The sequence below is a fragment of the Haemaphysalis longicornis genome, unplaced genomic scaffold, assembly GCF_048455015.1.
Source record: "Haemaphysalis longicornis isolate Haplotype H1 unplaced genomic scaffold, Haemaphysalis longicornis Haplotype H1 scaffold_6, whole genome shotgun sequence".
NCBI lineage: Eukaryota > Metazoa > Arthropoda > Arachnida > Ixodida > Ixodidae > Haemaphysalis > Haemaphysalis longicornis.
In genome coordinates this window covers 75,068,783-75,140,554 of record NW_027526407.1, presented here as the reverse complement: position 1 = coordinate 75,140,554, position 71,772 = coordinate 75,068,783, and the positions used below count along the sequence as shown (strand labels likewise).

At 47.0% G+C, this 71,772-nt stretch overlaps 2 protein-coding genes and 1 long non-coding RNA gene across 3 annotated transcripts in view; all 3 read right to left on the bottom strand.

Moving 5' to 3' along the window:
• LOC144143510 (isobutyryl-CoA dehydrogenase, mitochondrial-like) overlaps positions 1–4,876 on the bottom strand; it is a 24,896-nt gene extending 20,020 nt beyond the window's left edge. Inside the window, exon 1 of the mRNA XM_077675289.1 lies at positions 4,634–4,876. Within this exon, the coding sequence (XP_077531415.1) occupies positions 4,634–4,742 (109 nt within the window). The 5' untranslated portion in view covers positions 4,743–4,876. The remainder of the gene's footprint in view (positions 1–4,633) is intronic.
• Positions 4,877–22,620: 17,744 nt separating this feature from the next.
• Positions 22,621–23,811, bottom strand: LOC144143509 (uncharacterized). Its single transcript, XM_077675288.1, has 2 exons — positions 22,883–23,811; positions 22,621–22,799 (listed from the first exon to the last, which is right to left on the bottom strand). Exons 1-2 carry the CDS (start codon positions 23,389–23,391, stop codon positions 22,706–22,708), a joined length of 603 nt encoding a protein of 200 aa, XP_077531414.1. The 5' UTR covers positions 23,392–23,811; the 3' UTR covers positions 22,621–22,705.
• A 25,010-nt stretch (positions 23,812–48,821) lies between these two features.
• LOC144141683 (uncharacterized) lies at positions 48,822–56,064 on the bottom strand. The gene is made up of 3 exons (XR_013316673.1): positions 55,695–56,064; positions 49,140–49,241; positions 48,822–48,997 (listed from the first exon to the last, which is right to left on the bottom strand). It is a non-coding gene; the product is annotated as an uncharacterized LOC144141683 (long non-coding RNA).
• Positions 56,065–71,772: the final 15,708 nt, after the last annotated feature.

Sequence of the window (71,772 nt, the reverse complement as noted above, 5' to 3'; positions counted from 1 at the left end):
TGGGTACTCTGGAATGTTGCATATATCGTTTGTATATATATTTCAAACAGCAACGGCCCTAAGACGGAAGCTTGTGGCACGCCACTTGTAGCGGCCAGCCTTACAGAACAGACACTGCCGATTCGCACATAGTTTTCTGCTACCGATAATTAGCTTCACTCTAAATATAAGGATACCACGTATGCCAAAACTAGTCATTTTTATATATATGTGTGTGCTACATATTTATCTAAAATGTTATGTATCTTAGCTTTTTAAGAGATATTGGGTCCTTATCATACTATCTCTTTAATTTTATCAACAGTATTTGCAGAAGAAGGTACATATTTGTCTTCAAGTTTATATATCTTAGCTTTTTATGTGATATTGTGTCCTCGCATTATTATCTCTTTATCAGCAGTATTTGCAGAAGAAGGTATGATGAGTCCTTTGAACTAACCCTCGTCAGGTGATATCTACTCCCCTTCTTGATGGGCTTTTCTCTCTCCCGATCATCCCACCCTGAACACTTCTTTCAGAGGTCACTCATGGGTCCGCCCATGCTGCAACTCGATTATAGTATGTAGATACTACTCACGACCGAGTCTTTTCAGTATCCTTTTCTAAAACAAAGCGATAAATCCCGCATGCGGGCGCATGGACAATGCGCCCCCCCCCCCCCCCCCATTGTGGATGCGTTGCGCTGTTGTGTGGAAACGTCACACTAGGAACTACTGCCTCGAACTGTGATAAGAAAGTCGCCGCCCGCCGCCTCACGTGAACAGTGTAGATAAGGAAACGCTTGCCGAAGGCCACGATGTACGGGAGAGGCAAACCTTATCAGTTGCGCGGAGAACACAAATGCGGAAAAATCACGTGTCTCTGTGACTCTGTCATCACGACAGCCTTTTTTTTTTTTTTCCATTCTAGACTGGTTTCGCCACCCCCTTGTCCAAAGAGTGCACGCATCGGTTGCCGTCAAAAGAAAGCGTACGCAGATAATGTCGCGACGTATTCGGTGCAACTTGTTTTTTGCTTGTGTGCGCATGCGTGCGTGTGTGTAAGAGGGGGAAGGGGTCACGTGGACGTATTGCAGCTCATCAGTGCAGTATTGTGCCTGCACATGTCTTTTGTGTGATTCTACCCCCCCCCCCCTTCCCCCCAATCATAAAAGGACAGTCTAGCTTCCTAATACCGGTGAAACTAGCCCTGGATTTGGCGCTGGCTCGCAACCTCCTGGCCATTACCATGAAGCTATCAACTCCCCCGTCTCTTTTTGCTCAAATAAAGGTTTACTCCTTCTCATACTACTACTTATAGCGTTCGACTCAATGGTGTTTTACTGTTCGCAGAAGAAACAACAACATACAATGTTTATGTGCAGAAGGAGGTCCCGAAGTCAAAGACTGCCGGGGACGACCTCCATTGCACTGCTTAATTAAGTCATGCGCGATTACGGGAAAAACGCAGGGCAGGGAAAACGTTTACTAAGCCTAAATTCAATACCAATGAAAACAAATAAAACGTGGGCGTCCTCCTCAGTTCAGAAGACCGCGTGCCACAGCTGCTGGCGTGGCCCGCGGGATCAGACTGAGCCGATAAAGGGGCTTTAGATAAGCTAGGCTGAGTTGCTGGAGGTCCCAGCTGGTTCACGCGCATTCGCACTGCTTGGGGGTGGTGGAAGCTTGAAGAGGAACGGACGGGGTGTTGAGGACATAGAACGATGAAGTGGGAAGTGAGAACGGGGGATTGATTGTCCTGGAAGTTACACGTGAAGCGTGGCGGGGACATGTGAAACAAGTGGAGTTTCGGCGCCAGCTTCCTGGGGGAGGTTTGCCTGTGGCGGAGCGGCGGGGCTGCGTTTGGCGAGTGTGACGGTAGTGGGGGATGTCAGCGATGTCAGAGAGAGAGAGAGAGAGAGAGAGAGAGAGAGAGAGAGAGAGAGAGAGAGAGAGAGAGCCACCCGACCTTGTAGGGAACGCCCGGAAGTGAAGTTCGCGGGCTGCGGCATTCGCCGATTCGTAAAATACAAAAAGCAAGCGGCCTTTCCAGCCGTCCTGGAGCCAGGAGCAAGCTGGACGCGTGCTGCCCCCAAACGGCGAACGCAAAAGACTGAGCAGCAGACGGCGCGAATCGCAGCGGCGTCGATCAGCGGATGTGCTTCGCTCGACTGCTTTGTTTGAAAAACATCGCAGCGTATTTCAACTTCCATTGTACGCCTTAAATGGGGGGAACTTAAAAAAAAAAAACGTTTACGGCACCTCCTGAATAAGTGCAAATGAGTGCAGTGGAGCGATAGAGATTTGCCGCGAAACAGACGACGAAAGCAGACGACGCGGGCGGCGGGAAACGAGCGCAGTGTCACTGTTGCTTGACTGCCCCGCGCTCTCCGGCCGCCAGATTGTTCAAGGGCAGGAGAAGCAGTCTGGCAGGAAAGGCCAAAAAACAAATAGTGAAACAAAAAGCTGGGAGAATGAGAATGCAAACGGCTTCGCAAACCCTCGCCTGCCTCGCGTATCCTTGCCGCCGTTGGAACACGAAGAACGGACGCTGTACTAACCATTTTGATCCTTATGTTCCATATCTTTTCACTCGTGGCGACATATGTTGCCCGGGAACTTATAATAACAAAATTGCTTGGGAAAAGGTGTGTCAGCGTTCGTCATTGCATGCAAGGCTAACGGAAATGTCTACGCACGTGTAATTTGAGCATTGGAAGGAAGGAGACCCGCCGTTGCGTCTTTTTTTTTTTTTTTTTTCTGCGCAAAGCCGTACTTGCTGCAGTTTCAGTTGCGCAATTCGGATACAAGTGACGCTGGTTTTACTGACAATACTATTGCTAACCGCGATGTTTTAGGCTCTCACAAATAATTTAGCGCGAGACCGGCTCACAGTAGAGGAATTTCCGAGCTGCACACATATGCATGCTGATTGAAGTCAGTAAACCAGCACATAAAAATAATAAAAAGTTGAATCTCTAAATTAATTCCGTGCCTCAATACAGCGAATTTCCACTCAAAACGAAAAGTAAACTCCGCTGCAAGTGATGTCATCGCGGCCTTTAATACAGATGTGAAGACTATATGACAAACCCAGACAAATTAAAAACTTCCATATTTCGGCGACTTGCTAAAACTTTCATGAAATCAAGGTTGCATCGGTGGCTTTAGACGCGTCGAGCGTGCACTTGGGCAAATTAGCTGACTACGCTAAACCGTGTTGTAACTCCACAGCTATTTAGTTACAAACACCGTAAATGCATATATATAAGCGCATCCATATCAAATCATACAATTTAATAATAATAATAATAATAATAATAATAATAATAATAATAATAATAATAATAATAATAATAATATTAGTCTACTCTAGTGCTCACAAACTGTCAAAAACGCGAGCGAGAAATGACGCGAAAGAATACTAACAAAAAAGTAGCACATATCTTTTTTACGACTAAAGACGTAATGTACAATGAGTGTGGCGAGGTCTGATAAAGATGAAGCAACCACGGTGCTCGCGAGAGCGTCTTTCTGGATATGGAGAACAATTTTCTTCATGCATTTTTTTACTCGACATGTACACTTGCACTGAAATTACGGCACTGGAAAAAATAAATGTGTGCCAAAATGTTTTGCTACCATTACTCCATATGCTATACTTTCGCGCAATAAGGCTTGAAAAAATATATACATTTTTTTCCCCCTGGCTAATCATTTCTGCGCAAGGTTCGAAAGCCAGAAATGTGGTCACGTGATCAGCTTCGTGTGGTTTGAGCGGGCTAGGAATTGGTATTTAAATTTCGTTGGTTAGGTATCAATTGATATTAATTGTTGCGAAAAGAGCAGAGATGGCTTCAAGAAGGCTTTTGCACTGCAACTAGAAGCTTCAGTTGTATTTAGTGCTTTATTGCGCAAAGCACTGGGCACATTGTGCCGCGTACGTAGATTTGCTCGAGAAAGCCTTTGGCGTCATAGAAAGTCGGTCGTTCAAGAATAAAAGAAAAGTACCTATTGTAACCACGAAAGAGTTTTCTGTCTTTTTGGTGATAGGAAACGGCATATGGTGATTCCGCTGATGTAGTTCCCTTCATTTCGAAACAAAACTTTTATTGTTATTTTTTTTTAGCCCAGTGCTTTGTGCACTCGATCTATTGTGGGGTTTAGCGCGCCGAAGCTTCTTCCGACCCCTGGGCACGCCGCAGTACTGGATGGCTCAGAATTCCTTTTGACCACCTGTGGATCTTTAACGTGGGCCGAAATCTCGAAACGCGGGCGTGCGGGCTTGTAGCCTTCATCAGAGGCTCTGTGCATTCTGGCGCGACTTAATAGCTCCGCAAATTTAAATAAATTACTATTTACTAATATTACATTAATGAGCGTATTAAACACCTATGGAGTACAGAGCTCGTAGTGATACGGATATATTTTTTATAGTGGACAAGGTTGAAGACTTCTGAGTAAGAATTTTAAATTTCCGAAAAGTACCGGTTGTTATCTGATAGGGACCTTACGTCTCTGACGAACATATTGGCCTCTAATACCTAAAATCACGGGTGGACAGTGCTCTGGAAATTAGGAAGCAGTGATGAGGACTTTCGTTGGTCCGAGTCACACCGCACGACAGACAGAAATGGTCAGTGGATCGTACGTACCATCCAAGGCAGCAGACGCTTGGCGGGCCGGGCACTTATGGAGCGCAAATTGCGATCGGAGCAAACCGGCAAACTGACGGCCCCGAACAACCTTGCTTAGGATTCCCATGATTAATTACAGCGTCTAAACGAATTAATAAAGTGATAGTGACACGAAATTGCGATAATGTATTTGTACGAATTTGTAATAAGCCCGGGTCGCGAGTGCGCGCTGTATTTATACGGACTGAAAACGATGGTCTCGCCACCTATCGGCGCGCACACAAAACTGATGCCCAGCCGCCTCAAAAAAGTCGGTTTTCCAAAAATAAGCATTCATGTAGACCTAAACTATTTTTTCAGGCTGTTTTATCAAAATTGCAAAGGATTAGAAAACAGTTGCCCTTGAAATAGAAATGTTTTAGCATTGGTCAGGCCACGTCTAGACGAACCTCATGACTCGAACTTCATAGGTTCGCCAGAATTTCGAATTTCCTCTTGCGCTTTTGTATGGGCATTGCGGTCGCATTGTTATATCGACCGCTCCAAGAAAACGGCCTCTTGCAGTTTCGTAGACACACAAGGGGAAGTGTGTTTATTCAAGCACACTCTGGATCAAATAGATTCCCTTAAACGCGCGTTATTTTGAAGCGGTCAAGTTTTTTCCAAGAGCGCCCAGAGCCGCCGCTCTAGCAGAGCGGCGGCTCTGCTAGAACGAATGAAAGATTAAATACGATTAAATCGTTTTTTAAACCCCAAACTTATCCTGCTGGTTCTCCGATGATGTGTCTCTATCTGAGTCAATATCTAAATTTATTAAGCCAGAAGAAAGATTTCTTCGCAATAGGAAAAGTCGGGTTTCTATGAATCCCTGCGTCGACAGACAGCTGACAGGGGGCTCGGAAAAAAAACAATCTTTTTACTTTTTTCGAGCGCCTAAAAAATAGCTGAGCCAGTCCAGCACGGTCACAAGGGATAATAGGAGGGACTAAATGGACTTATGTTACCGTAGAACCTATTTTTTAATCCGAAAGTCACCAAATAGAGTCTCTAGCAGAATACCAACAGAGGTTTCCGAACCGATCCTTGGCGAAACGCTCTTTCGAAACTCAGCTGTGGTTTCGCGCAGGTGATTTCGCCACCGCATGAGCGAATTTTTACTCGCGAAACGAAGAGTTCGCCGCAGTTCGCGGGCTTGGTTCTTTTGTTCAAGTACGGCCAAGAGCGATATTTGCTTCCTGGTTCGTGCGAAGCAGACGGGAATGTTCTACAGGACGTGATTTTCCCGTCCGAGTTGACGAAAACAGCTGACAGTGCCATCGCCGAAGTTAAATACGCGTACAGCCGGGGTCGTATGCGCTTTCATATGCATGCATGTGCGAGCGTCCTCCAACTATTGTATGTATTCGGCATGTATAGCCTGGCGACCTATTTGCAGATGTCATGAATGCCTTTTTATTCGATTTTATTTTCTTTGTCGTTTTGTCAGTCAACCTAGCTCGGATGTTTTACCGCGGCGTGTATACTCATTTATCAGACGATGCGCCTAATTGTTATCGCATCTTTGCTCCGAAGTTTAACCACAAAGACAAACAGGAGAATCAACCTAAGGCCACTTCACCACCCCTTGAATTGAATTTAAAGGTTTAAACGTTAGGAAATAGATAAGTTCGTTCGACGAGGGGTTGCATGCGGTTTGGTGCGGTGCTGGCCAACGTTGGTGCTGGCGGTGTTGGTGATGAATGAATGAATCAGGGAATGAACCACCTTTAATTGTCCCGCTAGCTTCTTCTTTCTTTCTCATTTGAGAAGCGCACCACTTTCTTTTTCCTGCAGAAATTTATTTGTTTATTTATTCATTCATTCATCTGTTCGGAGATTCAGAGACATCTTGTGACGAAAACGGACAGTCAGCTGATGGCGCCAAGACCACCCACTGAACCGTTGGCAGGCGCGTTTGCCACGTCGTAGACGGGTGAACCAGATGAACTACGTGAACAATGTAGCGGTTGTAGTGTCTGAACTGGAACGAACTGTACCAACCGTACCATCGGTTCGCGGCGAAGTTTTCAGCGTGTGCTTTCGGTTGTGCGGATTGCATTCGATCCAGTGCACTTTCGAGGGATGATTGTGTTGAAGCACGTTGAAGCACTTGTTGACGGAGTTCACGGAGTAGTGTTGTTCCGATGGCGGAGCGGCAAAGTGGCTGCAGTGTGTGATTTCGTGAAGTGCTCATTTATCGGTCTGGTGAATTACAGGAAAAAATATAAGCCTCGTAACAAATAGGTTTTAACTGTGAAGTAAGTAGCTTCGACGAGCAAGGCTCGTGAGAAAGAATACAGCGGGGCTCTTCGATTTACAGTCTTGGACTCACCGCGGACTCCCCGAGAAGCAGTCCGGCATTCGATTTTCGCATGTATCCCTATGGCTTCGGGGAAACCTCGGACTACCCGCGGACTATCCGCGGTGAGTCCGAGACTGTAAATCGAAGAGCCCCAGTGAATGTCAAAGTCGGTTCGCGCTGAGCGAACAACCGCGCTCAAAACGTTGCGAAAAAAAGACAAGACCGAAAACCCACAACGCTGACCAGTATTCGTACGTTCTCGCTGCTTTGCGCGCTGTTTCTGCACATGTTGGTTACTGGAATCGGATCAGTCTTCAAGCGCTCCACAGGTTTCAGCCTATCTTTCCAACCACAGCCGCATGGTCTTTCAAAATAGCGAGAATTCAGTTGCAGGCGCATGTGAGATGAAATCTGTTTAGCTAGCCCGTGGGGCGACGCAGCATACGCAAGAAGCTTTCCAACAAAAGTAAAAAAATTCCATTTGTGCCGTTAAATCTGTGATTTCATGGAACGCCAGGTGGAATTGTGTAGAATAAATACAATGGAAAATACAAAGCACAAGTTGGCATGCCTTTTTTCTCGAACATGTGGTCGTAGCTTGTGGGTATTCATTGTATTGTGCCGTGTTGTGTGAGCCTGTCAAGCAAAAGATGCTAAAGGGAGGCTTCTACTCTTGTGGCTTGTATGACCTAGTGGCATTTTGCTGTCCGTGCTTGTAATCAAAAAGTCCGCCACATACTACCACCCTTGTCAGCTAATGTCGAGGTTTGTCGTACGTCGCGAATGAAATTTTGTTTTATTATTTTTCCTTCTTGGTGTCGAGAAGTTTATACAAACATTGTCGCACGTAGGTTGTCCGCCACATAGAAGTAAGGTTGGTGTGTAACCAACAGAAGCTGCCCGAAATACATTTCTGCAGAGTTTGCTAGTTTTATCGCAAGAAGCTCGACCATGCTTCGACAAGTGAAAAAAAGAAAGAAAGATTGTGTGCTGTGATTTTTAGTGCTAGTTAAGAAAAGCCTTAGTGCAGTACAAAATTGTTAAGTAGTTTGTCCCTTCCCTCAGAACCGCATATGAGGGAAAGCAGGGAATGCCATCAGTGCACGAAACCCCGCAAAATTGGTATGTTTTGCACCACTACAAACAATCGCACGTCTTGACGTGGACAGTTGTTTCTAGTCTTCCAAACCGGTACGAATTCATTTTAGTAAGATTTTTTTGCACAGGGAGGTGTCTTCTCAGAGTTGTACTCTATGCATGAAACTGAGTTTCAAAATCAAGCTGCGCTGGCTATTTTTCTGATGAAGGAAAAAAAAATGGAGGGCCCATTTATGATATTGCATTTAAAATAGTAATCTCGGGCAGTCTAGATTATCCACGACTCATCACTACATTGACGCCATAGTTCAGATGTAGCCCCGGCACACCGAACAGAAAAAGAGTTACTGTCAAATAGATTTATGTGCAGACTAAGGAAAGCACTGGTCACGTGATGCGCTTATATGCCTCCGAAGCAACCAGCAGCTCTGCAGCCAAAACTGTGCGCCTAGTTAACCTTCACGCACAGGATTACAGAATATGAATTCGTTAAAATAAGAGAAGCCATTAAAAATTTTTGCTAAAGTACTTGGACGATGCTTTTCTTACGAGTGGCGGTTTTGCAACAACAGCAGTGTTAATTGGTGAAGGTGCATTGCTAACAGGGCGCACGCGAGTTATCCTACTAACTGTTGGTGTGAGGAATTTACTCTGAAGTGCCATAACGAGCTGCTGCTTTGCTTGCAATTAAGGCTTAAAATGGGCGTTGTGCTGCTGAGCACGAGGGCGTGGGTTTGATTCCCAGCCGTGGCAGCCGCATTTCTGATGGAGGTAAAAAGCAAAAATGCCCATGTGTACGATATTTCGGCGCTTGTTAAAGATCCCCAGGTGGTCAAAATTAATCCAGAGCCCTCCACTACGGTGTGCCTCATCACCTGCGCTGCATCAGCGTGTTAAACCCTACAATCAATCAATCAATCAATCAATCAATCAATCAATCAATCAATCAAGACTTTAAATGGCTGGACGGCGCCAGCAGTGAAATAACCTGAAGTAAAGGAGTGGGGCCTTGAAGACAAAGTACAACGTTATTTAATGTAAGGGAACTCATTTTCGGTCACCCACTCAGGTGCGTTCTAGCTACAAAACGCATTTTTGCAACGGAAGAAGAAAAGAAACGCGGGAAATATTGAAAAGCTTTCAAATTTAACATTACAAGGTGTCAGCAGTGATGAAATAGAAGGAATACGAGAAAGACAGTTGTCAGTGTGTTAATTACAAATTAGCATTCAATTGATACAGTAAAATGGAAGTAGAGGCCCTAGTACAACTACACGGTCATTTTTGTTGGCGCTGTCTTTGGTTGGTGGCTGCCTATCGCTCAAACACGATCTTTTGACATCATGAAGACTCCGTGAGAAAGGGGCTGGACAGCCAACACTTTTTCCCCTGTTTTCCGTAATATCTAGCTTTGTTGTCGGAAAATTGCAATAAAATTGGTATCCTTGTTGTTGAAACAAAGCAGTCTTTTTGACGAATCAAGCTTCTATTTTGTCTTCAGAATTCCTTTAACCCAAAAGTTGTGATTCCGAAGAGTCCACCTCTTGGTAATAGCTTCTACCCCAAATTACTTATTCACATCTTGAAAGCCCTTTCACAATTATTTGTTGCTGCGCAATGAAAAAAAAAAGACGGTTTGGGGCTTTGCCAACATCGGTTTAGATTCTTCATACTGTTGTTGTTGGGGTTGGGGTTGCATCCGTATATTTTAGACAATTCAATGCAAACTGTCTTGGATGGCATGACTAAAGGCAAACAAAACGGCCTGACGGGGCAATTTTCGAAGTATGTTATTTTTGAAGTACTAAATCACAGCGGCGAGCTGTAATCTTGCATGCTGTCATTATCTAAACGGTTCATGTGAGCGTCAACTGTTTGAAGTGGTTATTATGCGGCATGTCTACTCCTTACAATCATTGCAGGACAGCTTTTCTAATGTTTATTTTGTGCAGTGCATGGTTGCTTGTTATGTCACACTCTTTTAATGCATCGCAATTATTTAAACAGGGTTGGTAGCCTTCTTCGGGAAGGGTCACTTACACAGTCTTAAGCTTGGCGTGTGAGCTTGCAGCTTCTGATAAAAGATGAGCGCGTGAAAAATGTACACGATGCAAACATGTTTTTGTCCACTGGCCCACAATGTAGTCACATCCATGTGATCATAACATGCTACACATTACATGTGTACGTCTGAGTCTGAAGAGCAGCATGTGTCAAGCCAAACCTGCATGGCATGCATTCAGTTCTGAGCCATATGTAGAATTAAGTTTTACGGTAGGTTGCAAAAGTTTCACTGTATACGTAGCACTAATATTCACTCATTAGCTGCCATCATTTTGTAATGTTTAATACATAAGGGCGCCCGAACTAGCAATGCTTTGCGTTTGCTCAGTCATTTGCTGTGCAGAAGTTCACGGCATCTTCTTGCACCTGTCCGACAAGCGAAGAGTTTCTTAGGTATGCAGTTGTAATATGAAGGAAATAGTCTTTCTCGGTGATGCTTGAACCTGGGACTCTTATAACTTCTCAATTGTACCCCACATAGATGGCCACTGTGTCTATAGAGCAAGATACATCTATTTGTTTGGTAACATTCAATAGAGGTACTACTTGAGTAACAAACATTTAATCACGTGCCCATATCTCCTCGACTGAGGTACACCTTGGGATAGGAATAGCTACTCACTGCAAAGGAGTACTGTTAAACCTGAATGTAACGAACTTCTATTTGACGAATTCCTGGATTTAACAAAGTTTTTCAATTCCCCTTGACCAGCCCGTGTTAGCGACCTGTCTGTAACGAAGGCGTGGCCGTGGCTAACGTTGACGTAACGAATGCACTACACTGAGGAGTCTTTTTTTTTTTCACTTTTCCTGAAAAATTGCCTGGAGATATGCACTAATTTAGCAAACTTTGCCCGCACTGCAAACTACCGTGCGTTTCGAGTGTGAGTGTAGTGTCGCTTAGGTGCTAGGCCTGCCTGCCAGCGCGTAGTCGCGTTTCGAGTGTGAGTGTAGTGTCGCTTAGGTGCTAGGCCTGCCTGCCAGCGCGTAGTCGCGCGTCTACAGTTCTTTCTGAGGTGTAGGCATTGGCGGATCCAGAGGGGGGTCTTGATGTCCTGACCCCCCCCCCCCCCCCCTTCCTTAATTTTCGAAATTATACCCCTCAGGCCGTAGGCCGTAAAAAAAAAGTCAAGTTGGGGATTTTTTCAATTGATTTCTAGTTTTCCGAAATTTTGGTAATTATCAAGGCTACTATCCGTCTCCTCATCATCATCTCCATCACCATCATCATTACTGATGGAAGCTGGCCCCCTACTTAGAAAAAACATAGATCTGCCGCTGGGTGTAGGTTTGTTGGTGACGAGTTCTGCTGTCAGAAAACGAAAAGTTTTGTCTTTTCAAGACGAGCTCGCGAATTCAGGTGCCGTCTCCGCTGGCAAGAACAATGAACGTTGTCTTCCAGTTCAGTATCCTAGCTAGCACCCTGTCAAAATGTTTTAGTACGGCAAAGAGCATCAAGTTCGTAAAAAGTTACCCTTTCAGCATACGTTTGTTCCTTGAAACTGGTTAAGGCACCGAAGAGTGTCAAAAGGCAACATTGATACTTAAAGGAGCCATGAAGAGAAAATACAACTTTGTTTAATATGAAAAAACTAGGATTCAGTATCTCACTCAGCTCCATTACAGCCCCAAAACATGTTTTTTTAACGAAAAAAAAAAAAAAGCAAAAAGTACTTCAAAACTTTCAAATTTTGCGCCACAGTGACATTTTATGAGCAAGAATGACGTTGTACGGGCCAACAATAAAACAATTTTCAGTGCGTTAACTGCACGTTAGCGTTCAAGTGATGCGGTCAAATGGAACTAGAGGCCCCATTACAGACGTCCAGTCATGTGTCGTCGCGACAGGTCAGTTAGGCGGCCGCCAATCGCACAAACAAGGTTCCGTGACGTCACAGAAAAGTTGCGGGAAATTGGCTAGGGGGTCGCCACGGCTTCACACGTTTTCTTTAATATCTCCGTTATTTGTTCGAAGATTGCGATGATATTGGTATCATTGTTATCGGGACTAAGCAGTCTTTCTAATAAACCCAACTTGTATTTTGTCTTCATGGCTCCTTTAAGTTACGTTTAAAAATACAGGGGACCTTGAGTCTTTGGGAGTGTCGTGTACTGAATAACTTCGTGGGAAAGCAGAAGGTGCAAAGGAGGCATTTTTTCACTGGGAAATAAACTCTTAAAGGGAGAGTTCACAATCCCTGATGTCTGGAATTTTGATTTAGTTTCCACTTCATTTCTCGAAACCTGCGTGTGACAAAAAATTGTGAATTTCTATAAACTTTGTTACATCCAGGTTTAACTGTAGCAGGAATAGCTACCAAGCAGAACTACAGTCGCTTATTCTACATTGTGCGCCTTTTGTGAATGTTTGTGACATTCGCTAGTGACAAAGCTGAGGAATTCGAAGTACTTAGATGCTTGTGAAAAATGATGCAGGTGTATTCTCGCAGGACAAAACACTATGCATCATACTGCACCGCACCTCCAAAGAGGATGAAGCTAAAGTTCATGCGTAGAGCTTTGCATCAGGACCAAGATGGCGGGTGCCCTTAAAAGTCAATTCGCTGTCACCTACCATGGTTCACCTCATTTGTCCTGTCGCTACGTAACAATAGTAGTGCAATTGCAGCGAACCCTTGTTATAAAAAAAACTGCTTTCTTCGAATTCTTGCTTAGTTCGATGTTTTTCACAGTTCCTGCTGCAGTGTGCAAACAATATATTATACCCACTTTTAACGATGTACCACTTATAAAAGTCAGTTTCCTTTTGTGAAGGCTTTGTTAAAACGAGGGTTTACGGTACTGTAGTTTGAGTGTACATTTAGGTAACAACGGATTGTTGCAGTTCTCGTCACAGAGCTTTCTGAAGCCCTCCGTGAGGGCTTCAGAAAGGGCTTCAGAAGGCTAGGAAAAAATTCTTCGTAATGTTATCGCTGGAAATGTTTTACTTTTGAAAATGGAAATTCCAGAAATAACAAATCTTGGAAAAAAAGATAAAAGAGTAATTTAATTGTTTTATTTACGTCTGTTCGCTTGTTATGTCAATAGTTTTTCTGTTGCTCCAAGGCTCACCTATTTGGTGCCTTCAAGGATGGTGACGACGGCATACGAATTCAATCCAAGACCTACCATTAAGTGTGAGTGCACCAGGTTTAACGCCAGCATTTAGTGAGGCTGAGTAATCGGTAAATATGAAAAAGGGGCGAAGCCTTGAGGCACTTTGAACATTCATCTAATTATACTGTATTTGCACGATTCTAACACTCAGATGTTTTTGCTGAATGTGGGTCTAATATTTGTGTTCGCGTTACATCGGGCTCAAAAGTCGGTCGCACAGTGAAATCCAAATCAATACTATCCAGAACAATCCGCCAACATCATGTAAATTTTGGCGCAACTGAAATGTCTTCTAAAATAAGATTTCTTCTACCAAATACCGGTGCCGTCAAAAGTAATTGAAACACGGTCTCGTAAACTTACAGGAATTTATTCTTCCGGCAACGGCCTGGCTGCATTGGTGCGAGTTTAAAGGAGTCCTCCCTAATAGAAAAAGCTTCCTGTAAACTGGTTCATAAAGGCAGTAAGACAAATATTTTGTGATATTTACAAATCCTTGTTCCATTTACTTATGAAGGCGCCTGTACTTGGCTTAACATGTCATGTTTTTACGGATTTTCGGGGTTGAATCGGCAGAAAATTATCCTCTTGAATTTCTCCAAGTAAACTAAGCTGTGCGTTACAATCGTGCAAAAATGGTATGTCATTGAGCGACATCAACGTGTGACTGTATGGGTTGGCTGGTGCCATCAAAAAGCCAAAATTTTGAGGAATATGGGCATCCAGTATGAATTAAGTGTACTTTAAACTTCGAATAGTGAATTGTGCCCAACCGCTATGAAAATATGTGTTGAGATGGTAATGAGTGTCACTCTTGTAACAGCACGGCCCCGATAAAAGTGGAAAAGAAGAAACGCTGTAAGGAAATCGGGCCACCCATTTTGTCATTGGAGTGTTGCAGATATAAACCCGAGCTTCAGGTTCACTACCGGAAGGAAGCAGGCACAGAACACTATGCCATTGCACATGTGACATGTCCAGATGAGTTACTAGGCAGCTATTGACAGCTTGGTTTGTGGTCCCTGCTGGGCTGCATTCATAGTACGTAGTAAGAATACTGACTGCCTGTTTTGAAGCAGAAGGCTGAAGGGCCCCATTCTGTAAAAAACTGTTGTTGTTGTTGTTGTCCAGTGAAGGAAATGGCCTCCACTTTAAAGAGTAAGCAAAAAAAAAAAAAGTGTGATCTGATGAGATTGGAAGCCAGGTCTTTATCATAACAGCTCAATGCGTTGCCACTGAGCTATCAATGCTTTTTTTTCTGTATTGCATGGAAGTCTAGCCCTGAAATCTTTAAAATCACACCCTATCTCCAGGACAGTACGCTCACAGGCACATATTTTAAAAGTCGGGCAAGCACTGCACGTTGCCAGCAGATTTTTTTTTTTATTTGCGATAGCAGTTGAACAAAGTTGTTACCGTGGTGGTTCTTTTCTTTGTGGTGCATACCCACTGAGGGGACTGATCCGGAATCGGGAGCTTTGAGGGGCTATAAGTGCCAACTTCACAAAATTCACAAGTGTGGGAGTTGGAAACATAAAGTTGTACAGTAGTGAATGCCTTGCACAGTTAGAGAAGAAACGAAAGAGAAGAAGCAGACGCAAATACAATTTAGCAGTAAAAAATTTGTCAATGAGTATCACCAGGCCTTCAAAGCTCGTTAGCAGACTATATGCCCCGAAAAATGTTTTTGTCAGCTTCCCGTCAGTACATCATAAAAAGTTTGGTGTGTTATACAATTCATTCAGGAAGGCGGTAGTCTGAAACCTAATTTTTCTTAAATTCAAATTCTGCTCGACAAATTGTTCTAATTGTTTTTTTGTCTCTGTACCACAATTTCTTACAAAGTATTTCGAGTGTGTATTACACTCCTGCGTTTCCCTCAAGCTTTATTTTGCGTGTATTATCCCATGCACTGTTTTTTTGTCTTGTTTTTTTTCTTCAGAGTTAGTAAATAACGTATGCATCATTTTTCATTGAGCAACATTGTTGTGCAGCAAATGCTACACTGCAATTTTTAAATGCAGCGAATTTTACATTTCGTCTTGATGCCAAGTGAATGTAATTGATAAGCAGAGTGGCATGTTGGGCCGGCTTGTATAAAGGGGTTATTAGAAAGTTAGCCTACACTGGGACGAGTCCTCGAAGCGTTCATTTCGAAGTGCGTCGAGCACTCCCTGTGAATCACAGTGGGTCTCCGCGGTCATGTCGAAATGACAACCCTTGATCCGGATCTTCATTCTTGAAATGACGGTGATTTCCGCTGCAGCTCAATCTGGTGATTAGGGTGGGTGCGGAAATGAGACGTTTCAAACGATTAGCTCCCATGTAAAGGAGGGCTCAGGGACAGGATGCAATGTCGTCAAAGGGCACCTGCATTTTTTTCATACCCCCCCCCCCCCAGACCCAATCGCTGAATTCTTTAAATGTGCTCCCTCAAACGTTTTAAAGCCTGATGGAAGAACTCGCTGTTGACAGTCTGACACCGGAGCGAATTCTTGATGCACAATGCCGCTGATGTCGACATGGATGTTAGTTTTCTCTTTTTTTTTCTAACTTTTTTGGGTGTTGAGCTTGCGGATAGCCCTCTTGACCTCTCGGGAACTTCCAGTGATGTTTTACCATTCTTGAACTGTGCATGCTACTCAAAAACACCTTAAATAATCCATTTCAACGTCGGTATAAGCTTGCCAAATGATTCCAGACATAGATGCACCAGATTTACTGAGTTTCTTGCAGAATTTTACATTCGCTGCTTATTTGAATTTCTTCTTTACAATGAAGTCAAAGCCGTGGTAACGTATGGAGTCCAAATAGCAGCATTTCCGCTGCATTCTACATGGTGTGTTGACATGTGTCTAGGTTGGGGGTTCACTGTCATTGTACAGAGGGCAACACACTTGTCTATAACACAGCTTTCATACTTCTAGCTTTATTTTGCCTCACTTGAAAGTGATTTGAAGAAAACTACTGCGGTGTTTTGAGGTCTAATCCACCACTTTTGTCCTGAACGTTTTTTGTATGAAGTTTCTGTCCGCAGTTTTCAGAGGTAACTAGTCGAGGAGCTGAACTCGCTGTTATAGACAAGTGTGTTTCAAACTGTACAGCTGCCGTCAAAAGTAATTGGAACACGGTCTATAAGTAAATTTACAGGAATTTCTTCTCCCAGAAACTGCCTCGCTGCATTGGTGTGCATTTAAAGGAGTCCTCCCTAATAGAAAAACCTTCCTGTAAACCGGTAATGTCTGTCATAGAGGCAGTAAGACAAATATTTTATGATATTGCCGCAGTGCTTCATCGTGCAAGCCCATCTCACGGCGGCTTCCCTGATACAATACCCCCTTGTGCTGCTGAGCACGAGGTCGCGGGTTCGATTCCCGGCCGCGGCGGCCGCTTTCCTGATGGAGGCGAAAATCAAAAAAACCCGTTTGTTCGAGATTTCGGCGCACGTTAAAGATCCCCAGGTGGTCAAAATTAATCCGGAGCCCTCCACTACGGCGTGCCTCATCGCCTGCGTTGCGTCGGCGAGTTAAATCCTAAAATCAATCGATACAATACCCCCATCTGGGTATGCGTCAGCGCCTGTAAGAAAGGACTGAAAGGAAGACGAGGAAGAGGATTGAGACGCGTTCTGCCTGTTTTTGCCAGTGCTACTGCATCGCGGCCTAGTGTGTTTTCTCCCGGTGTGTCTACGCCGTTAAACTCTCCTGTTTCATTTTTCCCGTGACACATTTGGTGGTGGTGCGGGGTACGTCCCCGTCCTGGCCCCAGCTTCGCACCTCATCGGCATCAGCGTAATCATCGAGGGTGCGTGAACCGCGTCGGGCAGTCCCAGCCCCGCCGCTACAAGAACTCGACGACGTCCCCCCCCGCCCCGTGTTTCCAGCCCGTGACAAGCCGATCCAGAGGCGCCAAGACCCGACGACGTTTGACCAGACGACGACGATGACGTGTCCCCAGCCCTGTGGTCTGACGAGGTAGCAAGCCCTCACCGGTTCGTCATTCCTTTGCGGACGTCGCTGCTGCGGGCCGGAGTTCACCAAACCCATAACTTACATCCGTGATGGCAAGAGCTTCTTCCCTGTATATTCTCATCACATTGTCCATCTTCACCGAACTCATTATGCCACCATGGCGTCGACCGGGACGGTCGTCTTCGAGGAGGGGGTGATGTTACGCCACCAAAGACGAGGAAGACGACAGCGGCGTGTAGGGTCCCGCACGAGCATCTGCGACGACGACGAAGCTGGGTGGGGCATGTTGCCTGGCTTGGTCTCACCCATGGCCAGCTTGTACATCGACGGCGTGTAAATAGATCGTTCATCACCCTTCGCCATGGCTCGCCTCATCACTTCTGCCGCCACGTTACAATATTTACAAATCCTTGTTCCAGTTACTTAAGGCAGCACCTGTACATCTAGCCCCTGTTTCTCTCTGTTGGTGTATCGCAAATTTTGTTTTGAAACTGTCTGATACCACCGCATATATGCATCTTGAAAGAAAAAAGCAGGGCACTTGCGTGCTTTGAACGCGAACGCATTATGTCGTTCCCGGCCTATACTATCAAACACTTCTCTTCTGCTACGTCATGTTTGCATCTCTTCGCTTTCATTGCGTTATCTTTTGGTGCAAATCACTTTGACAGGCAGGCTGGCAACACTTCACATTGATGGGTCCAGAGGGGGGGGGGGGGGTCCGGATATCCTGACCCACACCCCCTTAATTTTGGAATTTATACACCTAAGAAGATGACCTCTCAGGTCTAGTTGATGATTTTGTTCTATTTCTTTCTGCTCTTCCAAAATTTGGGTGAATAAAAGATGCTACTATCTTCCTACTCCTCCTCACCATCATCATCATCACTATCATCATCATCATAATTGCTGATAGAAGCTGACCCCCCTTCAGAAAAAACCTGGATCCGCCTTTGACACTTCAAGCTGCAGCTTCCCTAGAATCAGGAAAATCTCCTTGGCTGGCGTGCACCTGTTATACTCGCACGGCATCACATTCATCTGTCACGCAGTGTAACACTAGTGCTGCACACATTAGGCTAACCGTTCCACCCCTAGCAAGGTGCTGATGTACTAGTGTGGTGCTAGTGCACTCGTCTCCTCTCATCTGAACAGCCGGGTTCAATATCAACAGACTCAAATGTGTTTTTTCACTTTTTTTCAGAGCTGCAGCCATTTCCTGTACCGGACAAAAAAAACCGCTGGTTTTTCACACAAATGGGGCGCTTAAAGGGGCCATGAAAATGTAAGTTTGGTTCATTCGAAAGACTGCCTCGTTGGATCCATACTGACACCACCTTTAACGTAAACTTTGCTCAAATAAGCTACATAATTAGGAAAAAAGGGAATGGACATGCGACCCACTAGCTCATTTCCTGCAACAGAACCTATGGTGTCACATGCCCAGCTGAGCGATTGGCTGAGGCCGGCAAAAGCGAACGCAAATTAGGCAGGGCTTATAAGCTTGCAGAACGAACTATTTTCGCCTAAATGTAGTGCACATTCTTTTTATAGAAGTAAGGATGGTGGGGTAAGCAGCGATAGTTACGAAAGTACACGTAAACATAGAAGTACCTGTGCGTACTGCTGTTGGTACTGCGCGCACTATGCTGTTTTAGCTGCACAGCACTGCGGCGCTTTGGGGTTGTCTCGGACGACACTTGCCGATTGGCGTAAGCGATGGTGTCTTACATGACCATATTTGTCGAGCGAACACCATGTTTCACGGAACGATTATTTTCGACCTTATCAAACTAAGTGAGGTACAAATACGGTCAAAAACAAAGGCAGTAAACAGCCCACCGCAGTGTGGTGGTGCCGCCTAGGTTGACTAACGGCAAACCGGACTCCCCAGCGCATAAGACGTCATTGCAGACGTCACAAAAACATGATTTCGCGGGAAAATCAAAATTTGAACTTAAATCGATGAATTTGGCAGTGAATAAAGTATCGTTTGCTTCCGGACAAGCGCTGAGAGCACTACAAAACACGAAATCTTTCGAATAAAACCAACGTACTTCGTCTGCATGGCCCAAGCCTTTTTTCAAATGAGGCAACTCAAACTCAGTGCTTGTCTAGTGGATCTTGCTGTTTTCAAGGTGAAAATTGGGATACTAGTTGGTGTGCACCAAACTGCGGCGGAATTACTAACGCGAAATAAAGGGTGAGAAACAATATCGATCGATTGAACAACTTTTATTAGGGCAGAGAGACCGAAGGGGCTGAGTGAGGGTAAGGGAAGAAGGCAGGAAAAGGAAAAAGGGAAATGAAAGCCTATCACCGCAGCACGTGTTCACACTGAGGTCTCGATGATGTTCATTAGTAAAGTCTGTTGTAGGTCGGTGTCTTATACGTGTGCTACACGAGCGTGTGGAAGGACATTTCAGTCGAATGACCTTCGAAATTTCAAATTTCATTCGAACTGGAATGAGTTCGGCCGATCTACACGACCGTTCTCAAAGGCAGTTGAAAGTTTCCGCGTTCGCCCGCCATGTTTTGGTGTCGCCACTGCTGCCATGTTTCGTTCCTGGTGAAAATGTAATTTTAGATTTAAAATGGGCAAAAAAGCAATTATTAGAGATCAAATTGATAACTGTCTACAAACGCGCACAAAACATGCACAAGGCAGCTAGTTCCTTTTTGTCTTTATTCGCACCGCCGGTGTTGGGAGTAGACAGAGAACGAAAACAAGTGAACGAGTGAAAAATTATGAAGATCTTGCACTTCAAACACACAGTTTTACTCGTAAATAATTGTTTTTGTTATTACACTTGCAGAAACTGAGCCCGAGGGTACGACCGTTCGTGTTTCAAAGGCCTTTGAGACTCTCAAAGGTCAGTTGTCGTGCTCCTTTGACTCAAATGCCATTTTAACCAAGTGCCTTTGAAAAACGTCGTGTAGCAGCTCAAAGGTGTCATTTGAGTCAAATGACACTCGACTCGAAGGCCTTCGAAACGCTCGTGTAGCACGGGTATTAATTGTGTCCATTACTAAGTAATCACAGCACGTGGGTCACCGATGTGCGCTAGGCCGCTCTTGAGCGAATGTGTCGCTATTTGCACGATTAAGGCCGTATCTAGTAGAGTTGGGTCGGGTTGAGGGTGCAGGGCGGTGAAAGTACGATGGTGATTGAAGGTCGGACAGTCCAGACCAAGTGGCGGAGATTGGCTGGGAGGCTTGAGTGACAATGAGGGAATCGGGGAGGAACCCGCCGCGGTGGCTCAGTGGCTAAGGCAGGGGTTCTCAAGCATATTGGTCCCAGGGAACCCTGCTAAGTTCCGTTAAGTGCCAAGGAACCCCCCCCCCCCCCCTTGCCATTTTTCATTCTGTTCATGCTACATTAACGTGCAATAAAATCAAAAGCAAGCAAGGGTATCGTTTTTTTCCCGTCAACTTAACGCGAATGCGTACGCTAGCGGCACCTATCTCCAAGCAGGAGAAATGCGCATGGGGGTAATATAAGACCGAGATTCAAGTGCAATAGTTTAACCACGTGGCCCGTTTTCGGAGTCTGGCTGGCTACAAGCTGCTGGCGAGATTTATAGCGCAGCTCGCGCGTTTCTGTTATGCGCCGAGATGTGCTTACTGACACTCGGGCGTGAGTAATGGAGGTTCCTTAGATCGATCGCACCTCAAGTTCACCATATAAGACTGCGACTGCGTAACCAGGGAAAATTTATCAGTGGCTCGCGGAACCCTGAGGAGGGGCCTGCGGAACCCCTAGGTTCCGCGGAACCCACTTTGAGAAACCATGGGCTAAGGCATTGCGCTGCTGAGCACGAGGTCGCGGGTTCGATTCCCGGCCGCGGCGGCCGCTTTTCTGATGGAAGCGAAAAGCAAAAACGCCCGTGTGTATGAGATTTTGGCGCACGATAAAGATCCGCAGTTGGTCAAATTAATCCGGAGCCCTCCACTACGGCGCGCCTCATCGCCTACGTTGTGTCGGCGCGTTAAACCCCACAATCAATCAATCAATCAATCGGGGAGGAAGTTGAGGCGTGTACTGTTTACGAATTGTTTCTGGTGTGAAGGCAGTGTTTGTGATGAATTTGTTGATGAAGATCTAGCCACTACAGAGTAAGGGCAAAAGGTTACTTAGGTGGCCTGTTTTTTTAGTAGCCTGTAAGGTTTTTTAGTCGTTTGCGTCTATCCACTCTGTAGCGATGACGAGACACTGTAGACACTGTAGCAAACGAGACGCTTCTTATGACCAGGCAGAAAAAAATGGTAGTGTTTGTGTCATCCAGTCTTTCTCATTCCTCCTGCTTTATTTTTTGTTAGTAAGTATGTTGAAGCTGACTATCGTACTCTGTCTATCTGGTCCCAGTCGAGCTGTTCTTTCTTTTTCGAGGTACGTTATTGTTAACGAAGGCTTACGTTTGTGTTGCACTGTATCATTACTTTGTAATGCGTGCAAAACTTGTGCGAACGGTGCATTTCTGGCTTGTACAGGACTTACAGAAGCGCGCCGAAAAATTCACTGACAGGTTTTAAAATCTTGTAGGTTTCGTTTGCTCTAAATGCAATTCAAGGTTTTTGAAAACAATAAAAGTGTGCTTCTCGCCCGGCTTTGAAAAGGTGTAGGTCACAACGCGAAGTGAATGCTAGCACATAAATTTGTCAGCATTCCAAGCGTGCACTATAATGCCGCTTCGTGCATAAATAGTGAAACCCTTTACAGGTATTTACCGAAACGGCTTTTCGGTAAATGCTTTTCCTCCAGCTTTTTCGCCACAGCTCACTTTCGGTTCCATTTTTTCTGGTGTACTACTTGTGGCTACCTGCTATTATCCGATGATGCGAGACCATAGCTTGAAGCTAGACTTCAATGTTGTTGAGCTCGTCCTTCTCTATTCACCTTGGCAAAGACTACCTACACATTACCAGTGATAATGATTTTTCGCTTGTTCTCCTCACTTTATGTGAATCCCATTGGCACTACTAGTAGTTCTTGCAACTATCAAGCTAAATGTGCCATTGAGCATATGCGGGGGAGACCAAGACTTCATTTTTTTTACCAGACGGTCAGCCACGAGGACCGCCACCACACCATCATCGTCTCGGTAGTAGCACCAATCCCATTTATTTGCGAATTTGCGAAAAAAAAGCAATCTTTGCCAATACATGTACTTTTCCCGCCCTGCAGAAAACGGAAGCCGACCGATGACTTCGAGGTGGCCGTTCAAGGTGTACTGGGTGATTGCCCTGTGAACATGAAGGCACTGGCGGCCAGGAGTGCCGAAGTGGACACTGAGGCGAACGTGGGAAATTACGTCGCTGCCCGGCTTCGGTTGCTGCCGAAGAAAATACAAGGTCAAGTCATTAATGAAATTCATAATGTTCTCCACAAAGCCGAAATGAGCCTCTACGAGTGAAGAGTTGAAGCTAGTGTGCAATAAGCCTTTTGAACTCGTTAAATAAACTGCTGCAAAATGAGCGTGAGAATTTGTCTGTCTCGCCTTAGCCAGCACGGGTGACAATCTTATCTTGCCAAGGGACCGCTCCGTCTGTCATGAAATATGCTGTCAACCGCTTTCGTACATCCAAGGCATCCCTGCAATCGACAACACAATGCCCGGTAAAATGCAACATACTACGCAACGCAATGGCTTAAATCTTCAGAACAAACGTGTATACCTAGACGAGTGAAATCCATGGTTTTCCAGTCCTTCGAGTGCTGGCTGCCCATTGCTCCCTGCCCTCCACGCCCCAGCTATCACATTGCCTTGCCAGTCTTCATGGTCTACATAATCTGGAGGGTTGTAAATAGATCTGGAAAGGGCATTTTCATTCATGAGGAAATTGTGAAGGGTCACACAGGCTTTAACGATGTTTTCAGTTGTTTCTTCCGAAGCTCTGAATGATCTTCGCAGAATTCGCCATCTGCTCGACAGGATTCCGAAGGAATTCTCAATGAGGCGTCGAGCACGGCTGCGGCTATAATTAAAGGTGGCTCTCTTTAAGTATTCCTGCCGGTCCCCTCCAAGGGTTTTGTACTTCTGCAGGTCTGAAATATGTCCATAACCGATAAGTGTATAAGTCACGTTATCATTAGAAAGAACACGGTACACTATTAAAAACTTGCCACGTCCAGGGTAGGGCCTCATAAGGTACGGCTTCAAAAAGAACGCCTCGTCCCCAACCATCAGGTAAGGAATGAGTCCTGCAGAGCCAACGTTTGCTGGCGGAGGGTATCCATGCCGCCGTTCCTCCAGTATTCTGCTCAGGTCGGTCTTCTGGAACACTCCGCCGTCACTTTCTCAACCATAATGACCAATGTCAATGTACATGAAGCTGAAATGTAGTAGTAGCCACCCATGAGGACGTTCATAACAAAATAAATAAAAACGAATTTCACGTGCACTACTTATTCCTTCGAATACAAAAATCAGGTGTTTTATTAGTTCAAGTGCTTTACAGACGCAGTTATCAACCATGCATGTGTCGGGTGCCGCTTCGGTGCTTTACGCATGCAACTAAAGTCGCCAGCATTCACTTTCGCTATCCATCTTTGTGCAGATGCTCGTCGTATTGTCAAATAATTTTCTTTTGCAGCTAAAAGTCAACAAAAGCCTCCATGCTGCTTTTGGTCTGCCTAGCTTTATTGCACTGCTGGAGTGCTGTGCAGGAAGCCAACTCTACAACTTGCGCTACGAAAAAAAAAAAAAAAAAAAGGTGGCTTCGGTGCATGACGCACCCGTCATTCAGCGAAGCCAATTTTTTTTGCATTGTCAGCAAGGTTTGGTAGAATGGAAGTGGCGAGACAGCTTCCGGTGGGGCCTCGTGGACCCCTGAAGTACCCTCACGGACTCCGTTTGAGAACACACGCCTTACAGCGTCACCCTGGACTTACGAGTGTAAACACATGCGAAATACCTGTAATGCGCATCGCAGACACCAAACAGTACGGTACTGAACGTCTTCTTGTAGTTTAAGTTCTTGGCGCCACTGTTCGGCGGACATTCAATGTTGATGTGCTTGCCATCAATACATCCAGTGCAGTTAGGGAAATTCCATGTGGTCTCCATACCGGCTGCAATCTGAAATTGTTATCGGGAGAGGTATATATACAACAAAGTGTAAATGATTACGTGCGCAGGAAAGGTGACCCTTTTAAATTCTTACTCTTTTCTATTCCCCCGGGCTTTGGGGAAGCCCAGCGCCCGAAAACTTGGCTGAAATATCGTGTTTTCGGTTTCATCAATGCGTTAATGTTTTCGGTTTCATCAAGACTATGAGCAGTTATCGAACCTGACTTTGGCTTAGCCGGTAAGGCAGCAGGCACTACGCGCCATCTGTTTGAAATTTTGTGTGTTGCATTTGCATGGTTGTGTTTGCCGGTGTCGGCTGCTGCGTTACAATCAATGAACAATTGCCAAAAGTAAAATGTTTTTGTGTCTCATCACAAATAGAATAATATCCGCATGAAAGGTTATAGTTCATCGGAGGCTAACATCAACTTATCGCCCATTTTTGACGATACTAGCTTTGCTGCCTGCAACTTTGCGTTGCTGCATGTATTGAACAAACAGGGTCTTGGACGCTTTGCCCTCGCTTATTAATTCGGTGCCCTTTTGCTTTGAGGTATCTACTCATTTTCGCCCGTAAACTTGAAACGGAAATGAATTTGAAACTTGAAATGAACTCCCTGCTAAACGGAGGGATGCTGGTTGCCTTTTGCCTCCCCCCCCCCCCCCCCCCCGTTTTTCTGTGTTCAGAAAAGAACAAATAAACTTCAATAAATTCAATTCAAATTTGGGGTTAGCTTTGCATAGTAGAGGATGGTCTAATATTAATACGGCCTTCTGACACGCTCTAGTTAGGTACGTTGTCTGCGGTGTACGTTCGTGTACACTCTTGCATCCCTGTGACGGGTGAAGAAATAAATGCATTCTCCTTTGCCATTCTGCTGGACCCTCCATAAAACTCGCCGCCGAGTCTGTATACAAAGCAGCCGCGTCGGCGGATTGCCTCGAAAGCGCGTCATCCCTATTTCATATTTGCCGCGCTTTCGAGGCGCTTTTTTTTTTCAAAGAAAGTGCTACGAGTTGTGCCGCGCCTCCGCCAGATGGCGCCACGGGTCCCGCGACCGAGAGAAGACGCAATGAAACATCCCCCTCGCGAGGGGCACGATCAAATGCAGAGCATTTCCGGGGGCGCACGACGTTAAGTAGTTTGCGTTACGTTAATGTTGTTGCACTTGTGGCAACTGCTGACGAGAGAGCGCTCGTCAGCAGTAATTTGAATGAGTCAACGATATAAGGCGCGTTCGTAGAGTCCCATTCTGTGTCGGCTTTGTGGTGCAGTGGGTAGAGCACCATGTACAGTGCGTTCCGCCCGCAGGGTCGAGGGATCGAAACCTGGCGCCGGATAGTATTTTCTTTTTTATATAGTAGGGAGGGGTGCGGTGCGGACTACGGACGTCAACGCGGGTGACATCGTGAGTTACTGAAATGCTCTGCATTTAAAAGCAATGTTCAGCTTTGCACGCACTGAAACCGCTGTTTGATATAAAAAATGCAAGCAAACACCTTGTTTTACAGAATGTTGCCATGGGGTCACATAAAAACTGCCGTTTGCTAGACACGAAGCAAGTGTGACGCTCCCCGAAAGGGAGACGGCGTCACGCTACCAACTAGGTGGGTCCACGCAGAGTTGAGGGGAAATGAGACAACGCAGGCTCAAATATACCATTTAATTAACAATAATTAGTGCTGGTGCCGGTGCGCTCACCCGTTGAGAGGCTGGGACTCGGTAGAGGTGGGTCAGGTGGGCGGCTGGCGCCGGGTCGTGGAGCCGGGAACTCTTTCACATGCGGCGTTGCGGTGTGCACGTGCTCGTCTGGGCCGTTTAGTGGGTACCGGAACTTTCGTGCCGGGCAGCGCAGGTGGTCCGTACTCCGCTGGACCGTGGACGCAGTCCCGAGATGAGGCCGTTGGCTGGCTGGTTAACGAAGTTCGGGAGATTCAGAAGCCCGAGGTCCCCTCGTCGCAATCTCGGCCCGGGTTGTGGAGGGAGCGCGCGATCGGATGACTCCTACGGGCGGCTTCCTCGTTCGGCCTGGCCGGATGGTGCCCAGTTGGGAGAGAGTCCTCGTGCCTCGTTCGCTCGCCTTTTTATACCCTCCTTCGGTTGCTACAGGGAGGGCAAGGACGAGCTCGTTGGGGAATACTGGGAACCGGCCGGTCATCGCCCCGCGTTGCGGCGCGCCAACCTGCAAGCCTTCCGGGCGCGTCAAGAAAACGATAGAAATTTTATCCCAAACTTCAAAAAATCAATCGAGTTAAAGCAGCAGCGACCCACCGGTCACTTTCTTGTCGGGTTGGCATGACATAACAAGATCTTGTTTGTGCTGTTGGTTTGATATACCACTTAAGTGCTAGTATGTAGTTAACACATTAATAACTGTTTTCAGTGTTGCCTTTATTGCGTCGATGCTGGTGTCGTGTAGCGCATTAAAGTTTTTCCTTATTTCCTACCTTTTTTGTTTAAATAAATGTCTTTTAGAGCGCTAATGTAGTTGGATGAGTCACCAAAGTTATTTCGAAATAAAGTTGCATTTTGTCCTCCTGCTCCCTTTGACCAGAAGCTGGATGTGTGACAGGTGGAAGGTTTTTGTGGTGCAATTACGCCCCCACTAATGGACAGACTATCTTGCATAAGCCAGCCACCTATTGCAAGTGTTGATATAAATAGAGTTTGAAGCTTAAATCATATGAAAAGCAAGAGTTACGAGGTATTTTGTTTACATACCTTGCAATGTATTGCAGGGCCCAAGGTGATCATGTGCGGCATTGAGTGTATGGTATTGTAAACAGCTGCTTTTAACTTGAGCTGTTGGTACATTGAGAGCAACAATAGCTGTTCATATTTTCTGTGACATAATTACTCGTGTTATTACTGAATAAAAAGCACCTAATAAAGTTTGTGAAAATCCACACGCAGAAGTTTATTATTTGCCTGTTCCTGCTCTGCTCTTAGAATGGGACTGGCAAGGCTACACTGTAGATTTGCTGAAGTGAGTAAAGTCTCTGTGAAGAGACGCGCAAATATTTGAATCTTCGAATACGTCGCGAATGGTGTCTGCTACTTATTCCCTTCGTAGCGCGACTTTACCGTTCAAGGTATTCAAAGTTTTGGAAATTTACGAATAACAGAGCAATAATAACCTTTGCTCTGTCTGCCCTGTAAAGTGCAAACTTTTAAGCAGTATAGAGGGACTCCGGTTTAAGCTTCGCCGCATGCCGTGCCTCTCTAGGTTTGCACAACGGCGCAGCTATGTACAAAAGCATACCACGTGTAAACTTAGCGCGAAACGAGCGTATGCTACTTCTGGGGCGGTATTCTCGTAACTGTCCCTTTTGAAAACGTCCCTTTTGCATCCCTTTCATCGTGACGTAACTTCCGGTTAAGAGGTGGACGTTGGCAGCATGGAGGAAAGTTGACAGTAGGTTTGCCGCGCTTGCGTTACGTCACTTCCGGTTGTTGGCTTTTAGCCAATCAGGGCTCGCCAAAAGGGACACTTTTGAAAGGGATGCAAAAGCGACAAAACTCGGGAATACCGCCCCTGGTGTATAAAAGCGGAACGCTACATGTGTGCAGTTTATAAGCCGAAAAGGAGCTTCTTGTGAATATATCGGCATGCGTTAGGGATCAAAAGTTATTTTTGGCAATGCTGGCAGTAAGAACTGGTTAAACGAGCCACTGGTACGCCCAGCCTCTTTTTGATGACTGGAGGGACTGCAGCCAGTCAAATATGCCTCCTGTATTCACAGCATGTTTGTTTTATTTATTCATGGCAATGTATGCTCAATTTTAATGAGAATTTCTAGCTTTCTATGGCTCGGTGAAAGGAAAATTCGTCGGTACTGTCCACGCGGAAAACTCTTTCGGCGAAACCCCATGCGCAAGCACGCAAAAAACCAGGTTGTAGAGTTAATAAACTGCTGTAGTAATCAGCATATATTGTATATTTTGCCTTTCTGCTAATATTACAAATATCATTTACAAATATGTTAAACAGGGGTTGCGCCGGCCGCTACCCTGTGGAACGCCATTTGTAATTTTTAAGACAAGTATCGATCGGGAGAGAGATTGCTGGGTTATTATAGCAGCGGAGCGTGCTCGCAGCGAGCAACTGCTTAAAGGAGCCATGAAGAGAAAATACAACTTCGTTTAATTTGAAAGAACTGGGATTCAGTATCTCACTGAGCTCCATTGGAGCCACAAAAGATGTTTTTTAACGTAAAAAAAGCAAAAAGTATTTAAACACTTTCAAATTTTGCGACACAGTGACGTGTTATGAGCAAGAATGACGTCATACGGGCCAACAATAAAATATAATTTTCAGAGCGTTAACTGCACGTTAGCATTCAAGTGATGCGGTCAAATGGAACTAGAGGCCCCATTACAGACGTCCAGTCATGTGTCGTCGCGACAGGTCAGTTAGGCGGCCGGCAATCGCGCAAACAAAGTTCCGTGACGTCATAGAAAAGTTGCGGGAAATTGGCTAGGGGGTCGCGACTGCTTCACATGTTTTCTTTAATATCTCCGTTATTTGTTCGAAGATTGCGATGATATTGGTATCATTGTTATCGGGACTAAGCAGTCTTTCTAATAAACCCAACTTGTATTTTGTCTTCATGGCTCCTTTAAATCATAGGTCAAGCGATAACGACCGACGATGTATGCGGAGAGCGTCAGGTTACTTGAACTTGAAAAATGGGTAGGTCAGGCGTCATGCGTCAAACATTGAACGCACGTCACAGCTTCGCAGGTTAAACATATGTACGGAGTTCATGGGCGAATAAAAAAAAAAAAGCGAATCTTTCTCTGTCTCAATAATGGCGTATATCGCGTCGAAAACTTCTTGTAGGAAAGCCAACTTTCGCTGACGGTGGCTCCGATTATGGGTGAAGCTGAAGGAAAAAGAAAAAAAAAAAGCTTCGCGTGGTGGGAGTCGAACCTGGTTCTCTGGCGTTATGAAGGAGAATTCTATCCGAGTGATAGGATGCTACCGACTTCTATCCGCGAAAAGAAAAAAAAATACTATAAAGATGTAATAAAGCAACATATTTGGCAACTCATAGCCAAACCTGCCTATACAATAACCGACAATGAAGGCAAGCAGCATAAGAATGCTTACGTATTGGTAGGGAATTCTGTGACTTTTCGCACATTTCTTCTGTTACTCATTAATTCCTTGAATTTGTATTTCTGATGTTGTGTTCTCCAACACTTCCCTGGCAAATTCCCGAGGGTTGCACAAGATTTTAGGGGCGTAGCCCCCTAGGGGCTCGGGCTGTCGGCGTCTCATGTCGTCGTCATAATCGTCGTCTCATGTAGTCACGGCACTAAAACACCGGGACACTCGTTTACGCCTCGCGCTGGAACGGTTCGGGCTTCAAAGACACGAGACTTTTACAGCAAAGCTGTATACCTCTACCCCATGATTTCATCTCCGTGGGCAAAAACGCCAAGGCGCCAAGAATACACTAATAAACTGCATGCCCCGCCCCTCCCCAGGTTTCACGTTAGCGGAGATGGCCCGCGATTTTTATATTGACATCAAAGCCAGCGCAGTCGCCAGCACACATACTCGGTTACAACTCAAGAACGGCACCACCTCATGTAGTGTATCACTCCGCCAAAGCGCCGGACCCGTGACGTCAGTGCGCGCGCGTTTTGAAAGGGGTTTGCAGTGAATGCGTGACATCGTCTGCCTTGTCTCACGCAGTTTGTTTGTCGTCACTGGAGTCGTTTATAAGCATATTAATTCCAAAAAATCACGGGAACGGCTAACGCAATGTTCAAAATATTCCCAGCAACGCCCTACTTGCGCCGCGCGGAGAAACATCCGGCTACGGTGATAAGGCACAGCGGCAACTTCTGGTGAAGAGGGGAATATTGCCTAGGACAGTTACCACTTGTAACAGAAAAAAAAAGTATTTTGTGCCTAATAAGCTTTTTGTGCCTGCCCTAAGCAGCGCTAGTATTGAACCAAAAGTGTAAAACAGAGGTATATCAGTCTTTTTTGGTAAGATGACATGTCATCACCCCGATACAAAGGGGAAACCAATAGAAATCATCATCATCATCATGGTGCCGTTCTGAAGTTGTCACCGAGTATAGTATTCTTCTTCGTGCGCTTCAAGCCAAGTCTTTTTTTCTAGCTCTCTCTCAACATTTACGAGCCACGCGTCGTTGACATTCGAGCAGCCTTTATGCAGCTGTCAGAGGTTTCAGCTCATGGAGAGCACCACCGAACGCGCCTTTGAGCAGGCGATATCCCTTTTCCCGCCGCGCACCACCATCGCATGGGCAGTCCGGAGGGCCGTCAAGCTCTCTCACAAGCGACGCTCGCGCCAAACGTGCCACCGACAACAACCAGAACCTTCAAAGATCGTCCAAAGCTCATTCCGAATCGAATCGGGGCCATTCCAGTGCCCCGTCGGACCCGACATCAAGTCTAGTGCGAAACCCAGGAGATCGTCGAGGGCGCGGTGTCTCTAGAGATCACAAAACAGGCATCTTAATCGGCGGAGTTCTTCGCTAGTTGGTTAGAGAGTTGAGACACAGGGATTGAGACACAGAGAGTTGATACACCCCCCCCTCCCACAACCACGAGCCCCACGCCCAGGGATTTGTACACACACCCCCAGCAGCCCCCCCAGGAAAATTTCGACAGCCCCCACAATGGAAATTCTGGATGAACCTCTGTTGATGTATCATCCCATAGGCGGCGGTGATCGCCTATAGCTGGTGAAACGAGCTCATTTGTTGTTCCCCAGTGCAGCAGTAAAATGCGGAGCCGCAGACCGAGCCTTTATGATCCTTGGCACCGGAGATCATCGTCGGCTCGGGACCCACAATGCGTGGGCATCTGGTCGTCTGCGCCGCGCATCATCCGTGGCCGCAGAAGCAAATTCGTCTTGGCGATTTCAGCGCACATCGTCGACCACAGGCGAATCTAGTCTATCAACAGGTCACCTCAGCAGCGCATATCGGGAGCTCGGTGGCAAGCTGCCAAGGCCGCCATGGGAACTTCACTTGGGCCCTTTCCCTCTCCTGCGACGCAGCAGGCTCCTCAAGGAGACAGGCACATACCACTCAACGCCCACGTCCTCGTTGCACCGAAGCAACAGACGTCTTCACCATCTACGCAACGCAGCAAAGAATCCGCTGGCATACTATACGGCCAAGAATGTTCCCTTCAGTGTTTTCGTTCCTCGGTCGCCAGTGGAAAAACCGTCCCCAATATCGACAGGACATGCCTCTTCATCCCGTGGGGCGTAAGCCGTCGCACCGGTGACCAAACCGCGCAGTACCGAAGTCAGCCCACCCTTGTACTCCCTCAAAATTTCTACGGCCGATCTCACTTACGGTGATAGCGGTCAAGTGGGAGGTTCTGCCTAAAGGAGCCGTGAAGACAAAGTACAAGTTTGTTTTATTCAAGAGATTTCGTGTTTTATGGTGCCCCAGCGCTTGTCCGGATACAAACGATGCTTATTCACTGCGAAATTAATAAATTTTGGTTAAAATTTTGATTTTCCCGCTAAATCGTGTGTTTTCGTGATCCGCAATGACATCACAGGAACCGACCGCTGTGCAGCCGATTCCGAAGCCTTGTTTACCGTTAGTGAACCTACATGGCGCCACCATACCGTTGCAAGCCGTTTTCTGCCTTGGGTTTGTTTTTGACCGTATTTGCACCTGGCTTGCTTTTGTTCTGGGAGAAAATAATTGCTTCGTGAAACATAGTGCTCGCTCGTCTAATATGGTCACGTAAGACACCGTGCTTGCGTCAGTCGGCCACTGTCGTCTAAGACAACCCCAAAGCCCCGCAGTGCTGTGCAGCTAAACCAAGCATAGTGCGCGCAGTACCAACAGCAGTGCGCATCAGTACTTCTATGTGTACGTGTGCTTTCGTAACTTCCATTGTTTGTTCCACCATTCTTACTGATATAAAAAGAATGTTCGCTAAATTTAGGCGCAGATAGCTCGTTCGGTAAGCTGATAAGCTCTGCCTAATTTGCGTTTGCCGGCCTCCGCCAATCGCAGAGCTGGCTGGCATGATATCATAGGTTCTGTTGCGGGAAATGAGCTAGTGGGTCGCATGGCCATTCCCTTTTTTCCTGATCATATCTCTTATTCGAGCGAAGTTTACGTTAAAAGTGGTGTCAGTTTGATTCTAACGAGGCAGTCTTTTGAATGAACCAAACTTGTGTTTTGTCTTAATGGCTCCTTTAATGCTCTGGTTCCTGAGCAGCGTTTTTGCGGCATCATTCGCTCTTCCACTTGTACATTTCTTGCTTTCCTATTACGCTACGCCGGGCGCTACGGTGGTCAAAGCGGGAAGCAGCCCGACATTGCTGAACCATAGCATCATGACAGAAGGCTGACCTTGAGTCCAACCTTGAGTCCGAAAGGTCTCTCGACGCCATCACCACCACGTCGTACTGGTTGTTGAAAGTTCTACGCGGAACCGTGGGCTCTAGGACGCCTAACTTAGACGGAAGGCATGCAAGGCCTCGGGAAGTTGCGCAATTTAGCACGAAACCCCAGCGCCAATATTGGGAGCCGTAGTGGGCTACCCCGCAGGGCATAGGTCGGCAAAACAGAAAGAACTCACTCAAACTCAATCACTATTTTTTTCATTCACGCTGTACTCAATTAAACTCAGACTCAAAAAGTTCGTCTGTTCACAAAATCACTCGTACTCACTCATCAAATACTCATTTGTAATCGTACTCACTTGTACTCAAACTCATTTGTCCTCACGAGTATTCGTACTCAATCTGTACTCATGAGTACTGAATCTGTACTCATGAGTAGTCACTCTGTACTCATGAGTACTCAATCTGTACTCATGAGTACTACTCATTCTGCACTCATGAGTACTACTCATTCTGCACTCATGAGTACTCAATCTGTACTCATGAGTACTCAATTTGTATTACTCACGAATAATCAACTTATCTGCACTGTTAGCTAGGTCGTAGCTCGAATGAAAAACTAAGTAGAAGAAATAAATTGTTTAATTGATTAGAAAAACACAGGTTACATATAAATCAGGACAGAGGGAGAAAACGTTTGACGCGGTGCACTGTCGTTGGGCGACTTACTGCGCGAAGGCAAGTACATGTGAGAAAGCGAAACGGAACGTAAGCACTCGCGTTGCGTCTGGCGTCTCCTCTTGTTCTCAGGCCGGGTCGGGCTCAGGGGAGCTCGGGGCTTAACGGTGCAGCCGTGGCCGTAAACTGCGTTTTTCTGCGTGTCTTCGGGTGGCAGCTTTTGTCGTCCGTTTTCTTGTTTGCACTACTGTTTGCACTACTGTACTCAGGAGTGCATATACTCAAGAGTGCAAGCACTCGCAGAAACAGTATTCATGAGTATTGTACTCATGAGTGCTGTGTACTCATGAGTACTGTGTACTCATGAGTGTTGTGTACTCATGAGTACTCATACTCATGAATACTCAAACTCATGAGTACTCATACTCATGAATACTGTACTCATGAGTACTCATACTCATGAGTAGTGTACTCATGAGTACTGTACTCACGAGTAGTGGACTTACCCCTGTACTCACTCGTCATCGTACTCACTGTTTTTTTCTGGGTGTGTGATCACTCATCATCGTACTCACTCGTGAGTTTGAGTACAAATGAGTACAAATGAGTGTACTCACGAGTGAGTACGCCGACCTATGCCGCAGGGAGCCCAGAGTTGTCTCTCTTGGGCCACGACCACGCCTCTATGTGGCGATCCCTCACTGGTGGTAATACAACGGAACAAAAACAAGGACTAAAGCTAAGGCACACAGGACAAGCGCTCGTCCTGTCCGCCTTAGCTTGTCCTCGTCCTGTGCGCGTTAGTTAGCTTGTCCTTGTTTTTGCTGCGCTGTATTACCAACTTCAACTAAGAATCAGAGGGATCCCTACGATGGATTACCAACTCGCCCAATGCTGCACTCTGATCCCTCACTAACTTTCGCGGCCAAATAATTGCTTACCAACTATACGGCATCGCAGTTCACTGCGTGACGCCGGAGCAGCGTTTCGTCGATCCCGGGGCTAGTGCGACGCTTGAAACCTACGTGGCCGCCATTTGCTACCAGCTTCCTCTCAATCGCATTAAAGATGTGAGGGGTTAAAAAACAAAACAAAGCAAAAAAGCGTTAGGAAGAAAACTGTTCTTTTCAGTTTTTCATAACCAGAATAACGTTGAAAAAAAAAAGAAACAGAACTTCTCAGGGGAAATTTGCTGTGATGCGACCAATCTGCAGTGAAGAAAACGCTTTCTGAAATCAATGCGTTGGCGTGAAGTCGTGCGCAGATTTTGAGAGCGGAAGCTCTGCTGGGGCTTTCGTGATGCAGCATGCAACAATTATATTCTTTTGAGTGTTAACGAAAAAAAAAAAAACCTTGGGTACTTCAGTCTCTTAAATGATTCGAAGGCGAAAGCCAGCTATTATCGAAGACTTCTTCACTGCTGCATCGTGTTTGCGGTGCCGTCACATTCGCCTGTCATGCGGCACGCATCCGGATAATTCTTATTACATCCTGGCATGGTGCAGGTTATGCTCGTGATACAGGCTGTAGTTACCACACTTGATTGCAGTTCTTGGCGACCCCGCTTCAAATCCCGTTGGAGCCCGAATAAGTTTTTGTGTATTATTTACTTATTTCCTTTTTAAACAGCGGCCGTAATTTGGTTTCATTCGTGTAGTCGCCAGCAACTAAGGTAACTTTTTCCGTTTTATGAGACATCTAAGGCTATCGCCTTAAGAAGTACCGTAGTAGCTCGATTCTAAGCACCCCATTTTTTCCAAGATCGCGATGCCCAAAGTCAGGGGGGCGGCGCTTAGATTCGAAAAACCTAAAATTACACCTCCCCACCCCCAACACACACACACTTTTCGCGGCAGTAGCTTGATGAGACAGGCGCGAGGAATAATGTTTTATACAGCAAACATTAAAAAACAGGCACAGACAGTGAACTCACCGTTTACGTCTGATACACAGTCACTCTCAATACCACTCGAGTGTGTAGCAACGCTTGAGCCGCTGCTCTCAGTATCCCACAGCATGTTGTCTTTTGTTCCGTCTAACATTTCTTGTAAATGACTCAATTGCAGTGAAAGGCTCAAAAACAGAGCGAGAAAGCGCGGTTGGCGGCCTGGGCCGAATAAATTTATAGCCTGGGCACGGCGCGGTTCCTCGCAGAAAAGGGGGTTCTTAGATTCGCATGCAAACTTCTTTTCCAATTCCCTTTTCCTAAAAGTAAAGGGGAGGGGGGTGCTTAGAATCGGGGGGTGCTTAGAATCTGGCAAATACGGTATCTCGAAGTTTTTATGGACTTGCGCGAAATCGTCTTTTTCAATTTTTCATATTTTTCTGAAAAAAAGAAACACGAAAAAAATGTTTTGTTCACGCTTCTCAAAATTTTATGAAAACTTGCATCTCTAAGTGGCATCAACGTTACAATCGCAGTATATTTTCTCGCGGACGTCAACACATCGCTGCCCTTGCGGACCTCGATCTCCCCATGCGTCGACTACAGCTTCATCGAGACCCGCGAGTGTCTTCAACCTTTCCAGGTGCTTGGAAATGTCTAGGTTGGCCGCATACCTCCCTGTGTTTTCTGGTTCGGGTGGCCGAAAGAATATCTGCGCTGGCGTGCATGTCTGTGGAGCCTTGGCTTGTGCATGGCGACACCCATGGTCCACCCCGAAACACGAACCTGGCCAGAGTAAGAGCAGATAGGAGGCACTACTGGAAGAGATGCTCTCTTTGATCTGTGTCGAAGTGGCGGCATGTTCAAGGTTCGCTCGACTGCAAAGCAGTGCATTGCCTTGACGCCACACGACTGTCCTAGCTGGAAACCGTCCAGCATAACTGTTCACGGACTTGCCGTCCCTGCGCACAATCGTTGAACAAGGAAAAGAATTTCTGCCGAACGTAAATAACCAATGTGTTGTTTTGTACGACGTCGACGTCTTCTTTTAAGGCAAGAAATTTTATATAGGTACGAAGCCAGAGCACTTTATTAGTTTGCAGAACTTTATACAGGCAATGGATGCTCCAAATAATTAAATTCTTCGAACGGCGTGTGTTTGCTTTGGCATTTTTCTGGAAAACTGATGGCCATTTAGACGATGCTCCTGTAACAGGTGGCTTACGAGTTCCAGCTTGCATGCTAATTCACTAAAGTTGTGCCTACTCTTTGCTAAAGCTTCACCCGAGCTCGCGTTCGGATTAATGCACCATGCGCCGGGAAAAAAAATCAGGCACCCCTCCGCCTAATCACGGCGATAGTCGAACGCGAAGATTTCTCGTGACGGATTATCGTCGTCTTTGCAGGTGGGGTGCAGGTTTTTGTCTAATTTTGCACGTCCATACACCTCTCTCCAAATCCAAACCGCTTCGACCGTGTTGAATTGGAGAAATCGGAGACGCTGGATTCATAATGCGAGGAACCCATGTTCGATTCCGGCTTCGGGCAGCGTTTTTAAAGCAAAGCTTTACTACTTTCGTCCAGCGATTTCGCGGAGTTAACCTTTTGGCCGCGGACACACCCCCGGCGACACACCCCCCGAAGCGCATCGCGTGATTCGCTGGGCCCGCTTTCGGCGCTGCGGACAAGGACTCGTTTTCAGTCGTTCTGCTCATATGAGCGGCCGCTGCTGAGCGGCCGCTGCCGATCAGCTGATCGGCAGCCGACCACCCTTGCAGCCTCCCATGCATGTGCCACTGGGTCGTCTCGGGCCACGTGACTAGTCTCGCGCCCGGCGAAGAGGAACGGCGCGTTCGCCGTGAATGAACGCTGCGTTCTCCGGCCTTCTCCTGTGAGCGTTGCACGGGGCCGAACGGATTTGATCCGTGGTCGGCAATACATCTAAATCAAAAGTTTAACCAAGCGAAACCAAGACTCAACCAGACTAAGCCAAGCTTTTGCTTTGCATATTTAAAATTAGCTGAGCTAAGCCTCAACCATTTTTTTTTCTTTCACTTCACCCATTTTCGCGTTACAGACGCCATCAGTGAAAACACAACAGCTTCGCTTTAAAAACTGGTTCTAGACGGCTTGAGCAGCTGTCGTTATTGTGTGAACACTTCACACTATAGGAAGGACGCTGTCCCTTACAGCGTTCTTTTTTGTACATAACGCATGCAGTGATATTGCGCTAATGTGTTACTGGCTCCTTGCCTTACTGGCTTCTTCCGAAAATATGCTTGATGCTTGCGTTTTGACGTCTTTCAGTTTGAAACACATGTAAAATTTTCTTTTCGCGGTTCCTATAAGTGCTGTAATAAACCTATTAGGCGTTTGTCTGATTTCTTAAACCCGGCATTGGCAAATTTTCTTTTCCACTCCTTGTGGTAACTCTAAATACCTACAACTTCTGACGCAATTGTGGACGGCGTCTATAACGAAACCATCAAGGGCGTTATCACCGTTTATAGCTGCTGGGGGAACGAAAAAAAAGTGTGCTTGATTCCTGTGTCGTAGGAATCGGTAAAACACGAAAGTGAAATCTGCAGCGAAATGAGCATTATTTGCGGGTCGGCGGCTGTCTTGTGGGTGTGCTTGGCGAGCGACGTCCTGCTAGCGGGTCGCTCCGGCAAAGGTGCGACCACTTCGGTCCTGCTTCGTGACGTGTACAGCAGACGCTTATGTTGCCACGAGCTCAGCTTGTGGAACGCGAGAGGCAGAGTTCGTAGCTTGGACGTGTTTATGGTCCAAGCTACGATCCAAATGCGATCAAGGCGCCAACTGTCGGCGCTCGTTAGCGTCATGATGCACTACATCGCTTCACCTCTCCTAGATGGCAGCCTCATCCGCGTCAATAAATCTTTTTCTGTGGTCTCTCCTGTGTTCGTTGTACTGACGTCATTTCCGTGACGGATATTACGCCAGGGAAATATTGGTGTAACCCGGCATAAAACACTTTCGTGTTAAAAGCTTATCTGCTCAACCTAAACCAAAATAAGCGGAAGTCATACTCAATGCGGACTGTCGAATTCGTAGTATCACTTCATCATGATGATGGCGCAGAAAGCTTTCAAGCATTGACAAAAAAAATTAAAGTTCAAACTACGCCCACAGCACAACTCATAATGAAGTAGTAGTGGGCGGGTTATGGGGCATTATTAAGACGTGACGAAGCAGTTATAATAACAGGACGTAGACTAAAGTGGCAGAAGCACGGCGCAACAATGATGAGGTCCCACGCTGGTGTCATGAATGCATATCTGAAAAGCAATTAAAAGTGAGTGGCAACGTCTAAATGCACAAGATACAAAATAACCCTATCGGACCAGGCGTCACTTGCTGTCATCTAGATTAAACTCTCCACCTATTAATTGAACGTATCAGATCTCATTTTCCTGAATACGGACCATCTGTTCTATTGAATGAAATGAAGATTAGATACCTTTGTAGGAAAAAGTGGAGTACATATATCTAGATGATAGAAAGCGACGTCCGTACCGCCAACGTTTCTTTATGTCTTGGACATTTACGCGTTTGTCTTTTTCTTTTCATTGTCTTACTTCTCTCGCTTTTCTAATGGAGGCGAAAAGCGAAAGCGTCCGTGTGTTCGAGATTTCGGCGGACGTTGCGCGTTAAACCTTTCAATCAATCAATCAATCAATCAATCAATCAATCAATCAATCAATCAATCAATCAATCAATCAATCAATCAATCAATCAATCAATCAATCAATCAATCAATCAATCAATCAATCAATCAATCAATCAATCAATCAAATCAGCCTGTCTTGCTTCTCGCTTTTCTTCGATATGGAACTGGTGAAACCGACTTTGTGTCCCGCTTTGGATGTTCGGCAGGGGGGGGGCATGGAGTAGGCGTTCATATTTACACCCCTTATGCTGCCTCGACTGTAGCACTAGCAGACCTACAAAGTACGCCAACCACATCTCCTAGTTATGCGTCATGGTATCCGTCCTCCCCCACGGGATCATACCGAATTCTCCACTGGAAACCACGGCAATAATTTCGCATTCGCAGGAAAAATGTTGTCGAGGCTTATTTCGACAGGCGACAAGTTATCAGGATAAGGAAAAGATCTGCGTGAAGAGGCTGCAGCCATTCCTGTGCGCAATCCAATTGAGTACGCTCAAACCGGGGAAACGTAGCGTAATTCCCCAAAAAAGGTCAGGCCTCACGAGTAAAATGGGTTGAGCCTCGTACAATGGAGACTCTACAAGTTTTAAAAATGTTAATATAGTCAGCAATTTAAATCTATGCAAAAGAGAAGGAAATCGCGCCCCAAGGTACCATACAGAGTTAGCTACATTCTCTGGCAACCCTAAACATAAATGCAAAGCCAATCTCTCCATCAGAAATGGGATAGTCATTTTGCGCGTGCAACAGCCAGAAAATAAAACGCAACCAAATTCCTATACAAGCCGCACATAGCAATGATAAATCAATAGCAGGGCGTCTCTACGCATACCAAATTTATGATTACACAGCCTACGCAACACTCCAGCAGATTTTTCACCTTTGGCAACAAAATGCGAAATATGAGCACGCCATCTGAGGTGGTCGTCATAAATCATACTCAGATATTTATTCCCCGTGACCTAGGGAGGGATTACAACCGTTATGACCTGGGTATGGATGTTAGACGTAATGATATAGTGGTTTTGATGGGCAATACTAAAAGGCACATTTTCCGACATTTAGGGAGAGATGTAACGTTCTGAGCCAATTATTCAGGAGAACCGCATAGTTCTGCTGTCGCTGATACAACTTTTGGGTGCCCCTATCCGATGAGAAAAAAAAGCAATATTATAGGCATAAACATTAGTGAATCTACCAGTCTGCATTGGAATAGAACTGAGGAGTATGCTAAACATAACTGGAGAAAGAACTGATCCCTGGGGAACTCCACGAAATTGGTGATACTGGGATGTCGATATACCACCCTTGCAACAAAAGAATTTTCTTCCCTTTAAAAACTCACCAATCCTGGAGCGAATGTACCCTGGAACCTCGCTAGATTTAAGGCGTGACATCAACGTGCTGTACTCCACGTGATCGTGAGCCTTTGCTACATCGAGGGTTACAAGTGCACTGACATGTTTTAGACAACGAGCTAGTTTAATACGGCTCTCCATGTCGACGTGGGTTTTCCAAATACAATTCCCTGGTCTGAAGCCAATCTGGGCGGGGATTAGAATATTTTTACTGCTAAGGAACCGCCTGAGCAGGCTATGAAGTAACCTTTCATCCAGCTTTACAAGGTTGCTAGTCAAAGAAATGGGCCTAATCACTGCCAGAGTTTCAGGAGGAGGAAGAGGAGGAATAAACGTGTATCTAAAGTTGACAGCCCTGGGGAAGAGTCCTCATTCCAGGACACCTCGAGTCCGCCCGGCTTCTTGGGCTCGCTGTACCAGCCAAAGCTGGTCGTCAGGGTCCGAGCTGGACAGTGCTCCCTCCCAGTGCTCAGGGGAGAGGAAAGGCAGGGGGGGTGGGTAGATGGGGGTTCTTATCACAGCCCCACATGATATGGTAGAGGGTGCCCGGAGAGTTTCAGACTCCATGGACATTAACTGAAATGAAAGACGTGCTTTATGACAAAGTTGAGGGGATACTAAAGTTAGCAATCCTCCTCCTTTAATTGGACAGTCTAAACGGAACATTCGCTAATTCTGGAATCTAAATGGCCGATCAGAAGCCAGCCAAGTTTCATTCAGCAAACTAACGTCTGGTCTGGTTGTTGGTTGGTTGTACCCTTAAATCATGGCGCATACCAACGCGGGGTATGGACCAAGAAGTTGCCTGAAATGATTAGGCTGTGACCCGGTTTATTTTAGAGAGAGAAAAAAAGAGTAAAGTCAGATAAAAAGATTGAGACAAGAAAAAGAAATCTTTGGGTATAACAGAACTGTCAGGAAAAAAATCACGAATGAAGACTTAACTGTCTAGTAGGGCATCCAGCCTGTCGCCGAAACAAAGGAGTGAAAGGCGATCACAACATCTCTGTGGCAAACTCCTAGGACGGAAGCACCCAGGGAAAGAACAATGGTGGAAGATAACGGGAGATTTAGACGATTAAACGTGTATTCAAGGAGCGTGCGTCGCATCGAGGAAAAGCTGCGGCAAGTTGAAATGAAGTGTTCTATAGTTTCGGGAGCCTTGCGGAAAGGACATTAATGTTGGTTGGTTGGTTGGTTGGTTGGTTGGTTGGTTGGTTCTAGCCATAACAAGGATGGCACGTACCCACCCTGAGGGATTGCCCAAGTCTGATTGTGGTTTCACTGGTAAAGAAGTTTATGAATTAGTTTCAAACTAAGGGAAAATAGGCCACAGAGATGCTAACAATTTTGGAACAAAAAAATTCAATACTGCTGTAACAACAGATATTTCAATAAACGACTAAAAATTGGTTGATGCGATTGATTAACAAGGCTAGAGCTGTCTTCTTTGTCTGCGCCTTCGTCGATGACGCGTAGATTGGCGCGTGAAGTGCGCTAATCGGTGGAGCTGAGGTGAGGGCTACGGAGGAAGCGAATTCGAGCAGAAACTTTTAAGTGCAATGCACTTCTTAAGCGACCCTGAACCTGCGTCCACCGGCGATGTCCGCGCACGTGGAGATGGGCGCGCGCAGCCTGGCCGCTGACATGGCACATACCCACGTGGGGGATTGGCCAGGAATCTCCTCGTCTTCCTTGGCAACGGGGGGAGATGGGCGCGCGCTGCCTGGCCGCTGACATGGCACATACCCACGTGGGGGATTGGCCAGGAATCGGGCGTGAGAAGGGCTAATGCACCCGCTTAAAGGAGTACTGACACGAAATTTCAAAGCTGAGATCCGCTCTAGCAATCAAGTACAACGACAACACAAATAGGTGTCTGTCAATAAATGCATCTTTCTTTCTTTGTAGTTGTGTGTGTGTGTGTGTGTGTGTGTGTGTGTGTGTGTGTGTGTGAGTGTGATCTCTCTTTCGCGAACATTACCGAACCGCGCAAATTCAACTCGTGCATTCGCACTTTCACATTCTTCCCCTCGGGGAAATGCGGGGAATTTTTCTCAAGGATCATTACTGCCACAGAGAATATCAAAATGCAGGAAATAATTGTTGGCGAAACGCTGACCGTGCTTCGGGGCTTCTAGAAGAGGCACCGTGATGGCGTGAAGAGATTAACCAATGCACAAAACACTGGCCTGGCGGCGGGCGCGTGCTATGGACGAAGCTGTTCAGTCTTTCCATGACGTGTGAATGCGCTCTTGAAAATTTCCGGTTCTCAAAAGAAGAGTGATCCGTCGTCTACGTCCGTGCAGCATTCAGCTCGTATGCTGAGTCTTTTCCACAAACAGCTGGCCTCGCGGGTTCTCCTTCAGAAACAGAGTAGAGAACATGGAACCATGGTAAGGAAAAGGCACATGAATAGCTGTCGGAGAAGTTCAGGGAGTAGATAAGTTCTTGTGTTAAACAAACGGCTACGTCTAATCTCACGGCAGCCGAGAGAATTACTTTCAGTAAATTCTCACGGCAGTTTCTATCAAAGCTAGCTGGCCTAAACTTTGCTGAATAATAATACGTCCCAACAAAACCTAATATAAAATAACCTCACCGAACCTAGCGTAACCTAACCGAACGCGTCATAACCTACCCAAATCCAGCCCAACTGCAACAAACCTAATCTAACCCAGCCCGACGACACAGAACACAACCTACATTAAACGTAATTCAACCCATTCTAGAAGCCCTGTGCGTCGATCTCTTGATATAGTAAAAAAACCAGAGTAAAAAAAGTATTAACAAAATCACGATGACCGAAAAATTCTGAAAGCGAAAAAAAAAAACATCGCATTGTCTTATTCGAACCTCAGCCTTCTCGTTTAAACCCAAGTACTACACCACAGCGCTACAGGGGCAGCTGCAAACACGGCTTTGTAGGGCATATTTATCCCATAGAATCTCCGCGTAGCGTGATTAGCCAAAGAGAGGCGACTGCCGTGAGAAATTTCTAACGGTAATTCTCACGGTTGCCGGGATAATAGGCACTACCTAAACAAATAAAGCCACTTCCGACAATCCTACTAGTGAATATGTGTCATGTGTTCATAATTCCCTCTCGAGCAGGGGTTTGAAGGGGTGTAGCCCGAAACGACCCATTCCCGTTTGAACCCGCCCCGCTTGAACCCATTCCCAAAACGACGACGGCACCGGATGCAGGGACGAGGCGGGTGAATGAGATGCCTTCGCATCTAAAAAGGGAATGGCCATGCGACCCACTAGCTCATTTCCCGCAACATAACCTATGATGTCACATGAGACAGCTCTGCGATTGGCGGAGGCCGGCAAAAGCAAACGCAAATTAGGCAGAGTTTATACGCTTGCTGAACGAGCATTTGCGCTTAAATTTAGGGCACATTCTTCTTAAAGGAGTACTGACACGAAATTTTTATGTTACGTTTTTTTCGCTGCTATGCGTGCCTACCAGCCCACTAATCATAGAATGACAGATTAGACGGTCGAGCGCAGCGTAAACATTCATTTACGGCGTCGTTTATTCGTGCCAGTTTCGGTTTCGACAAAAAACGCCGAGCGGCCGCCATGACAGCATGTATCACATGGCGTCACCATTCTTGCCGTATCGCTGCCTCTCTGGAAGCGCGCGCGAGCGAGCGCACGCGCGCGCCCAGACCGGCCGAGGTCTTCACCGTCCCCACAGGCCCTGGCAGCATGACGTCAGTCCCAAAACCATGACGTGTACACACGCCCGAGCAGCGCGCGCCAACCACAGCCAGCGCGTCGGCTTCGTCACGGGAGCCCCGACGTCGACAGTTTGGGGCACGTAGCAGATGATGTCACGTCGACCCGCTCTGGCCTTTCTCGTGCGGGCGAAGATTAAAATGGATTTTAAATATGTTTCGCTGAACGGTTGCTGTTGAAACTTGCTGGGAGATATCTCCTGATAAAAAGGAAGCGTTTTACATAGTTATCTCAGCTTTGAAATTTCGTGTCAGCACTCCTTTAAAGCCGTAAGAATGGTGGGACAAACAGTGTAAGTTACGAAAGCACATGTGAACATAGAAGTAGCGATGCGTACTGCTGTTGGTACTGCGGGCACTATGCTTGTTTAGCTGCAGAGAACTGCGCAGCTTTGGTGTCGTCTCAGATGATACTGGCCGACTGATTGACGCTACGTTGTCTTACGTGACCGTATTTGTCGAGCGAGCACTATGTTTCAGGCAACGATTTTCTCCCAGAACAAGAACAAGTCAGGTTAAAGAAGGTCAAAAACAAACCAGACACAAAACGGCATGCCACGGTATGGTGACGCCATCTAGGTTTAACGTAAACAAACGCGTGAGCACCTCGATGGCAACGCTGCCGTAAAGGGTGGAGACACCCTTTGAACGGTCCCGTGCCGCTTTGCAAAATGGCCAAATCGTTGGCGGAAAAGCAGCAAGCCACCCTGGCAACACTGGGCACCCGCTGCGCCGCCATTAGAAAGGAAGCGAAAAGTCTGCGAGCACAGAGTTTCTATGGAGTAACTACCGTCCACCGTCCACGTAATTGCATACGCGTCGTGGGGCAACAGACTCGTGAAGCTGTGGGCGAAAACGTGCAACCGCAACGGCGTTGCTACGACCTGCTTCCTTTCTAATGGCGTCGTCGCGTTCACCACCAGTGTTAGCACCGCTGAATTCTCAGTGTCGTCCGCCTTTTTGCAAAGGGACCATGCTCAATGAGTCGTTCTTTTCGTTTCCCACGCGACCCAGCAACGCGAAACAGATAAGGTTATTCCAACTTCGCCAGTTAACCGCGTTGCGGCGATAATTGTAGCGCGGTTTTGATACAATGACTTGCTTCGGCGGCGAGCGAGCAACCCAAAATGGCGGCGCCAGCGTATAGCCAGTATTCAATAGCGTGGTATGCATGCAGGCAACCGTGCGAGTGCGCCGCCATATCTGTGGCCAAGCGTCTGTTGCCAAGGCGACGTTGTGCGCCCGGCCCCCAGATCAGGCACCCTTCTTCTCCCCCATGCTACGGTGTACTAGAAGGGCAAGGTGTGTCGTTTTAGGGGCCGGGGAGGGGGGTGCCTTTTGCGATGAAAATTCCTGCTGAGGAACTCCTGTTGTAAGCAGCGCCCCTGGCGGCAGCGGCGGCCGCCGCTTCCCGTGTGTTGCTCGCTGCTCGCTGTGCGAGCTCTGATCGAGCGTTCTGGTGGGTGCAGTTAAAATGCAGTGCCGTGCTTTCTGAACCATTTTCTTTGCATTTCACGAACTATGCACTTATCTTGAGCGATTTGCGTGGAAGATTGCTTTGACTAAGTTTCAATGTAGGGATAACCGCCTCGCGGCCCGACTACGGGCGTTGTGATTACGCGAGCCCGGCAATAAAGTGAGACGTCGTGAAATTGCCGTACTCGATCGCCAACGCGCGCCGACAGCGTACGCGTCGACCGGGAGGAGTGTTTGATTAGCGCGGGTTGTGCCGGAGGAAAAGTAGGCAATAGATGAGGACGCATGAGTAGAAGTGAAAGTGGAACGGGGAGAGAAAATAATATGCAAAGGCAGGAAGCGGTGGCGGGATGAAACTTAGAACCGCGAGGGGTGTGTGAGAGTTCGGGCTGCGAGACGGGGCGCGCGCCGGAGAGCGAGTACGGCAATTTCCGCGCGCCTTATTTTTGTTGCCGCGTTTCAAGAGTATGGCTAGCGTCACTAAATAGTGACGCTAAGTATGGCAGGGATATCACGACGGCGGCAGTCGGATATTCACATGTGCAGTAGCTGTGGCGCATTGCATGGATGGTCGCTAGTCTTGGGTAGGGGGGCGGGGGAGTAGGGGTAATTTCACGACACCTGAAAGGCTCCAGCCATGGCAAGGCTCAAAAAATCGCTAAAGTCAAAAACTTTTTCTCACCGCTCAATTATATATGGCTGCTATAGGCGATATGTATTTGTCCCCCTTTGTCTCTAAACGTTTTTTCGGGAGGCCACGAATAGTTTGAAATGTAGAGTACACAAGGAAAAGTCCGTTACAGACAGCTGATAATGTCTCCGTGTGAACCCTTAGCTCCCAGTATGCGCGGAACGTTCAAATTTACGCTGAATGGTGAATTTACGCGGGGTACACGCTGCAATATGGTGTCCCACGCCGACATCGTTGAGATAGCTGTGCACAAATGAGCTGATCATGCGGACGACGAGGAGCCCTCGGATGTTCCTGCAACGGCAAAAAGAACCAACATGCTGCGCAAGCTTTGCTACGAAGTTGAATGTAGCGACGGCCACCAACATGCGATACATTCAGCAGCTCGAGAACACTTTTCTGGGAACAGTTGCGAACGAGAAGTAGACCGAGCACCACGCGGTTCTTTCTTCCTTAATAGCAAAAATGGTTTTTCCTGCGAATTATTTTGTCTGTATACGAAAGCTCCCCTATGCAGGAGAGCTTCTGTTACCGCAACTACAAATTTTTAGCGTTTCAATTAAATCGAAACTCCGCTTATATCAAAATTTTCAGCGGATTTTACAACATAGTGTTAACGAGGGATTACTGATTACCTTCACATCGAGAGAATTCGCTCATTTACCTAAAGAACTTTACTTCTCAGCATCAGTGCGGTACGCTTCCGCGCGTGTCATGAATTTTTCATGTTTCACGAGAGAAACCAAAGAGATGTGCTAAACGATACAACATGCGTGCATGCCTAAAAGTGAAATAAACAGCAGACAACATGTTTTCATTTGTGAACTTGGTATATTTTGTATACATACAAGGGTTCTTATCAGTGGAGACAAAGAGACAAATTTATGAGATAATAAAAGTAAATCGTATTTACAAACTAGTGTGAGGCTCATTCGAGAACTGCAACAATAGGCTCAAATCACCTGAAATAATTGACATCGTCACACGGGACCTAGTTCAAATCAAGTCATGGGAGTCTCTCTACTGTGCTCTTCCTTAACGGTACGCATTTACATGCATAAAATGCTTACACAAATAATAGCGGGAAAGACCAGCCCTCCCAAGCATGCGACCTAGTTACACCTCCTCAGCTTCAGGTGCTTCAGCTGTTCTCTTTTAGACGCTCTCTCCCGGTTCAAAGACTTGGCATAGAAGCGGAATCGTAAAAGTATGTAAAACTTCACTATTGCAAGTGTTAGTTCCCGCTCATGGTCGCAACAGCCAACTTTCGGCAACTGCACGCCCTGCAAGAAGGTGGCAAGGTCTGTCATGCTTGATGCGGTGATCTTGTTGTGGCTAAAAAAGACGGTAAACGAGTCCTCCAGAGTTGTTACAAGCCTGGCAAGCTCGCCAGACGGATAAAGAAGGCCACCATGGTCAAACTCTTCAATAAACTCGTTCCGTGCATCTGACCGAGCAGATTCCCCAGGAATAGTGAGTCTTTCAGAGCAAGGTCGGCAGTCTGTCTTCTGGATCATTTTTCGGGCTACGTATCCTGCTACATAGTAGACAAGGGGAGCCGGACTATTCTGGGTGATGTATTCATGGTCCTGCGGTGCAAACGAGTTCATGGCGTGCTCTGCATCCTCAAGATTTCCCACGTCCACCAGCTTGTCCAACTTACTGACGACATCAGGGCAGCTTTTACGGCACGTGGCGTTTGCCTCACCGAGCAACGCTGTTATAGTCTGGGGGTCACAGTTTCCTCCCTTTGGTGACCGTGCCAAGTTGTAGAACGCTAGGACATTCAATGTCGCCAGAAACTGTGCTGGGGTTGGGTGATCGTTAGTGCCGTTGAACTGCCTGACGATTCCAAAATAGATTCTCCAGCTTGTCCTGGCTGAGCTTCGATGTGAGTACGTATTTAAAGTTGCAGTCCGCGCAGAGGTAAGCAACAAGATCTAACGTTGACTGCACAGTCACGCGGAGGCCCTCCGCCGTGTTCGCACTTAGGAACACCTTTTTTCAATCGCGGATATGAACGAGCTCCCATTCGTTCAGAAAAATCAGAAACTCCTTCAAGTATGCGGCGTTGGCAGAGTCCGGTCTCAAACTTGTCTTTGCACAGCGTGATGTCATGATGACGATCAACTTCGACATCCGCAAAATAAATGCTTCCGTCTCACGCACAGGTCCATAGACCTTTTCTACTTGGCTGCGGTAAAAATATAGGCCTTTTAATACTTCTTCACTGAAGAGGCGAAGAGCTGGGCCTACCCTCATCTTCTCGAAGCCGTTCGGGTAGAGGTGCAGCCTGCTTATGTGAGGCATGACCTTGAGTGTGCTGCGGTCATTCTCCCATGCTTCTTTTATGAAGCCAGCATGCACGTTACCCTTCGGTGTATCGTAGCCGGTCTCTAGAAAGCCATTGCGTACGTTTTTCATCAAATGCGGGAAGTCTGAAAAAAAAAAATGTAAAAAGCGGCGTTAATCAGCTGGGTGGAGGCATTTGCACTTGATGCTTGCTGAGGAACCTGAATGCAGAAAAAAACAACAACAACAAAGTTTTATACAGCCTGTTAGAATACACCGAGTAAATAATTATGAACTCGACACATGACATCCCATTACCAACGTTACCAGGGCGAGGTGCATTGTGCTTAAACGTACCCCTTATGCCGAAAAGCTTCCACATGCTGCGATTCCAGCTGGCAGCATCGCACGTCACACCATCGACAAAAAGGCCCGCCTGCTCACAGAGTAACGTCGCCTCCAGCACAACTTTCGACAGTGCAGCCGCCTTGACGTTGCCCCTTGACGCAAATACTCCCAATATTTGCATCCACTGTCCTGGAAAATGAACACAGTAAAGCAGAATATTACAATTTAACTTAACCGCAGAAATTGATATTGTAACTTAGTTTAATTAGGCAAACGGATATATCGCACAGTATCGATCCCGCATGGTGCATCGTCAGTGTATACACCATACCTGTGAAAGGCTGGAACACGACCGCCAGGCCGTGGTCAGCAAGCTCGCCTCCAGAACTCTCTTCTCCCAGCCCTCCGAGGTCGACGAATCCCTCGATGGAGCCTGCGTTCTAATCGTTTAACACGGTAAGGAACAACACTGATTGCAATTATTTGTGTGTACCTCAGAAAGACCAATGCTTTATTTCTGTTAATTTGTATGGTAAAATATATGAAGAGAACTTGCCTGATGATTTCACTTCGATGTTCTCGGAAAGTTTCATCTCGTCGAATACTATTAGCCCATGTCGGCTGAAGTCGTCCATTGTCTTTGTTTTCTCACGCAAGGCATCAAAGGTACTTGGATTGAATCCGAAGCCGCTTTTGAAATGCTGCATTGCTTTCCTTATGCAGCTGCGGCCAGGTAGAACCAAGATCTCGTGGCGCCGCAAGTGCTCGTACAGCTGCGGGCTTCGCATACGCATTAGTATGCACTCGAGCAGCCAGCCATTTCGGTACTTCATACCCTTTGTAGACTTTCTCCTGGCTGCTTCAAAGCATGCTCGAACGGCGGCCTGTTGTTTAGAGGGGAGGCCTTTGATTTTCTCTGAGAACTGCTTTTCCGGCAGTTGCTCATTCATCGCCTTCATCTGGCTTATGCTAATTTTTGCTTTCTTTAGCTTCGCCCTCATTTTTTTCAGGTTCCGCCGAACAGCAACTGTGTTGTTCCTAGCTTTTACTCGGTATCTTATTCGCGCAAGCTGGTTAAGAATTAGCTTTCGCTGATACTTGCAGTGAATGCAACTCGCCTGACCATCTTTGACTGTGCGAGAACACTACTTGGAAAAAAAAAACTTCCCGTTGAAGGATGAGCATTTGCTCGCGACCGGGTGTAGCCCTGCGCCAAGGCATAAGGCCATTCTGTTCACATCGTTGATGAGGGCTTCAGCCTCTCCTGGTGTTGCGACCTCTTTTTGTTGCGACTTTTTACCGTTCAGGTATACGGTAGCAACTGCCCTTTCATCCTGTCTTGAACCTACCACTTCAACTCTTACCATCTTCTTGAAAGCTACTCCGCTCTCCTCTCCAGAAGCATCGGACTCACATTCGGCGTACTGGAACACATTTAGGCAGCAGGGAAGGGTGATTTTGGACCAGGACTGGGGCATTTTTAGGCTGCCGAAGGATACCCTTTGCCTTTCGGCGACCCAAGCTTCTTCACTTTCCACGTCTTGAGTTGGTTCCGCAGAATTTTCCTTTTCGAGGCGCAACCCTTTCTTTCGTTTTGCTGCCGGTACATGCTGGTCGCACAGGTTCCTTTTTTTTCTCTTCCTAGGAAGTGACTTCGTCATGTAGCTTGGTGCGTCAGGAGAAATCGTAGGAACGGCATCATTTGTAAGCAACGGCCGCTCTCGTTCAATTTCCACGAGCTCACCGGTCACTGTTGTTTGGAATTTCCGCTTAATAAATTGGGGTTCAAAGTGCCTCTCACAGACAACGCTGCCTGCGTCTAGTGGCCTGTCAACTCTTTTTATATTCCTGGACCACAATTCACGGCGATCGGGCTCCACGGGCACCCGAAAAAGCGACCTTTTTTCTTTGCATGATCGCAGTCCGCTGTTGCAGAGCGGCACAAAGCAAGAGCTGACCCTCTTATCCCGGCGCCTTTCGGTCATTTCGTGCACAAATCACACTCCTGAGACTTTTCTCACACACTCTGTTGAATCTCCAACGATAAAACGATGCGCGCAACGGCTGTAAGTTTCTTGCACCAGAACGACGACGCAGATACGCAGCCGCAGACGACAATAGGCCGAGGTGGCAGATCAGTTCGACAAGTATCGTCTGTTACATCGCCTGTGAGGATTTTTATTCATTTATAACACTAAAGAGTCTTATATATCCATTTTATTGCATCAAGTTTCATAAAACATGTCAAATAACGGGAAAGAGCACTCTTCGGAACAATCAAAGTGAAAAGGAGCCCGCGTGTCGTCTGCTACCAACCCGCGGAGCAAGCAGGCACACCAAGCGGCACAGCGCCGGCGGGCCGTCGCCTGGAAACTCCTGTTGCAACCAGCGCCACCTACAATTGGTCTCCTCGATTTGACTACACTTTCTGCACCAGTTGAGCCGGTGCAGCACTCGCGCACTCGATTAGCCAGTGCAGCTAGCGCCACCTGCACTTCGGCCCTCGATTTGACGCCGTGCTGCACCAGTTCTTCTACACTTCCGCACTAGCCCCTGTGCGAGTTCTCGTGCAAGGTGCAGCCAGTGCAGCGCGCCTAGGCGCGGTTTTTGGTGCGCATCGTAGCAGACGATTCCACCGACTCCACCATCATGATAGTTGTGTCTGTCAACGGAGTGGAAGCGACAGCGTTTCCCGTTTTAGATGAGAATGGTGGTCACTTGCGACAAGATAGCGCGTTTTTGTACAAAACGCAAGGTGAGTGAAACCGAGATAGAGAGAATTAACTTTTATTTTGACCAAGAGATGAGCTTTTATTGAAGCTCGCTCGATGCAGTCTAAGATGCCTTAGGCAGAACCGGCAGAGCGGAAAGAAACACTTGTGATAACTCGCTGCAACCTCTTTCTTGTGCTATAGACGGCCTTTACATCAGCATCCAGCACGAAGAAGCGCCAGCCAGCCCTACGCTCCCGGTAGCCGCTGTCGCTAGTCAGCTGCAGGTCTCACCTCCTGCCGTCATTCACTCTCCGCTCCCGCCTGCGACCCAGCCTGCAGCTTCGCCTTCGCCGGCTGGTCAGCTTTTAACCCCTGCGTCACAACCGTCCGCCGACAGTGCAACGAGCGGTGTGTGGAGCGCCAACAAGGCGAAGTTCCTCATTTGCAAATACAAGGAACTGAAGGAAAAGATTGGAATCTCGGGAGGATATAAGTAAGCCCATCATATATATCGTACCCACACTTGCGGTGCTAATATACGGTAAATTATTTTCACAGGACAAAAAAGGCCATGTGGGAAAAAATAGCCCACGAAATCAGCTCAGCGTTCCGATGTCCCATGAGTGCACTCCAAGTGGAGAATAAATGGAAGACTATGGAGCGCGCCTACAAAAAAACTAAAATGAGGAATGGCTCAACCGGTCGCCCCCCTGCAGCGTGCGAGTTGGAAGAGTATGAGCAGCAGACCTTTCACTTTTTTTTGCTCATTTTCTGACTGAGGATCATTTTTAAATATGCGTTTTCTTGGCAGGGAACTTGCAGAGGTTTTGGAGCGTGAGCACCATATTGCTCCTGTTGCACTGCTCGCCCCAGGAAGGATTGTTGCGTAAGTTTCCAGCACCACGTTATTTTCGAAAGAAATCCCATTAAATATATATGTGTCCTAATTTTCTGGCGGTACATTTAAACTGCGCTTAATGTGCATTTCTACAGAATTGTTAGCTGGCACAATTGCTATATGCATGCATGTTTCTGTGGTAAAACTTCCCATCAGTATGGCAGTATGGCTGAATTATATATCAAGCGTGGCCATCCGGATAACCGTGGGAATTCGATCCCTTCATTTGAAATGAAATTCTCCTTACTGTGAATTGACCTATCCACTGCACAATTAAATGCCCACACTTTGCGTGACGTTTGTTGACAATTTTTATTATTTCGAAAGCAACAGGGATGGAGAGAACATGCTTCCAGAAAATGAGCCTGTGGGTGAAGCTGGTGATGAGGAAGCACCAGCTGAGGAGGCACCTGCACCCCGCAGCAGAGAAGCTACAGCACCGACGAGAGGCGGCAGTCGGCAGAGGAACACAACCATCGGCAGCCTGATTAGAGTGATGCAGGATGCGATGGCTGCAAAACAAAAGCAGCATGAAGAAAAAATGCGCCTTCTTGAGCGTCTTGTATCTGCTGTCGAGGGAAAAAAATGATCACACGTGCTTTCTCGTGTGCAGTCGAGGCAAATAAAAGAGTTCTGTCAGTTTCTTGCGATGATTTGCATGTTGTTCAGCATTGATGCTGGGCTATGTGTCTTCTTCGGGTTTCACACTGTGCAGCAGATGCGTCGCTTTCACAAGATTCTTCATCATTGCCAACGTCATCATGAGCAGGCACGTCTGCAAGATCTTCAATGAAATCCCTTTCAGAGTTGCACAAGTTGTGAAGCACGCATGCTCCCATAACAATGCGACAGCACTGCATAATTGTCTTGGCATCGACAAGGTATAGTCTTCTGAAGCGTTGCTTCAAAAGGCCAAAGCAGTTTTCGATGGCCACCCTCTGCTGGCTGTGGTACTTGTTGAATCTTTTTTTCCACGAAAAAAAACTGGAGCCATTGTCTTTGTATGGTGGCAAAAGCCAAGGTAGCATGGGGTACGCAGAATCTCCAAGTATATAACCATCGCCACACTTGGCTGCAGCCTCTTCGAAGAAAGGGCTCTCTCTCAACACCCGGGAATCATGAGCAGAACCAGGAAAGCCAATGAATACATCCAAAAACTTGTTCTGGTCGTTGCAAACTGCCTGCAGAATAATTGACGGCCACTTCTTCCGGTTGATATACGAGGCAGTGGACTCGTCTGGCTTCAGGATCTCGATGTGCGAGCCATCAATGCACCCCACGGTGTTGCGGGGCCCTTTCCCGCCGCTTTTTGCCAGGAAGGCCATTTTGCTGCGGGCCATGTCGGTAGCGCTTGGCCAGCATATCACTTCAGCGCTTACCGCTTGCAAGAAGTTCAGCACCCTCCGAATGCACACCACAACCGACGATTCCGAAACGTCAAATCTATCGGCTACGGAGTACATGCTGGTTTGGCTACCAAGGTAGCTCAGTGTTATCAGGCAACTCTTTTCCGCTGTGATTTGTGGACGGCCGGAGACACTTTTCGGGAAGAACGGCGAGAGCCTGAACCGCGCGCACAAATTGTCAAACGTCTCGCGCGACAACCGGAACAGCCTCTTGAATTCGAAGTCTAAGTATTTGGTTGTCACCTGTTCGAAGTACCCGTTCACTCGGTGACGGTCGACCCGTGCCACTTTGCACAAAGCAATAGAAAGGGCACAGTGAAATTCCTCGTCGCTGTCGAAGTCCACAATTTCCATGGCCGCAGCCAAAATGCACGCCATTTCGAATAAAAAAACAACGCGCGCGCGCAAACGCGGACCGCAGCAGACGACGTTTGTGCACTTTTGCCCTCGATTCGGCCGCTGCACGGAAAGCGCTAGTGTACGGCTGCACTCGCACTCAAAGAACTGGCGCTGCACTTGCACGGCACTTTTGTGAACTATAGTGCAGAAAGTGTAGCCAAATCGAGGAGACCAAATTTTTCATCGCAAAAGGGACCCTCGCGTTCCATTGGTTTTCTCCCCGGACGACACACCTCGACCTTCTAGTACACCATACCCATGCCTTCATGGCGGCCATGCAGGATGCAGCCTCGGGCCGCGAGTGACCTTGGGTTCCCGTGCAATGCGTGTGCGAGTGATTCGATAGTCAGTTGTGCCGCGATAGTGTGGTGGTTAGCGATAGCGTTGGTTACACGAAAAGTCACGATTCCGCTCATGAGTGTGTCAACCAAATCTGCAATTCAACCCCAGCCTCCGCGCACACCTACGAGCGAGTGCGAGTCGGTCATGGCACAAAGGTTGCAACGTGAGCGCAGTGGTCCGCTTGACAGCAGGAACTACTGCATCATTAGCAAACTGTTGCCCTCTGAACACAAAGTAATACCTCGACGCCAAGTGTACTTGAGTGCAGCACAGTACGATCTACCTACCGCCAGACGCGTATGAAGTAGCCGCCGCAGATCGGCTGATTGCCAGCCGCCGCGCTCTGACGTCAGACGTGAGTTGTTTTGCTGGGTGTGAAACATTTAGCGCACGAGAAAGCCAGCGCTAAATCTGTGTACGCGTGAACCATTTCTCCAAAGAAAGTATTCGGTTTCTGTACTCAACCACGTATTAGAGGGCACCTACCAGACAAAGTCGTGGATGCGGTGCGCGTGCACTTGGGTCGACAACCGCGGCGGCAGCCAAATGCAGCGTCGGACTTATGCCGTTCGCCGCCGCGGTTTCATCCTCCGCGGATTCGAAGTGCTCGAGGGTAGGAAGAGCGCCACCACTTAATGTGAGTGCGAATAATATTATACCTGTTGACGCCACTACCGATAATCGGTCTGAAACGCAGCAGACGACGTGCGCTGGTGTTTCTTTTTTCTTCTTCTTCGAGATGCGGGCGCAAAGAGCATGCGCTGGCACGGTGGCCACCGACATGGCGGTTTTCAGTGTTGCCAGGCGGAGAAATCGCCCGCTAAACTTTTCATTGAATACCGCCTATACGTGTCGCCACCCTGTACGGCGGACGCGTGAATCAAGGGACCCGAGGCTGCAGGGCGGTCTGTGATGTCATTGCGGACCACAGAAATACACGATTTAGAGGGGAAATCAAACTTTTAACTTAACTTGATTAATTCCCCGGTGAACAAAGCGTCGTTTGCATTCGGACAAGCGCTGGGGGCACTATAAAACACGAAATCTTTCGAATAACACAAGCCTCACACTGGAAGCTGCTGGAAGTTCATAGTCTGGCAGGGAAAGTTTTTTAAGCGTACACTCACCTGAAGTGTGTCCCAGAAGAATTACAACAAAACATTTTCCCGAAGCCGCGTGTGTCCGAGCTGGGAGCCATAAGTTGCACACCTCTTTCTTTAGACGACGCCACTTCTGCCACCTCGACTAAATTCTGAAGGCGTCATTTCACCAATACACTGTTCACACTAAAATCGCTACAGTGAACGAGAAGCCACCGCTGAGAGCGCAACGAACTTTCCAGTTTTCTTTCACACACACTACCAGCGTTATCGCTGCTGACAGTAAACCTACTGTAGTCGCTGGCACAGCTAACGACAGACGTCGACACGGAAGGACGGTTTCAGCTAAATGTAATACCACAAAAGAGGAAACGGTTTGAAACACAGCTAGAGCGCATTCCCGGTGCAACGCGGCTTCCTGGCATTAGGGTCTCTACTGGCATGGAGGCTTCCCGGCATTCACTGCCCCCCAGATTTGAAAATTTGAAAATAATCAGTAAGTTGCATCTCAATTTCTTCCACATTTAAATTTAAAAAGATTTGCAAACTAATTGCAGAATTCATAATAATTTTCTACGGCTTTATTAGCAAAACCTACTCTTCTTTTTGTGTGCGGTCCTAAAAAACACCGCCTTCACGATATTCCCTTCCCCACCCATAAGCTTCGCAAATCTGCCACAGCTTCGCACTTGTTTTGTTGTGTAAAGCAGCCGCCTGTGGCGCTAGTATCTTACCCCCTTTTTGGCGCGGTTGTTTGAATGTGGAATAACGAGCTGCAATGATTGATAGCGGTTCTAATCAGGAAACACTGTTGAGACTGGATTTTGCCCTACCTGATAAGCATCCGTGTAAGTGTGACGCCGGCATTCAACGAAAGATTTATGCCGGTGTGCAGTCAGTTCGTTAGCAGCATCGTGCGAGTATATCAGTGCTTTGCTATAAAACAAAAAAAAAACTTTGCTATAAAATGTGTCAACATTATACCAACGCTGCCTATTTGAAGATGAAACAAGGGTACATATAGACGTTCAGTTTGTTTTAAGGAATAAAGAGTTTTCGCGCCTGAAAGTGGATCAGCTTGAGAAAGCAGCTTGTCTCGATTAAAACGAACAGCGACTGCTTTCGTACGGGTACGCCGTTGCAGCGCAGCGCGTAAGGTGAAATATACTTTGCAAAATGTTTGTGTGGGCGTGTGTGTAGAGAAGGGGAAGCACTCTGCACTACCTCTGCACCAGGCCAGAATTCTTACGCAATATGCACACGTGTCGAACAATTTCAGAGCTTGCCTATTGGCCACTATTGCAAAAGGCATCTAACATGCTCAAAATAGGGCAAAATTATTTTATAGAGCACCGCCCAGGCCTAAGCGACGCGCGGGCGGAGATTTGGAAGAATAATTGTGCGGTAAGTCGGCAAGCTTTACGCCAATTCACTCCGTACGCGTGCGAGCGAGTACATGTGATAGCAATCACTTACCCCCTACCTACATGCAGAGCGCCGATATCGATTATAGGCTACTGTTTCGCGATTCCAGTGCTTTGGGGACGTAATGATTTGGAGTAGATGCACCTAGCACTGAAGGTATCAGCCAAAAGATTGCGTGCAAATGCCTCCTACGTACAAATCACCGAGATTCTAACTGCGCCAGCGCTGCGCTCCTCTCACGACAAAAGCAAACGTGCAGCGAACTTTCGCAAAGGCGTAGCGACGACTTGAGCAATACGTAGCGGTGCGCGTAGTTTGTCAAAGCACGCATCCTGGGATCCAAAGCAAGCGCAATGCCTGAGAGCCTGAGACGCCACAGCAGGACTGCTTTCAAATGGGCGCCGCCATTTTGGCTACAGCTTCAGTGGAAGTGACGTCGGTGACATCACGATGCTGGGGCGCTATTTAGGGGGGGGGGGGGTCGGCCTGGTCCCTTACGGGATATGGTTTGGGAATACGCTGCCGGGCGCTTACGGAAGGGGGTGTGGTTTGACCTCTAGCGCGCAAGGGCAAAACTGGTCACCCCGCGAATACTGCTCGAGGTAGCGTAGAGTAAAAACCAAAACCAAAACGCTTAGACGAGCCACGGCATGAGGGAATAAGCGCTTTGTACGACAGATAGTGTCGCCTTGTCGCTGAAACTGACCAAGATCAAGCAGCCGCAACCTTCACTCCCACATGTTCAGCCACACAAGCGTAGATGGCGTCTGTTATTTGTGTGTCAGGGCAATTTAAAACCATCTTGGCTAACCTTCGGTAACTGGAAAGCAGAAATTGTAAACGCAGCAACTCCCTTCTAAAACGCTCATTCGGCGTCAAAGTAACGATATCGCGTCCAACATGTCACTGCAACTTTTTCTGATGCAAAAATAACTGTCGGATGGTCTTCTTCATCCTGATCGATAGCAACGTGGTGTTGGAATTGCGCCTAACTTCATTAGCTTGGGCAGACGTTAGTGGGACTTCTTCTGTGGAAATAACAATGGGACACGCGGCGTTATCACGCGCATTTGGAGGCTGCTGTGAGCGGCCTCTGATTATGATGCGCATGCTTCCGTTCCATCACCTATGTGACACCCGGCCGCCGGTAATGGCCGCGTTTTTCAGTTTAGGTTCCCAAAACACCAATCTTCACGAGCTGTTTGCGTCGCGCGCATTCACGCTTGAAACGCAGTATATTTGCATGTCGCACTCTTTTTATTGGCCCTGTTGGATGGCCTTATTTTTACGCCGTCGAAAATTTGAGTGCAGTTGACCTTTAGGGAAAAGCTTCAGTATAACAAGCAGCGGGACTGCATGCTTTGTTAGGCAAGCGGATGTTGGATTAGCAGCAACGATGTTGTTTTAGCCCACTCCCTCCTCTGCTTCGTTTTAAGTGGATTGTCTTCGTCGTACGAAATCCCAGCTACTTCTTCACTAAACGTCCAACGGGTAGTCAGCTTCCCGAGCTAGTACTCTTTGTGATGAAAAAAGGAAAAAACCTGTGGTTGCCGCATAGTGCAACTTGTCACCGACCACCACCGAGTCAAAATGAAGATGCTGGACCAGGGCACGCTGGCGTTTGAAGTAGAACCCCCGTGCGACTGCAACAAACCTGTACTCCTAAGTTTCGACTCCTGCGATGTGCTGAAGAATGAAGAACGCACGCTCATGACGTAAGACCTAAGGGGAAAATTTAGGTATCTTACCTAAAGTATGTGTATGACCTGCAGGAGAACCTGACGGTGAAACCGGTCCGTTATCTACACCGAAAGCCCGTCCATACGAATAATATCGAAAAGATGAACGTGAGAAGGACCATTAAAGTTCTGCCTCCGGCTGTGACCGCTGCCTTGTAACACCTAAAAGCACAAGCCAGGCACACATGCAGCCCATTGTTCGCAACTGCAGGCCACACCATCACATTCATGAGGAACTTCTATCAGGGGTTCATACTTCTGGACATGAGCAATACAACCCGGCACCTGCGCCAAAAGTTCCCCGATGTCCGGCACTACGGCGATGCTGACTGTGACAGGCTTGAGTGGCTGGAGGTTACCATGCCTATGTACTTGGAAGATGTTAAAAGAAGTTGCGGCGATCCAAGCGAGTTCCTCACGAAGGAGACGTATGAGGAATTTTCTATCAACACCTACTCTAGTGTTTCCTGCATAAGGTACCTTCTGAAAACCGATAGCTTCCTGTTCGTGCATATACCGAATAGAGAAACGGAGCGAGAGCTCCGTTTCTCTTACCAATTGAGCTACGAGCACACGCAGATACAGGGGAGACAGACGGTGTATTCACCGAGCACAGCTGTGGGTTTACCCCCTGCGTTCTCGCTGAATGCCACGTGATAGCGTCACGCGACCTCTCGCGCCTCTGTGCGCTCCGTCCACGGCACGTGTGGCGGCCGTGTGCACCAGTGGTTTGTCCAGGTAGACCTCGAAAAGTTTGAACTCGTGTGCAATACCGATACCAAACAACCGACTACCATACGTGGAATGTGCTTTGAGTTAACTTTCACGAATAATATAACTGCGCTGAAAACGCAAAGTCTGAGTGCGTATCACACCGGTCATCAGTCTGTTCTGAACATTGTGCTGAAGTGAAATAATAAATAACGTGTTACAGGTACAGTGTAACGTGGTAGGTGGTGTATAAAGCGTCGCTTTCGAAACGCCCTCCACAGGGTGAATTGGCCCGCACTTTTTTGGAACGCAGTGCATAACGCAGAAAAGTCTTGCGAAAAGAAATATGCTCGGTTGTGGAATGCAGGCACAGAATTGTTTACAAAATCCCGCAGTCTTGTCAGGACGTTGCATTGACGATCGCCTGCGTGACTACGAGAACTTTCTCAAAGGGTCATGCTGGCAGTCAGCTTGTTGTGCATTGGAAAAAAAAAAAGAAGCAAGGGCACGCGTGACCCACGAGGCTTTCTGTATCGCACAATGCTGCGACGAGTGTATTCGTATGCCCAGTGTCTCGCGTGAACGGAAAAGGGATCGCATATCTTTCGAATTGATACGGGTTTCCTACCATCATTGTGTGCTTTAAGAATTCGTACAGCACCGTCGCCTTCTTCTATTTGTTATTTATTGTTGCGTAGATTTGACTCTTTCGTACAAAGGTTGCGCCCTAATGCAATAAAAAAGATGTGGTTGATAGTCAGTGCACATGTTTGTCTCCTCCTTTCTCGTGTCCTGTCTTCGGGCTGTTGTAATCGCTTAGTTCGTTTTTTTTATTTTGCCACCCTCTGATTGGCTAGGTAGCGCACAAAATAGGCGTCGCTGAAGGAACGACGGGCATTGTGTTGCTGGAACTACGTGCGTCGCCTCCCTTCTTGGGCAAGCCGGCGGTCGTCCAGGCAGCTGGTGGCAGCGGTGGCGACGGAAGGGAGCGTATACGTCGGCGTTGGTCTCGGCGTCGGATTTGGTGAGAGCACGGTTTTATTATTATTATTATTAGAGTACCCTCAGGGCCTTTACGGCGTTACAGAGGGGGTGGGTACAGTGCATGAAAACAGGTAACAGTGTAGAAGTACAGGCAGTATGTAAACACAAGCATATTTCCGGAAACCAGGTTACTGCATTACATGTACAGAAAGTGCATTCTTGAATTATGCCGGATCTTCAATGGACACAATGTGGTGGGGAAGGTGGTTCCATTCCTCAGACATTTTGGGGAGAAATGACTCTGAGAATGCGTTGGTGCGGCCAGATGGAACGTTGTTGCCTTGAACGGATGGTCGATGCGGGATGATATGTACGTGGGCCGTGAGAAAAGGTCGCGTCTTATAGATGGGTTATGGAAATAGATTTTGTGAAACAGAGAGAGTCGTGAAATTTTTCTGCGATGGTGCAAGCTTGGTAGAACCAGGTTATTTTTCATTAGTGAAACACTGGAGGTACGGGAGTAGTCGGAAAGTATAAATCGAGCTGAGCGGTTTTGTACAGATTCCAGAAGAGAAATTAGGTTTTGTTGTGCAGGGTCCCAGATTGCCGAGGCATACTCTAGTTTAAGGCGAATTAGTGTCCGATAAAGTGTTAACCTGAGGGGGGATGGATCATGAGAGAAATTACGGCGAATATATCCTAAGGAACGGTTTGCGCTGCTGCAGACATAATTAATGTGTGTGTGTGCCATGTTAAATCATTGCTGATATGAACACCAAGATACTTGTAGGAAGTAACGTATTCGAGAGTGGCTCCGGTAATTTTGTAATTAAAGGGCTGCTGGGAATAACGTTTGCGCGTAATGGTCATGCTTTTGCATTTGTTTGTGTTAAGTATCATGTGCCATTTGCTGCACCATTTAGAGACAGTGTCGAGGTCGGCGTGTAAAGTAAAGTTATCCGTTCGGTCACAAATTTCGCAAAATTACGCAATCATCAGCGAATAATTTTATGGAGGAATTTATACCATTAGAAAGGTCGTTAATAAATATTAAAAATAGCAGAGGACCTAACTCCGAACCCTGTGGTACACCGGATTTAACATCAGTAGGGGGAGAATTGCATTCGTTAGCAGTCACGAATTAGGTGCGATTGGTCAAAAAGCATTCTATCCACTTAAACACATTAGGGTCAATGTTTAGGGTACTGAGATTAAGAAGTATTAATTGATGAGACACTTTGTCAAACGCTTTTTGAAAATGTGCAAAGATGCAGTCTACAGATGAACCGCGATCCAGAGCTGATGCAACGTCGTGTGTGAATGTTAGAAGCTGAGTTTCGCATGAGTAATTTTTCCGAAAGCCATGTTGAAATGGGCTGAAAAAGGAGTTGGATTCCAGGAATGATAGAAGGTTAGAATAAATGACGTGCTCTAAAAGTTTACAGGAAATAGACGTTAACGATATTAGGCAGTTTTAGCATATCGTTACCGTGTTTGCGTTACCGTTTACCGTGTTGCCGGAAGCGCTGGCGACGGTGAAGCCTGTGCCGGTAAGTTGCCGTTCGCGGCAACTCTCGCGCTGCGTAGTCTTCTCCCGCAAACACGGTAAACGGTAACGTAAACACGGTAACGATATGCTAACACTGCCTATTGGCCGGTAATTTAAAGGAGAGCTTTGGATACCGGATTTGAAAACAGGGACGACCTTCCCCACCTTCCAATCACTTGGCACAGCACATCACTGAAGGGATTGAAAAAAGATGTGTGGCAGGATTATTGACGAATAAACTTCGGTGTTTTCTAAGAGCTTGGGATTAATTTCGTCTACGCCACAACTGGAAGGTTTAAGGTCATGAATCAGCTTCATAATTCCAACAGGATCTACTACAATAGGATCCATAGGAAAAAAGTTGTAATCGCATAATTGCGGCACAACATCCACAGGACAATTCGAAAACGACTTGGCGAATACTTGATTCAGAACGCGACAACATTCGTCACTGCGCATGACCTGGTTGTCAGCATATCTAAGAGATATAAGTTCTTTTTTATTAGGTCTAATTGTCTTCCAAAACATTTTTGGGTTACTTTGGAGAAGCGAGGGGAGAGTGTTTGTAAAAAAGACGTCCTTTGCTTTTTTTATGGCTGCACGATAAGCGTCGGAAATATTTTTGTAAGCAAACCAGCGGGATGTCTCATTTTTGCGTTTGGCTACACGAAATGAGCGTTTCTTTAGGTTTTGCAGTCGTTTTAGATCAGATGTGAACCAAGGTGAGCGTTGCTTGCCAGAAATAACAACTAAAGGAATATATTTGTTAGTCGAAAACGTAACTTTTTCTTTAAACAAGTGCCAACTGTGTTCAACCGTGCGATCAAAAAAGCCTACCATGTAGGCATCGATAAAACATTCGAGTTCTGTATTAATTGAAGCGTAGTCTCCTTTGGCGTAATTTCTTAGTGCTTTGCTGTGTGTTAGCCGGCGCGAAACCTCAGCTTCTAAGGTAAAATGAATGAAACAATGAGCGCTTAAACCAGGAAGGAAAATTAGGAGTCGCACAAGATCTGGAACATTTCTCAGGACCAGATCTAGTATGTTAGCGGACGTCGGACCCACTCTGGTTGGTTTGTCAACTAGCTGAGTCAAATTAAAGTCGAGACACATGTTAAAAAATGTAGTACTATCTCCTGATAGATTACTGTAAGCAGAGCAGGGCACTGACCAGTTTATTTTGGGGAAGTCCCCGAGCAAGAACAACGGCGCATGTGGAAATTTCAGGACCAGGTTGTTAAGAACGTCTTGTATTTTGTCACAAAAGTCAGATGTAGCATTGGGCGGACGATAACAGTCGCAAAACAGGGCGTTTTGATTATTTAAGTGTATCGAAACACAGATAATTTGTAAGAATTTGTTATCACCATACTGGAAGTGAGACAATCGGCTGCAGCGATCAATACACCGCCACCAGGTTGATTACAACGATCAGCTCGGTATACAAAGTAATTTTTATCGCAACAAAACAATTCCGAGTTTGCCGTTTCATTTGACAATCAAGTTTCCGTTAGGACTACTATGTCTGCAGCGCAGTCATCAAAAAGGGAAAACAAGGCATCGCGCTTGTTAGTGACGCTGCGCACATTTGAAAATAAGACTGACAGGTTCTTGTCGTTATTTTTTGGGCGCGGGTCAGATGTTAGGATGACACGGTATCTGAACCCCCGGACGTATCATCGATCTGCCTTGGCTTGTTCGTTTCCAGTTCGCATATGCTATCGGTAGCAGGAGAGTAGACATAGCACTTTTTGTTCAGGATAAAGCTTGTTATAGCGAATGGTAAACTGCTGGCCGCTATCCTTTCCGTACTCGTACAACGTTTTTCTCATGCTCCTCGTTGCCCTGCAAAAATCTTCGTTCACGACCACGTCAGACTATTTCAGCTTTTGTTTTTGGAATTTAAGATGCTGTTTCTTCATTTGGATGAGAACTTTACAATAATTGGCCGACATTTACCAGGAATGAACTTGCCTAACCTGTGGGCGCGAGATATTCGGTCGTCGCTAGTAGTCAAGTTTAAGTTCAATACGGAATTCAGAACTGCACAAACCTTTTCTTGTGGTTGTGCCCACGTCTGGGAAGAGCTGTCTGCAAGGCAATGAAATATTAAATTCTCCCTTCGTGAACGATCTTCAAAGTCATCTAGCCGTTGGTTCAGCGCCATTACTTGTGGTTGATAATTTTGCGTGGGCAGCCCTTCGGGGCAGCTGACATGTTTTTCAACTTCCGAAAGCCTATTATCGAGATCCGTAATCTGTTGCTCAAGGGATGATTGCGCCTCTTTCACTTCATTAATAGACTCCATCAGTTCATCGTGCTTTACATCTATCTTGTTATGCAATGACTTAATAAGGGAAAGCAGCTCGTTGTAGTGTTTGTCAGGAACATCCTTTGGGGGGCCGGGGTTTGATTCAATATCGCCAGACATGATCAGCAGTTTTACAACATGAACACATTCGCTTGTCACAGCAATCATTACACAGGGGCATGGAAGCAGCAGCAAGCAAACATTGTTTGATCTTTTGCTATAAAGGGAAGGAGCAGAACCCACCTGCACAAGAAAAGCGAAAGGGTTGCTGTAGACTCGCATTGTTGCTGCACTTCCATGCCCACTGAAGGCGATCCTCGGGCCCCAGCTGTTTAAGTAGAGCTGCGGTGATGCGTCGGTCACTTTGGATGACGGCGGTGCGCAGAGGGCCGGGGAGTCGTTCCACAAAAACGGTTGCTGCGCTTGGCAGTCCGGAGTGTTTACTGCAGAATGCAACGCCTGGAAGCCTTGGCCGCCGAGTTGCGCAGTTGGCTGCAGTGTCTTAGCCGGGAGCGGAAGAATTTTCCACGAGGCAAGGAAGGTCAAAATCTGCACAACAAAAGCGAAAGGGTCGCTGTAGATGCGCATCGTTGCTGCACTTCCATGCCCACTGATATCGGCTTGTTTGACTTCATGTGAGCACTAACGCAATTTGCTTGGTAGTCGAGGATTTTTGACTTTTCTAGATATAAGCAGTACATCTAAGAGCGGAACTTATGTTATCTGCAGTCATGATGGAGACGTCGGTAACAAAACCCAACCTAATGTTGCTCACCGAAGGGCTAGGTATCACACGGAGAGAGCCCACGCGGGAGACAGACGGTGCACTCACCGAGCACATCTGCGGGTTTACCCCCTGCGTTCTCGCTGAATGCCATGTGATAGCGTCACGCTACCTTTCGCGCCGCTGTGCGCTCCGCTCACGGCACGTGTGGCGGCCGTGTGCGCTCCTTGTGCATGCGCTAGGATTCGGTTATATAAATATAAAAGGAATCTCACAACAACGCATGGCATCGCACTTCTCTTTCGTCTCTGCCACCGATCCCGTCGCCTCTGTCGGAAGCGACGGAAACAGAAGTGAGATCGTCTAACACCGGGTTTGAGTTTCCTTCATTTTGCAAAAAAAGTGTCCACTCATGTGCTGCACCGATACAACTCAACCAACCACCGTTCATAAATCCTGCATTCATTTAACCTTAACAAAGAACATGCAAGAAAGGGTATGGTTAAGTGCATTTCACTTGTCTCTGGTTTCATCTTTTGTAGAGCCACGTGTGTGAATTCAAGTGACGTTGCATGGGTAATCACTGTGGGTGTCGTTTACAGCTTCGTTTTCAAACCACCTTCGTAGGGTGGATTGGCGGGTATTTTTTGCCCACAGGGATCGTTTTTGCTCACGTCGATGAAACCGTTTGAAGGGGGGGGGGGGTAGAGGTATACAGCTTTGCTGTAAAAAATGCCTGCAGTATGTGTTGTATTCCTCTCCATGCACATGATTCCACTCCATAGAGCCAGTAATGCGCAACGGCTCCTGGCCTCCCTGGAGGTGGTACCTACATTTATTAATTGGTCCTTTCTACAGTGATGTTTTTGTAACTATAATAGTATATCACGGCTGTGATAGTATTGTTTCGCGTGCAGAGTATGTTATCCCAACTACAAATTCAGGCCGACCGATTACAAGCAACTTCTGAATAGAGTAGTTCCATATGACAAGTCTCAAGCTATGAAAGCTTCGAATATGGGCCGTTTGATAATCCTTGCTCCTGATTTGTTCGTACGCGTGCCAGCACGAATCGCTGCGTAGTTTATGTAACTTTTGCTGTGCTCATTCATACCTGACTTACAGAAGCAATAGGTGTATGCGTCCTCAATTATGGCGCGGCCTTGATAGTTTCCGCGCCACAATACATTTCCCCATTACATTTAGCACGCGCCTTCTTACAAGTGCAACTCATGGTGCATTAAAGTGAGGCGTCTTAAAGGGACAGACAACCGATTATTGTCGAGTATATATTCTCTATCGCAAATGAAAGGGCATCACTTAAAGCACCTTGACGAGAAAAGGTTGAGCTGATAACGCCCTAAAACTTTTTAAATCGAAATTTTTAGATCTGCGAATTTTGAAAATGTTTAGAAATACATATACAATTTAACATTGTACAAATACTTGTGTTGAAAGGTTTTCAATGCGTACATAAACGTTTCAGCAGTTACAGTAGCTGCTAGGTTTGCAGGTCGGCTACCGAGTCGGCTTTCTAAGTAGAAAGCCACAACGCATTCACAAGGCCCACCTTCACCTGGAACCATAAAACACACTGGCGACGGGGATGCGTACTGGGATCGCATTTTAGGCGTGTGTATTATTCCCATCCAATCCCGAATTTTAATTAAAAAAAATCTGCCTAGTTTCTACCTTTAATTTTATGCGTGGTGAATAAAACTTCATGTAAAGTTCATTTCAATAGCCAACACGCCCCTTCACCAAGTGTGTAATCATTTCCTTAGTCGGTGCAGTATTGCATTCTGGGTCAATTTTCCTGCTTGGAACTTCTGATTATACTAGGTGGCAAGTTGAAGGTGAACTTGAGTGAGTTTGTGTTGTGGGTGCCCAAGAGTTTTTGTGAGGGTGTAAAGGTGGGCAGTCGAAGGGCCGTTTTGTAGGCTTTCCATTTAAGGAAACACTGGTTCCAGAAACATTTTTGCTTTCCAACCAATTCTGATGAAACTTCATAGGCTTGTTCAGTTTTTTTAGCTGATTTCAAATATATAATTAGTTTTGATGTGAGGCAACTAGTTTCTGTGTTAATTTAAAAAAATTCCTTGGTTGTTTATGAGAACAGTAGAAAAAGAACTATTCAACAAGATTGCCAGCAAGACATGAATAGATACCAGAAGTTGTGGAGAATGAAACATGGGAAGCAGTTTTTTGTTTTGCAATCACATACAAGTTTACACCAATTCTAACTTCTAGGTTTGAACTACTACTGCTAACCAATTAAAAATAATGCTAATTAAACAAATACTGAAATGCAAGATCTGCTTCCCATATCGCATGGTTTACACATTCAGCTTTACAGTGCGAAAGAAGTGATCATTTCTAGTTGCACTACATGCTGGGATGTACTGTCGGCATCAAATGAAACGCGAACATGAAAATATGGACCAGAACGTGCAGAACGAGAACGGGCTAGGGCAAAGGCCAGTTCTTCGTCCTCCTTCGGGTGTTTGGTTTGGGTGGAGCAGGGGTCAAGAACTTTGCTCGAGCAGTCGGTGGCGGCTGAAACCATAGCTCCACGTGGCTGTGTCAATACAAACAACGTGCAGATTTCCTCGAGTTCCTGGACTCGCAGCTCTCTCCGCAGGGGTGGAGATCTTGTCGAAGGCGGTCTTCTCATGTAAAATGCGGAGGCTGTCTAATAGGTGTCTGCTCGCGGTTATCTTGGTGAGGTGCTCCAGGTGCGCAGTGTGTTGCACGGCTTGCACCTTGATTTGTTCTTCGAAAGTGTTGCGCGCACCCAACGCGTCATATTTTTCGTTTGGAGCGTGCATGGGTATTCCTAGGGCTTAGTCATGCTCATTTCTTGATGAGGCTGCTTGGTTTGCAGTCATTTTAAAATATTTACGGAATTGTGGAGTTTTTAGGGGTTTGTGTGAGGGAGAGGCTGGAAGATGGGTACTTGTTGTTAAGGGGGGGATATGGCGATCCACCCGCCCCAGTTGACTGAATATTGCTTCACTACAGTTCGCAAACTGGGGTCACTTCAAATGTAAGCTGAATAATCTTGCGCAAGCGCTGTTGGGTAATGAAATTGTAGGTGTAAAACTATATTATGACCATTGATCTAAATTCCTGCGTAGGCTAAATAAATGGTGGGAAGCGGCAGCGTCCCGCGGTGTCCTACGGCTGCGGGTCGAATATGACAAGCGTTAGGTCGGCGGGGGAGCGGGGGCGATGCTACGATGCTACGGGGGCGATTCTAGCTTCACTGTACTATCAGATCCGTTCGCCCCTAACGAGATCCGCGGCTTGTTTGGTTTTAATAATCAGTATCCTGGAGTAGCTACCTAGCGATGATAAATAAGAGTATCTAAACAAATGGCGTAAACATGCACAAGCAAACCGCGGTATGTACGTGCGTTGCTTAAAATAAGCTGCCGACAGTTTTTACCTACGATTGCCTTTGTGCAGTCGCGCGGGCGCCGGCTGGCAGCTTGTTATGTAGCTTTGTGCTTTACACAAATATTGACGCCCAGGTGCAACATACGACGCGGGGCGCTGCGCGTTTCTCGCGCAAGCACGACCATTGCCCAGGTCAGGTTAGTTTTTCCAGACTGCTCTCACACTATAGTTCGCGTGAATCCATATCGCGGCCTCTCAACGCCGAAAGTGCACAACAAACGTCTTCGAATCGAGCACGCATTAATAAAAAAAAGTAAAAGCATTGCACGCACGGCATAGGACTCGCCGGCCAATAAGATGGCTCTAGCGGCGCCGTAGTGCGCGGTGTGCCGGAGCACGACTGGCTTTATGAATAGCGACCTGCGCACGCGCCCTTTTCCTACGGGGCTACGCGGTCCTGTTTTTTCCCGCCGTATACATTTTAGGGTTTGGACAATTTATTAGGCTTTGTTGACATTAACAGAGCGATGACAATGCTGACAACCTGGCAGTTGTCATTAGCATCGCGCCACAAAGGCGGTGCGTTCGGAGAGCTATTTTTCTGCCCTACACTGAAGGTGCGGGGAGTTTCTTTGTGCAGCTGAGCCACCCAGGCTTGGCCCAAATGATGGAGCGTGTTTATGCTGCTGACTACTGCGCCGGACGACGGGTCGTCTGCAGCTGGCGAGCCTGCTGAAGCGGAGTGGTGCAGCCTGGCCGAGGGAGTCGGCAGTCTCTACATTGCGGCCACGGGCCATCACGGATGCACCGCCACCTTAGCAACGCTTGCTTGGGCTGGCTGGTGCGATTCTTCACGGATCTACCTGCCTGCAGACATCAGCGGGTGATGACCGCGCCTGCTGGAACATTGCCAGCGGTGGCATTGGACAAGCGGAAGCCGGCGTAGGGAACGCTATGCAGTGACTAACGATTTAATCGACGAACGAACTTTCTGTCGCCTCTAGTCCTGTAGTCAGCTCTCGCCGGCGTACGCAAGAAATTTAGGAGGGAGGGATGTGGGGATCGCGACTTTCACGCGAACCCCTTTCTGGCTAGCTTCCCATCGCGGCTGGCGTTGCACAATTCGCCTCGCTCGCGCGACGGGAACCATACGAGAGGGCGCCAGCGACCGGAGTCTTCGTTGTCGCCAGGGTGGAGGCGTTGACCCTTTTCCCATCTGCCTTACCTGAGAACCAGTTCTTCCTCGGCACTAGCGCCACCAAATGGCGAGGTCTGGTGGGTTGTCGCATGACGAGATGACGCTCTCTTGTCTTGGGGATGCGGTGGCGCGCGGACGTTTCGGCGGCCAGTCCGGACCTGGGAAACGCGCCACAATGGGACGTGTCCGGGCGAGCTGGGAGGCTGCAACCGCGCTCGCACGCGCAGCGCTCCGCTGCTCCGGTATGCCATCGGTGATTCAAACCATCTCGATCTCTAGCGTTGTTTAATGCCACGCTCCCAGTGTTACCGTTATGGCCTACGAGTAGTCTGTATGCAGTATATTTGATTTGCACTTTGCAATAAATGCTCCCATATGGTGTTTTGCCCTCTCCGCCTCCTGCCTTTGTCTACCTCCGCAAACAACGGACCCGTACGCAGCCGGCGCTCGCAAGGCATGTTTGCTGAGCGCGGATGGCTGCGGGGTGGGAAATAACTAGTGTGTGAAATGTAGAATCCTACTATATATATATATATATATATATATATATATATATATATATATATATATATATATATATATATGTGTGTATATGTGTATGTGTATGTGTATGTGTATATGTATATATGTATATGTATATAACACCACGTCCGATTCTCAAGACGCCATGTTTGTTCTCCCCAGGACGGATTCCCCGCTTCTTCCTTCACTTCCACTCGGCGGCTGTCCTCCTCGGTTTGGTAGTGGATTGGCCGGTGACCTAGGTCTCAGCTTTTTGCTTGATGTTTTACGTCTCTACACTCGGCCACACTGCAAAGAGGTGCACCACCGAGCTGTTTGCGTGGGCCCCTGGCTCTGTCTCGACAGACCCACGAAAGGCTAAAGAGTCCGTTACAGGTCTCTTCCCGTTGGTTATGTCTCGTGGTTCGGTTCTCTTTCTTTCTGGCCAGTGCTAGAGCAAAGCTTGTTTCCATTGATGAGGAATTCTTCACTGCATATTCCAGAAAGATCCTCTCCGGCGTTTCTAAGCGGCGTGTTCTGCTGTCAATGCTGTCCGTTTGTTTGAAGGTATTCCTCCCTCTCATGGTCATTTGGTTCTCGTTTTCATTTATGCGTAAGTCCGTCTTTTGTCCACGTGCTTGCCTTCAAGATTTTTGTTGTCGGTATCGGTAATTGTCGCAAAAGCATCCTTGTCTGTAGCAGGTGTATCCTTATGTTCTTCGCGCTTTTCATCTTTCGTTCGGGCGTTTGATGCTACCTCGCCGCTGGCTTCGGCCTCATCATTTTTAGCTGAAACGATGTCCTGATCCTCAATGGATTCTTCATAAACGTTTGTGGATGAGTTTCCCAAGATGTTGGTATCGGTCGTCTTTTTGCCTTCTGGTCGGCACAAGATTCTCTTCCTGGGGTAGTTCATGTTACATCGTGGTAAGCGGAATGTGGTCTTTCACCGGCACCTTGGAGTTCTTGCAGGGCTCCATTCCAAGGCTCACGTTATCTTTGTCCAAGGATGTGGGCGTCGTGATGTCTGAAAAGTGGTAGGACCCGTCCTCACTTCGTTCTCTGGGCGGGGTAGGTGTGAGCGCCACCACATGCGGCTGCTGCTCCGCCAGACGTCTTGATTGCAACCGGGAGAGCGAAGAACGGTGAATGGTGCTCCTCACATTCATGTCGTCGAGCTGCTGAGCCGTGCCCTGGGGATGCTGCGGAAGGACCTCGTCGCCAACGCAGCTGTTGACCGACGGGGGACGGTGGCGTTCCTGGTACAACTACAACTACAATGCCATCCTGCGGCTGGCACTGCGGCGTAGCTGTCTTACTGTGGGCTTGTTGAAAGACAGCTGTCGCCTTCGTGCCATCCTGCGGCTGGCACTGCGGCGTAGCTGTCTTACTGTGGGCTTGTTGAAAGACAGCTGTCGCCTTCGTGCCATCCTGCGGCTGGCACTGCGGCGTAGCTGTCTTACTGTGGGCTTGTTGAAAGACAGCTGTCGCCTTCGTGCCATCCTGCGGCTGGCACTGCGGCGTAGCTGTCTTACTGTGGGCTTGTTGAAAGACAGCTGTCGCC

Bases quoted from the DNA above. Each gene is read 5' to 3' on its own strand.
- LOC144143509 (XM_077675288.1), bottom strand. From the start codon at position 23,391: ATGGTTGGGGACGAGGCGTTCTTTTTGAAGCCGTACCTTATGAGGCCC. The intron at 22,800-22,882 runs GTATACACGTTT...TGTCGATTGCAG, and splicing joins CATGGATTTCACTCGTCTAG to GGATGCCTTGGATGTACGAA.